Source organism: Scardinius erythrophthalmus (assembly GCF_964197995.2).
Source record: "Scardinius erythrophthalmus genome assembly, chromosome: 17".
NCBI lineage: Eukaryota > Metazoa > Chordata > Actinopteri > Cypriniformes > Leuciscidae > Scardinius > Scardinius erythrophthalmus.
Window position 1 is genome coordinate 39,746,234 of NC_138237.1, and position 72,089 is coordinate 39,818,322.

Sequence of the window (72,089 nt, forward strand, 5' to 3'; positions counted from 1 at the left end):
CTCCTATGTTCATTCGAGAAGGAAACAGCCAGAAAAAGAGAACAGAGCTCTGCTTTTATCTTTAGAATGGAAAAACACAACTCTAGATATTTTACTATTAGTTTAGATAATTCTAGCCTTTCTTTTCTTTCAGTCATTAAAGGAGGTTAAATCAATATCTAAAGATGAGCAGCTCGCTTGTGACAAAACTATGACTATCACTGAAGTAATTGAGGGCCTTAAAAATCAAAGATCTCCAGGAACCGATTCACAAAGTTTTACAGTTTTACAAGAGCTTTGCTGAAGAATTGGCACCGTTCCTGCTAGAGATGTTTATTCAGTCAGAAACTCTGCCTTCTAGTTTAACACAAGGACTCCTCTGACTCTTACACCCAAGCCTAAAGCAGATCCTACTTTGATAGATAACTGGCGGCCTATTTGTCTTCTCAATAATGACTATAAAATATTAGCTTGGGTTTTGGCCAAGAGACTCAAGTGTGTTCTGAGTTCGGTTATTGATGAGACTCAATCAGGGTTTCTGCCAAAAGACATAGAGCGAACAATATCAGACTTGTTCTAGATTTATTAGATTATCGTGAATTAGTTGATGATGAAAGTCTTATTCTTTTTGTAGAGTTTTACAAAGCTTTTGACTCTCTCGAACACAAGTTTATTTTTCTATCTCTCCAAAAGCTTGGGTTTGGTGATCCATTCTGTGAATTTATAAGAACTCTTTATAATAATGCTATTCTGTATCCCCTTATTTATTTCTTGTGGCGGCACAACTTGTTTCCTCCGTTCTTTCGAGTACTCATGGTATTACTATTGCCAACAAGCATTATTAGTCAGCTAGCACACGACACTACCCTGTTCTTAAAAGATGAATCACAGATTCTGATTGCCATCCGACACATTACACTTTTCTCCAAAGCATCTTGATAAATGTGAGCTGTCCTCTCACGGTCCTCCAGTTCAGTCACAGTGACCTATCTGAGTGTGTCCATATGTGAGGATGATAAAGGCAGATGCAGACTGACCTTTGACCCCGCTGTTGGGAAAGCTAAAAGGAAACTGAATTCATGGTTACAGAGAGATGTATCTGTGAGAGGACGAACCCGTACGGCTAAAGCTGAGGGCGTCTCGAGATCCACTTACCCTATACGTGTGCACGAATCTGCTATTTGACTTTCTGTGGAACCATAAGAGGAATTACATTAAAAAGTCTGTGGTTATTAACAAATATGACTGTGGTGGGCAAAACTTTCTAGGTTTTACTTCCTTAAATAATACTTTCAATATAAATTGCTTAAAACAGTACTTGTTTCATTTAGGAATATTCTTCCTAATCTTGTTTTCTCTAAGGTGGGAGTCTCCCTTTCCCATTGTTGTGTAATTATAACATCATTAAGTTGCCCCTTAAATTATCACATTTTCATAAACTAGTGCTTTTGGTCTGGCAACTAATCTATAAAACACAATTTTAGTCCTCACCGGCACTTTATTTGGAACAATTGTGATATTCTTTATAAAAATAACCCAGATTGGGTTAATAATATTATTATTTTGGTCTCTCATTTAATCAGTGCTGATGGACTCTTGTATTCCTATTTAGAGTTTTTAAAGGGGTGGTTGATTATGATTTGACTTTTCTAACTTTAGTTAGTGTGTAATGTTGCTGTTTGAGCATAAACAACATCTGCAAAGTTACAACACTCAAAGTTCAGAGCAAAGGGAGATATTTGCTTTTACAGAAATGGCTTTTTAAGGACTACAACAAACGGCTGGTAGAGACTACACCACATTCCTCCCGGGTTAGTGACATCAACAACCCCACAATTTACATAAACCCCGCCCCTGGGAACACGATTTATAGATTATCAAGACAGAATATGCTAATCAATGACTAGAAGATAACTACACATCAGCTTCATAAATTCATCAACTAACCATTCAGAAATGTCCTGTTGCTTCTACATGTTGTCACTTCTTCTTGAGTCTCTCCATCATTTTCTGACTCCGGTTTGAACATAAAAGGCTAAAAGTTTTTGATATTTCCAGAGCATGTGTGTGTGAGGTAAAAGCACACAAGCTGTTGTAGCTCCGCCCCCTGTGCCGGGAGCAGAGGCTCATTTGCATTTAAAGGAACACACACAAAACAGTGTGTTTTTGCTCACCCTCAAAAAGTGACAATTTTATTTTTATAAAAATATCTGTGGGGTATTTTGAGCTTGGGAATATTAGTTTTTTCTCTAACTCATCTGGCCAGAACAGGAGAATCAGACAGCTTTCAGGATGAGATTGTTTCTCTCCCATACATTGTGTCCTACTGGAATGGCCAGTCTGTCGATAATCCAAGGAAGAAAGTGTGGACTTTGTCAACTAAATATTTAATAACCAATAAGGTCAAAGACGTGTCTTATAAATGACTTATGTTATTTTGTGGTGCTGAAGACAAATCTCTCTCTCATCTCTTTGCACACATATAAGTCTGTTTTAGAAGGATTTCTGTATCTTTGTACACAGATTTTCATTCGCTATACAAACTTGTTTTATTTGGTCAGCACAACTTTGATAAAGATATAAAGGAACAATATTAAACTTATTTATTCTTCTAGCAATTTTTTTCCTACACGAATATAAATTCCAGGCTGCTAAGCCCTACTTTTTAATTTTTTGTAAGGGACTTAAATCATACCTGGACACTCTCCTCACACCCAGCACCCATATGAAAAAAACCTGCATGGTTCATATATCTTCCTTACTTAAATCGGCCAGAATTACCTTCTGTGTTTCAGATAAGGCCAATACATGTTCTATACAAAATCAGACCGATTATGGCCCATTTCATACTAAATAGCACACATACAACTTGTAGGGGATTTTTGCATTATATATGAATACTGTTAAAAGACTTATATGAGTTTTACATGACAAAAGTATGCAAATGTGTATGGTATTAGTAGAAATATATAAAACTCATATAAAATTCATATATAAATCATTTAAAGTTCTTATATTGAATCATATGCTAGTCAAATTAAAGTCATATAGAATTTATACACATTTTGTGTCATTTGTTTATGTGTTTCATACAGATTTCATGTTTTGATGACCAACATCTGATTCACTTATATGCAGTTGGCAAATTTTTAAAGGGATACTCCACTTTAAAATGAAAATTCTGTCATCATATACTCACCCTCATGTTGTTTCAATCCTTTATGAATTTCTTTCTTCTGCTGAACAGAAAGGAAGATATTTAGAAGAATATCAGTAACCAGACAGTGTCTGGTCTCATTGACTTCCATAGTATATTTTTTTTCCTACTATGGAAGTCAATGAGACCAGAAACTGCCTGGTTACTGATATTCTTCTAAATATCTTCCTTTCTGTTATAAAGCAATAAACAACAACAAAAAAAACCTAGAAACTGCTCTGGCTGAGTCCTCCGGCTGCGCTCGAATCGCTCTCGCGGGACTCTGATGTCATACGTCACAGTCACATGACAACATTTCTCCCCAGCATGCACTGCTTCCAGTCAGCCACCGATCGGTGTAGAGTTGTATGAAATTCAACAAGCCTTTTTCTCTGGAAAAAAAAAAATGTATTCTGCTGCCAGGCCAGGAGATGGCGATGAAACTCTACAGACTGAAAACGTAATACGCATGTGCATGACGTCATCGTCTTCAGAGATTCACGCTTTTTGTTGTTTACACAGAGACCGTTTTCAAAAACTTGCATTTTGAGACCCGTTTTCAAAAGTTGGCGTTTTCAGGCACACAAAACGCCGTCGTCATGTAAACGAGTAGCCAAAACGCATAAAAAGCTTTACATTTTTAAATGTAAACAGACCCTTAGTTTTAACTGTCAGCATTTGCCTGAGTTCCAGTCATTCATTAGTTGTCATGGTTCCTAATTGGTTGTCACCTGTTCCCCGTTCTGTTGATCATCCTCCTGTGTGTTTAAGCCTTCAGACCTCCTCTGTTCAGAGTCTTGTGTTAATGTTATGTTCGTGTAGAGCCAGAGCTGTCTTCATGTTCATGTTCATGTTCATGTTCATGTTCATTCTGCATCATGCATCTCTTTGTGGATATTTACTACACACAGCCGTGACACTAACGTTCTGGCAAGTTTCTCAAAGTTAAGGAGAAACATTCTTCCAGGAACATTAATAGAACATTCTTTCAAAGTTTTCTGGTCTTTAATAATGTTACATCACAATCATTATCATATCAAGTGCTGGACCTTTTTTTTATGTTATTTTTTCATAATGTTCAAAGAACATTCAAAAGTCACGCTCCCATAATCTTTGAAGAATGATAAAATGGAATGTTCCTTTAACATTAAATAACCAATTTTTTTTTTAAATGGCCGTTCAGTGAACATTCAGAAATACCATTTTCAAAAGTTAATGTGAACATTACCAAAGCGTAAGAATATATTTCTCGTTAGCTGGGTGTCTACATCACTCCCTGCCTGCAGACTACACACATCTCTAACAGCCTACGTCAACTTTTCATTAACCCAAATAATGAAAAAGATAAAAGTAAAAAAACTCACTCACACACAGAAAAAGAGAGAAAGAAATATGTTTGATAAGTTGTGTCAAAAGGAAAAATTGTTACATACATACTGTGTAGCCTTTATCACATTTAGGACCAAAGAACATGAACCGTATCATATTTTACAGAAATAGTTATTACAAATAGAGGCTCTATTCCAAAAGTTATAAAAAGTTCTGCCTTTTTTACTGTGGAAATCAAAAGCTAGTTTACAGAGCTTTTATAATCCCTCATAATCACTGATAATCCTCACGATCCATTAGAAGCGTTCAGACTCATACTCCTCTTCGCATTTACTGTGGGTTGAACTGTTGGTTGAATGCCTTCTTTTACACCTGGAAAAACAAAACATGAATAATTATTTACAGTGCACAACAAAAGTGAGTTCATCATCCCTGTGCAATATCACACAAATGTCAAATAACTGAAAACTGTATTCTCAATAATTATCTTAGTTAAATAAAATAAAAGACAATATAGAAAAAACAGGCTCCAAAGTCTGTGATTTACATAGCATGAACATGGTTATGAAATATTTGCGTTAACAGTCCTGCATGCAAATATGTTGGACTCTCCCACATTTAAAGGATGTTCAAATGTGACCACGCTGCAGTTCTCACTAAATAACACTTCATTTCATTTCTGTGGGTATAATAAAGTCTGCATGTGTTTAATGTGTTTTAAATCGGGGCAGTTACGTAAAGGACTGCTAATGCTATAGCAAACAGCAGGGGGCACTGCTCTTGTCTGGCTTACCAAAGTAATGTCTGCATCTGACTGATAGCCTCGGGTAAAGGAGATCCGAAACTCTCCGGAAGAAGAAGGTAGAGCAGCCCGGAGAGGACGTTCAGACTGCCGATCAGGATGTACGGCAGAGACCTGTAGTATCCTCCTGCAGCGAAACAACAAGAGATAACAAGAGTGCGTTTACATTACACTGATCACAATGCGTCCTCGACCACCCCTGAACCAGGACACGCTGATCGGATAACATCCCGATCGGAAGCGCGTTCACACTTGTGTTTTCAGTGTGTATGTGGACAACATCTGGATCCAGATCGCATGTTCATGCCAAGAGTAAACTGGAACTGCCTCTCTACAGGACTGATCATAACAAACATTATATAATGCCAACAAACTCTGGAATTCATTGCGTTTGTGTATTAGATCTGACCATTTCCAGTTTTAAATGTATTATTTATTAAATGTATTCATTTATTTATTGATTCGTAGGTGTGTGGTTGTTTTATGCTGTTTCCTTGTTGTATGTTTGTTTTATTATTATTTTTTTTATTATTATTGATGTACGGCACTTTGGGCAACCTTGGTTGTATTGAATGTGCTTTATAAATAAAAGAAAATTCTGCTCTGGCTGAAATTCTGAAAATTGGTTGAAATATTTTGAAAATGCCTCAGTGAAACTCTTGTTTGGACCCCAACATTCTTCAAAATATCTATGTTAAAATAGATATACAGTACTTGCATTTCCAAACATTCTTTTTGCCATTAATTGTAATAATCCAGTGAGATTTGTGTATGCACAAGGAGTCTGACAACAGCCGGTATGATCTGATCTCACCATCATCGAGTCCGTCTGTGATTACATGAAGAAACAGAAGAAACGTACTTGGTTACTTACGTAACCTCGGTTCCCTTAGAGATAAGGGAACGAGTACTGCGTTGAAAACGCTGTGGGAAAACTCCTTTTCTCGAGAATATTGAAGCCTTTATTTTAAAACGCATTGCTGCAGCACATGCGAGAGCTAGAAGCTCGCGTGAGCGTGCTGATTGGCTTGTGCAAAGCAACTGCACGAACCAATGGCGGAACAGCAGAGGAGCGCGAGCCAATCGGGGCGCTTGGCACTCTGCCAGAGTCAAGCGCGCGAAACTGCACGTGACAGAAGAGTATAAATACACAGAGAATCCGCCATTTGACAGGTTTAAATCGACTGAAGCGAAAAGACACCTGCCATAAGAGACAATAGCACGGCAAGGCAACGCAGTACTCGTTCCCTTATCTCTAAGGGAACCGAGGTTACGTAAGTAACCAAGTACGTTCCCTTACGAGAACGTTCTCTCGTACTGCGTTGAAAACGCTGTGGGAACACTATTTAAAACGCCGTGCTTGTCGTCTTTGGCCAATCTGACTCACCGAGAGCTCCAGGAAGTACAGAATAGCCTAGGATAAAGAGACCGAATCTTCGGGCCCTTAGATATCCAAACAGATAAAGCTGGGCCAAGGGCCAGTCTTAAGAATCCCACAACACGAGATGACAACCAGTGTCTGAGTCAAAAACTAGTCTGGGTCCACAGAGCCAGCGTTAGATAGAGACTACTCATGCCTATAAGGCAGGTACCATAGAGGTCTAAGATGTGGACGGAACGGACCAGCCGGCATAACGTCCTGCATAGACATTTTCATAACTAGCCTGGATCCATAGAGCCAGGGCCTAGCTAGAGAGAATTCGTACCTGCGGAGCAGGGACTTTTGGGTTGTAATGTTTCACAAATGTGGACGAAACAGACTAGCCGGTCGTCGCACAAGTGTGACAGAAAGAATGTCAAAACCAGCCTGGATCCGCAGAGCCAGAGCTTAGATAGAGAGAACTCGTGCCTGCAGAGCAGGAACTTCCAGGTTGTAAAATCTCACAAATGTGGACGGGACGGACCATCCGGCCGCCGCACAGATGTCTTCGATAGGAACACCACTTGACCAGGCCCACGACGAGGCGACGCCTCTCGTGGAGTGAGCTCTAACACCTATGGGACATGTAAGGCCCAGTGAGGTGTAGGCCAGAGCGATGGCATCAACTATCCACCTGGACAGCGTGAGCTTCGTGACAGGAAGACCATTGGTTCGGCCCCCGAAGCAAACAAAAAGCTGTTCAGACTGTCTGAAAGAGGCTGAACGCTCTAAATAAATTCTCAAAGCTCTGACAGGGCAGAGTGTGAGAACATCACTGAACTCTTCTGAGGTGGGAAGAGCTGACAGAGAAATAACCTGGGCTCTGAACGGAGTTGAGAGCACCTTAGGAATATATCCATGTCTTGGCCTAAGGATGACCTTAGAGTCATTGGGGCCAAATTCCAGACAGGACGCGCTAGTAGAGAGCGCCTGTAAGTCACTTACTCTCTTGACTGACGCCAGTGCCAACAGCAGGGCGGTTTTCAGGGAGAGAGGTTTTAGGTCGGCTGACCGAAGTGGTTCAAAGGGAGGTCCCTTAAGAGCCCGCAGAACCAAAGAAAGGTCCCATGCTGGGACAGATGGCGGCCGAGGCGGGTTAAGCCTTCTGGCACCCTTAAGGAAGCGAACTATAAGGTCGCATTTTCCTAAGGAGGCTCCTGCTTCCAAAACATGCTGTGTAGCAATGGCTGCTACGTATACCTTGAGAGTGGAGGGGGATCGACCCGCATCCAGCATCTCTTGGAGAAAAGATAGCACTCTTGGAATTTCACAAGTGTGTGGGTCGAGGTTTCGAGCTAAACACCAGCTGGAAAACACTGACCATTTATGGTGGTAGAGGCGTCTGGTAGACGGAGCTCTAGCTTCCCTGATCGTGTTCAGGACGCCCTCTGGGAGGTCCTGGGGTACCCGTTGAGTGGCCAAGCGTGTAGGGCCCACAAATCGGGACGGGGATGCCATATAGTCCTGCTGGCCTGAGCCAGAAGGTCGCGCCTCACTGGGATTGGCCAAGGGTCTGTCACAGACAGCCGTATCAGCTCTGGAAACCAAGACTGGGTTCGCCATAGAGGAGCTATCAGGAGCACTGCGCATTTCGTGTCTCTGATCCGTTCGATGACCTGAGGGAGCATCGAGACCGGAGGAAAAGCATAGAGGGGAAGGCTGGGCCAGTCGTGGGCCAACGCATCCCTGCTCTTTGAAAAGAAGATTGGGCAGTGACGATTGTCTTCTAAGGCGAAGAGATCTACTTGTGCCTTCCCGAAGACCTCCCAAAGTAGGAGAATCGTCTGAGGGTGGAGAGACCATTCCTCTGGGGGAACCCTGCCCCGAGAGAGCATGTCAGCTCCCGTGTTCAACGTGCCCGGCACGTAAGCTGCCCTGAGCGAGCGCAGATTGGTGTGAGCCCATAACAGTAGCTGGGTGGCTATGGCAAGCAGGTTGCGGGACCTGAGGCCGCCCTGGCGATTTATGTAAGATACCACTGACATGTTGTCCGTCCGGACCAATACGTGGTGTCCAGCCAGGTATGGGAGGAAGGTTTTCAGGGCCAGAAAAACTGCTCTCATTTCGAGGCAGTTGATGTGTAGGCGTTTCTCCGAGCTCGACCAGAGGCCGGAGGCAGGCCTGCCCTCGTACAGAGCTCCCCAACCTAAGTTGGAAGCGTCTGTTGAAATCATCCTCCTCTTGGAGACCACCCCCATACTCACGCCCTGCTGAAACCAGCTGGCGTTCGTCCAAGGGGCCAGGGCTTGAACACAGCGCTGATCCACCTTGATAGTCAATCGGCCTGAGTGCCAGGCGCGGGGTGGCACCTGAGGTGCTAGCCACAGCTGAAGAGGACGCATGCGCAGTAGGCCTAGTTGGAGTACTGATGATGCTGAGGCCATAAGGCCAAGGATCCTCTGAAACGTTCTGAGGGGTGCATGAGAGCCCTTCGTGAACGATGCGGCGAGCCGCTGAATCGATAGAGCACGGGCCGGGGAGGGCCATGCTCTCATAAGAACGGAGTCGAATACTGTCCCCAGGAACATGATACGTTGGCTGGGTGACAGAATACTCTTTGAAGAATTCACCCTGAGCCCTAGACATTCTAGATGGCTGAGAAGCCAGGCTTTGTGAGTATGTGACTCCGCCTCTGACTGAGTCAGAATGAGCCAGTCGTCGAGGTAGTTTAGAATGCGCATTCCCCGCTGTCTCAGGGGGGAGAGAGCTGCATCCATGCACTTCGTGAATGTACGAGGTGCCAGAGCCAGTCCAAACGGTAGAACCGTGTACTGGTATGTCTGCCCCTCGAAGGCGAATCTCAAGAATGGCCTGTGGTGGGGATTCACTTGAATGTGAAAGTAAGCGTCTTTCAGATCTACTGAGAAAAACCAGTCGCCTGGGCGAATTTGCGCCAGTATATGTCTGGTCGTGAGCATCCTGAACGGCCGTGACATGAGAGCCTTGTTCAGACGCCTGAGATCTAAAATGGGCCTCAGGCCGCCGTCTTTCTTTGGAACGAGAAAGTAACGGCTGTAAAAGCCTGACTCGCTTAGAGAGGGGGGAACCCTCTCGATAGCCCCTTTTGCTAGCAGACTTAATACTTCGGTGCGGAGGACATGACGTAATGTGCTGCTGACCGAGGTTTGAACCACAGCGCGAAAGCGCGGGGGTCTGCGTGCAAACTGAAGCGAGTAGCCGCGCTTTATGATGTTTATCACCCATTCTGAAACTCCTGGGATAGCCTGCCAAGCTAGAGCCCGAAGAGCCAGAGGCATCATTATATCTGGAACGCCCGGAGACGGGGGCTCGAACTGATATGAAGTCAGGGGAGAAATTTTGCTCGTTTTGTGCTCTGTGTGGGTCGCTGTTAAAACAGCGTTTGGGTGCAGGGGTGCGTAACACGTGACGGGCCCATTGTCTGCATACACAACTGCTCCAGCCGCCTGAACTGAAGAGGGAGCTGTGAGAAGCACTCGAGCGATCTTCGGGGCTGGTCCGGCCGCGGCGGGACATAGACCCCTTTTCCTGCCGGTTAGGACGGCTTCTTGGGCTCGAGGTCGAGCGTCAGCTTCGGTCGAGGGCCCTGGCGCCTGGGAAACGGGAATCGTTTTGCAGGCTTCAGGCGTCGAGTGGTGTCAGCCGCGGGGAGGGGCTGGGGAACCTGAGACGCGGGCTTTTCTGGTCGCGGCGTGCTCTTGGGGCGCCGTTGGACCGAGCTAGAGCGTTTGGGCAGGAAGTGCCTCATAGCACTTGAAGCTTTCTGAGCCTCCGTGAAGCGATCAGCGAAGCCATTAACAGAAGGGCCGAAGAGACCGGATGGAGAGACTGGAGAGTCAAGGAAGGCGGTTTTGTCAGCGTCCCTGATCTCCGTTAACGTGAGCCACAAGTGGCGCTCTAAGACAACCAGGCTAGACATGTTGCGGCCCAGTGCTTGCGCGGTGGTCTTTGTGGCCCTCAGCGCCAAATCTGTAGCACTCCTGAGGTCTTTGAAGGTGTCTGGGTCCGGGCCAGACTCGTCCATAGTGCGGAGGAGCTTAGCTTGAAACACCTGCAGGGTCGCCATAGCGTGGAGTGCAGAGGCGGCTTGGCCGGCGGCAGCATAAGCGCGGCTGGCGAGAGCCGAAGTGGTCCTGCACGGCTTAGAGGGGTGCACTGTTTTAGCCCTCCAACTCCCAGCAGTGGGAGGGCATAAGTGTGCAGCGACCGCTTCCTCTAAAGGAGGTAGAGAAACATACCCTTTCTCTTCAGCGCCGTCGACAGAGGAGAGCGTTGAAGAAGCTGAAGAGCGCGTACGCGCTGAAAAGGGCGCGCGCCAGCTTTTAGTGAGCTCATCATGAACTTCGGGCATGAAGGGGGCGGCACGTTGACGAGGGGCCTGTTGGCGCCCCGGCAGGTACCATTCGTCGAGGCGGCTTTTGGTAGGCTCAGCTGGGGAAAGCCAGTCTAGTCCCAGTTCTTCGACAGCGCGAGACATGACACGGAAGAGTTCGGCGTCGATGCTCGCTCGAGTGTCAACGGGATCCAGCTGAGAGAGGGGGGCGGGGTCCGCGGAGCCCGACCATTCCTCACTTTCAGATGCCGCCATAGAAACAGCGTCGTCCAGTTCTTCGGACAAACCGAAAGAGACGAGACCTGCCGCTTCAGAAGAGGGGCGTTGGTCGCTCTGTGAGAACAGGACTGGAGATGAAGGCGCGGGCGAAGTGTGCGGGGAGAGACCCGGCGTGCATTCATCCAGATGAGCGCGTTCAGGAGGCCTCTGGTCGCGCCGCTTCTTCCTACGGGGCTCACGGGGCGCCGAAGATGGAAGGTGGGCGGGAACACTCAGCGAGGCGGCGGAAGATCTGGCACGGAGCGTGGCAACAGGCATTCCGTCACAGTGAAGGCAGCCGCCTTTAGTGAGCGCTGCCTCGGCGTGCTCAGGGCCGAGGCAGGCAACACACAGAGAGTGTGTGTCAGAGGCGTGCAGGGAGACCCCGCATGAGTCACACACGGTGAGCGCATTTGCAACAACGCCGCACGCTGTGAAAACAGCGATTTGCTCTCTTAGAATGCTCTTTTTGAGTTAGAAAAAGGATACTCGTCGGATGCCACAGGGAAACGCTCAGCTTGGCAGACGCCGGGATGCGAAGCAGTTCCGCTGGAAGGCTGTTCGACGACGAGCGGCTTCACTCTGGAGACAATCAGCGACGAGGTGAGTCGAAAGCTGAAGGAGATAAAATCTGTCAAATGGCGGATTCTCTGTGTATTTATACTCTTCTGTCACGTGCAGTTTCGCGCGCTTGACTCTGGCAGAGTGCCAAGCGCCCCGATTGGCTCGCGCTCCTCTGCTGTTCCGCCATTGGTTCGTGCAGTTGCTTTGCACAAGCCAATCAGCACGCTCACGCGAGCTTCTAGCTCTCGCATGTGCTGCAGCAATGCGTTTTAAAATAAAGGCTTCAATATTCTCGAGAAAAGGAGTTTTCCCACAGCGTTTTCAACGCAGTACGAGAGAACGTTCTCGTAAGGGAACTGAGACAGACTAAATCCAGAAGAACTGCGGGAACGTCTCCGAGATGCTTGAAGAAACCTTCCTGCAAAGCTACAGCACTGTGAAAAGCACTGGCACTTGTGTTAAATGCTGTAAAGTGAGAATGCTTTCAAAAATAAAATCACAAATTGAATTTATTTATGATTTAACTTCTATTAACTAATTCAGATCAATATATGGTGTAACGATCCTTTGCGTTTAAAGCGGCTTTTGTCCAGGTACACTTGCGCATAGTTTTTCAGGGAGCTTTGCAGGAAGGTTTCTTCAAGCGTCTCGGAGACGTTACCGCAGTTCTTCTGAGAGAATGAGGGATGAGAGAAATGATCATTTTCAGGTGAAATAAACCTCTTGCAGTTTTGAAGTGTTTTCTCCCTCTACATCATTTGAATAGAAACCTGGTTTTGAGAACAGATTGCCTGTTTGTCATTTTCCAGTGCAGATATCTAAACATTCTTAAATCAAGATACACTTACTACATCATTGATTTATGAGATGAGATAGAAGAGATTACAGACCTAAGTAGATGAAGTATGGTGCGGAGAGGCTGCCGGCTCTGGACGCCATGGAGCAGGTTCCCAAAGCCGAGCCCCTCACGACGGTGGGGTACAGCTCAGCGGTCGCTGGGTACACGATCGAAAACGCTGCCGACAGACCAAACTTTCCCAGCATCACCAGAGCAATGGTGACAGAACTCATATCTACAGGTTAAAAGAGACAAAACATAACATCCAAAGTTAACAGAATACTGCAAAAAAATTATACTCTTCCTCAGTATTTTTGTCTTGTTTTCCAGTACAAATATCTCAACATTCTTAAATCAAGATACTGTTACTTGAGAAGCAAAATATTTTCTGAAAAATATGTGTGAGTTTATACTTAAAAAATTAAGTGAGTTTATGCTTAAAACCAGAACAAATGTCTGCAGATGGGGTCAGAAAACACTTTAATTCAAAGGGAAAGCGAGATTATTTTTCTGGCTCCATTGGCAGATATTTTACTTCCTAACTTATTTTTGATACATTTGCATTTCAGAAAAATAAGACTTAATATGTGACTTCTCAAGTAAATGATTGAAAATTTACATAAATTTAATTTATGATAAATTTATCATGATTTAATAATGTTTAGATATTTGCACTAGAAAACAAGACAGAAACACTGAGGAAGAACATCAAGGATCAAACACATCATTAGGCAGACAAATCCTCTAAACATGCTGGCATGCCAAAGTTCGTCAGAAAAATCCAGCAAATGCTGACAATTAATTAGTTTAACCCTCAGGTTGTGTTCTGGTCATTTTGACCTGGAGAGAAGGTCATTCTGGTCATTTTTACCTTTTTCCCAAAAATGCTAGTTAATATTATGATATTGGACTAAAACTTACTGACTTTACTCTACAAGGGTGTAACTACTCAAAATAGTTGTTCATTGTTTTTGGTCATTTTTCCCATCTTGTTACACTTGTTCCAGGTCAAAAATTACCAGCCTACAAAAATAGCTTATATATCGCTCGTTATGCTATATTATCACCAAATATTATCACTCAATATTTGATCGAGGTATGCATATGAATAGTTATTTGAGCGGGCTGCTAGATGCGAATGTGCTTTCTCTAAGAGTCATCCGATCTAGCAGACGACGCTCTGAGGTGGAGAAGTGCTGGAGGAAAATATATTCAGCTCGTATTCATACTTTTCATCATGCGAATTACATGAACGTTGAGAGATCACGGTTATGGATATGTAAGGATGGGTACCGAGAACCAGTGTTTTTATTTGTAACTGTATTTTTAATGTATATTTTATCTATAAAGTGCAGTGTTATTTTACATTTGATTTCAGTTTCTATACCTGAATACCTGAGGATCTTAAAACACTGTTTATTTCAATCAAATCTTTTGTCCAGTTGTATTCATTTGTTGCGCTTGCTAATTTTTTATTTGTCCTTTTTTAATTACTGAGTGTTTGTCTTTAATTAGTTGTCTTACATTAGTTAGGTTATAGTAGTTTTTGCTATGGTGTTTTTAAACCACAGGCAAACGTTCCTTGTGTGAGTGTCCTTTAGCCTGTTGAGTTTTGTTCATGATAAAAAAGACTTAAAATACATGTGAATGATTTATTGGAATTGAAATTAGGGATCTGTAGTGTTTAGGATATGCAGTATGAGGTTTACGACAGTGATGTTTTACGTTATGACGCACGGGGGTACGCCTGCCGTATTATGGTGTGTAAACAACAGAGCACTAGCATTAAGCCCACGAGGGATGACGGCTGTCTGTGTAATAACTGTCTGATATCACAGTAAAGTATACTAAATGCACACGTCTGTTTTCTTGTCAAATACTCGAATGTGAACATCACAGGATCGATAAGAATCAGAATCGTTAAAATTCAAGCGATACCCAACCCTAAAATGTGGTTTGTTATGTGCCTTTTTCTGTTTGCTTATAGGCAACTTCAGTACTAAAGTTCAGCAGTAAAATCTTTTCACCTCATTTCTTTTTGCACCAAACTATAGAGAGTAATATAGATAACAGAATCCATAAGTACCGATATCGATAAGCAGTATCGTAGTATAACCATCCCTATGGATATGCCTTCCATGGAAGATGCACTCACAAACTATTTTTTTTTATGGGAGAAACATTGATGTTGAAGAATCCAGCCCTGTCACTGAGGGCTACATCTCTGTTGAATGGCAGGGCGTCCGCGCACGCGGGTCAGGCCGGTGGGCTTTACACACAAGCCTACCAAGCGGACCTGCCTAAGGATCGGGATGACGGCACGGCCTCTCCCCTGAAGCGGTCGCTGAGCTGCGCCGAACCACAGATCCGCCAAGCAAACAGCTGCATGCTGGCGGCCAGTCAATGGCGGCTATGGTAGCCACGGAGAGACGTCTGTGGGTTAACCTGGCTGACATTGGGGTTGACAAGAAAACTTTTCTTTGACAAGAAAAGCGCTTCTCCTTGATGCACCAGCATCACCCTCCGTCGAGATGGTGGTCGAGAGGTTCAGAGCGGTGAGGGTGCTGTCTGCAGCGTTTAAGAGATTTACACCATGCCGTCCCGGACTTGCGCCTTTCCTTCACAGGTATTTAATGGGGAATTGTAAAAAGCGCTATATAAATAAAGGTGACTTGACTTGAGTATCCTCACCCCTAGGGGTGGGGGGTTTCCTTTAAGTAGGGAAGTAGGTTTCCTCCCTTGTGTTTACCAGGGTGTGGGCTTCCCCAAATGGTGTAAGCTTTATAGGAAGCCCCCTTTAGGCTGGTAGAACGAGTTGCATCTTCCCTATTACGGGTTCTAAGCAAGGTCCTTGTCACAGTTTTGAGCACTCGTGATCTCCCTTTTTGTGATATGCTGAAGATTCAAGTTCAGCTGCCTCCCCCTATAGGGGTCTTTTAACCAGGCCGCTCCGTTATGGTAATGAAGTCGTAGCAACCTCCCCCAAGATTGGGGTCTCCTTAGTAGGAGGCTTCTTCATTTACCAAAATTAAACTGCCTCCCTATTTGGGTTCTTCTATGGGCAGTTTCCCTAGAATACAAGCTTTAGCATGTTCACAAGGTCATAGCCGCCTCCCCTATAATGGTTTATTAAGCAGGCGGATCCCTTGTGTAAGCAGCGAAGTAGAAACAGCCTCCCCCACTTGGGCAGTATCCTCGTGTGCGCCTGAGACCGATTATGTGGTCGAGCCTTTGGCCTCCTCTTTGGGATCTGAAAGTAGGTCCTCTGCTACCACAAGAGAGCTCGAGATGATCCCCAGACTGCAGGGGCTATCGTGGAGTGTACCCTCCCAGTTGCTGAGATACTTTCTCTTGCATCCTCCATGCTCTGTTCGGGCTCAGGCAGACTTCGGAGACTATAGGCTCCTTTAGGAGATACCACTGGATACCTTGATACCAGTGAACCAACATGGAGAGAAGTCCAGGACATTGTACAGAAAGCCTGGTCAGCATCTGCCCCAGGACCAAGCGGTATACCTTATAAAGTATACAAGAGATGCCCGATGCTCCTCCGCAGGTTATGGAAACTGTTGCAAAGGATATGGACAAAAGGTATCATTCCAGCATCCTGGAAAAGAGCAGAGGGGTGTTTTGTACCCAAGGAAATGGACTCCTCCGACATCAGTCAGTTCCGAACCATTTGTATCCTAAGTGTCGAATGCAAGGTATTCTTTTCTGTCCTGGCAAAAAGGATGACTACCTACATGGTGAAGAACAAATATGTTGACACATCAGTCCAGAAGGGCGGCATTCCAGGTTTCTCCGGGTGCTTGGAACATACGGGCATCCTCAACCAGCTGATCCGGGAGGCCAAGGAGAGCAAAGGAAACCTAACGGTTGTCTGGCTCAACTTGGCTAACGCATATGGTTCAATCCCTCAATGGAGTCTGGCACCCGCCAACCTCCAATAAGAGGCTTTATGGATGACCTTACCATAACAACTTCAACCCATGTGCAAGCAAGATGGATCCTGAAGGCTCTTGATGACGTGGCAACATGGGCTTGGATGAAGTTCAAACCAAGGAAATCAAGAAGTATGGTGATCAGAAGTGGGAAAGTGACCAGCAAGTTCCAGTAGCGAGTACAGGGGGAGACGATACCATCAATTGAGAAAAACCCAATTAAGTGCCTAGGTGCAACGTTTCCATGACAGAGAAACAGGCAGATGCATGGCTGAGTCAAGTCAAGTCAAGTCAACTTTATTTATATAGCGCTTTTCACAATACAGATTGTATCAAAGCAGCTTCACAGTATTAAATAAAACAGTACATCAGTGTTAGTTTCTAGTGTTAAACGCCCACGGTTGGTAATGCTGATCAATATGATTGTTGATCCCCAACTGAGCGAGCCAAAGGCAACAGTGGCAAGGAACCGAAAAACTCCATCAGGTGACCTAATGGAAAAAAAAAAACCTTGGGAGAACCCAGGCTCAGTCGGGGGCCAGTTCTCCTCTGGCGTTTATGAACTAGAGACCGGATTTAACTGTAAGATTAAAAATATTATATAAATGCCTGGCTGAAGAGATGTGTCTTTAATCTAGTTTTAAACTGGGAGAGCGAGTCTGAGCAACGAACAGTATCAGGAAGGCTATTCCAGAGTTTTGGAGCAAAATGTGAAAATGCTCTCCCTCCTTTGGTGGATCTGGATATCCTAGGTATGACCAAAAGCCTCGAATTTAGTGATCTTAAAGAGCGCGATGGATTATAGGGCGATAGAAGATCTGTTAAATAAACTTGAGCTTAGCCGTTTAGGGCTTTATAAGTCAGTAGCAATACCTTGTAATTAATACGGAACTTTATAGGTAACCAATGTAGTGATGATAAAATCGGTGTTATATGGTCAAATTTTCTTGATCTAGTAAGAACTCTAGCGGCAGCATTTTGGACTAACTGTAGCTTGTTTATTGAGGATGCAGGACAACCAGCTAATAAAGCATTACAGTAATCTAGTCTCGAGGTCATGAATGCATGAACTAACTTTTCTGCATCAGAAACAGATAGCATATTACGTAGCTAGCAATGTTTCTAAGGTGGACAAAGGCTGTTTTTGTAACATATGAAATATGATTTTCAAAAGACAGGTTGCAGTCAAGTATAACACCCAGGTCTTTTACTGTAGAGGATAAAGTAACAGGACATCCTACTATGTTAAAGTTGTATTGTGAGAGGTTTTGTGGGCGTTTTTTTGAACCGATAAGTATTACCTCTTGTCTGGATTTAATAAAAGAAAATTGCGCGTCATCCAATCTTTTATATCTTTAACACACTCTGTCAATTTGGATAATTTAGCGTTTTCATCTGGCCGTGATGAAATATAGATTTGAGTGTCATCAGCATAACAATGGAAACTAATTCCATGTTTCCTTATAATATTTCCAAGTGGCAGCATATATATTGAGAATAATAGAGGGCCTAACACAGATCCTTGCGGCACTCCATAGTTTACTGGAGTTATGATCGATTTTTCTCCATTTAAATAGACAAAATGGTATCGGTCAGATAGGTATGATCTGAACCAGCTTAACGCTTGTCCTTGAACACCAGTATAATTTTGTAGTCGATCTAAGAGTATTGTGTGATCTATAGTATCGAACGCAGCACTAAGATCAAGTAAAACTAGTATTGAGATACAGCCTTGGTCAGAAGCTAAGAGTAAATCATTTGTGATTTTAACGAGCGCAGTTTCAGTGCTATGGTGCGGCCTGAATCCAGACTGAAACTTTTCATAGATGTCATTTTCTTGTAAGAAAGAGCCTAGTTGGGCAGACATAAAAGGAAGATTTGAAATGGGTCTATAATTTGCTAGGTTATTTGGGTCTAATTGTGGTTTCTTAATGAGTGGTTTTATAACTGCCAGTTTAAATGTTCTTGGAACATGACCTAAAGATAAAGATGAGTTAATAATATTGAGGAGAGGCTCTTCCACTATAGGTAACACTTCTTTCAGTAGTTTAGTTGGTATGGGATCTAATAAACATGTTGTTGTTTTAGAGGAAGTGATACGTTTATTTAACTCTTTTTGTTCTATAGTTGTAAAGCACTGTAATTGTTCTTGCGGGGTGATAATCGAGGCTAAGTTATAAGGCGCGATTGAGGATTGAACGTTTACAATTGTGGTTCTGATGTTTTCTATTTTCTCAGTGAAAAAATTCATGAAATCATTACTACTAAACTGTAACGGAATATTTTGTTCAGGTGACGCTTGTTTATTTGTTAGTCTAGCCACAGTGTTAAATAAAAACCTAGGATTGTTTTGGTTGTTTGTTTTGGATTGTTTGGAGGTGCTCAGCCCTGGCTACTTTTAGGGCCTTTTTATAACGTGACATACTGTCTTTCCAAGCAATTCTAAAAACCTCTAAATTAGTTTGTTTCCATTTACGCTCTAAATTACGGGTTTCTCTCTTTAGAACACGCGTAGTATTGTTGTACCATGGTGCTTTAATTTTCTCTCTGACCTTTTTTAGTCTAATAGGTGCAACAATATCCAATGTTCCAGAGAGAAAGGTGCTCATAGTGCTGGTTAGTTCCTCTAGTTCATCTGTTTGTTTGGGTTCACTGAGCAGCTGAGACAGATTCGATAAGCAATTTGAAAAATTATCTATGGTGGATGGAAGGATTGTTCTGCCTAATCGATAACACGGTGCAGCATGATATATTACAGGAGTACATAATATGCAAGTTACCATGTAATGGTCAGTTACATCATCACTTTGTGGAATGATATCTATATCGGTTGGATCGGTTCCATGTGATATAATTAAATTGAGTGTATGATTAAAACGATTAGTTGGTCCGGTAACGTTTTGCTTAACCCCAAAGGAGTTTAATAAATCTATAAACGCAGCCCCTAACGCATCATTTTGATTATCTACGTGTATGTTAAAATCTCCAACAATTAATGCTTTATCGACATTGACCAAATAGGTCTGAGAGAAAATCTGCAAATTCTTTTAGGAAATCAGCGTAAGGCCCTGGCAGTCTATATACGGTAGCCAAGGCTAAAGATAATAGGGATGTTTTTCTAGCATCTAAGAGCGTAACATTTAGTACAAGTACTTCAAATGAAATAAACTTATAACCCGTTTTCTGAGTAACACTAAGAAAATCTCTATAGATTGTTGCAATACCGCCGCCACGACCAATCAGACGGGGCTCATGCTTATAGGAGTATCCTGATGGAGTAGACTCATTTAGACCGAAATAATCATTTGGTTTAAGCCAGGTTTCAGTAAGGCAAAGTACATCGATGCTATTATCTGTGACTATTTCATTTACAATAACTGCCTTAGGTGTGAGTGATCTAATGTTTAAAAGACCTAGCTTTAGAAATTGTTTTTGTTTACTAATAGCAACATTTTCTGTTTTAATAACAATTAGATTTTTCCTAGATCCTGCAGTAGATTTATTATTTGATCGCACTAAACGAGGAATAGACACAGTTTCTATGCAATGTTCTACACTAGTATTTATATCAGTTAAATTGGTGCAGCAGAGACTATGATTTGGACTTTTGGTTACTAGTCAAAAGGTATTTAACATTTTGGAGATGTTATCCGACAGAAGATCCGCTCCGAATCTGCTTGGGTGTAAGCCATCAGCACGGAAAAGCCTAGGACGCTCCCAAAACAGATTCCAATTATTTACAAAGAGCAGTTTCTGCTCATTGCACCATGACGTTAACCATTCATTTAGCGCAAATAATCTACTAAACTTGTCATGTCCTAGACGTTATGTGGGAAGCGGTCCTGACACAATGATCGTTATATCAGGCGATGTGCTGCGTACCGTATCAATCAGATTCCTGAAGTCTTTCTTCAGAACTTCCGTCTGGCGCAGCCTGATGTCGTTCACTCCCGCGTGCAAGACCACATTTCCGACGCGCTCGTTATCGTTCAGAATCTCGGGAACGTGAGCAGCGATTTCAGAAACACGAGCACCAGGAAAGCAGTGACTGTGCACCTTACTTTTACCTAATGTAGCGCGGACGGGTCGAACGATGGAATCGCCGACGATCATAGCATCGCGTTCTGTTTCGCGAAGAGGGGAGAAGCGGTTTTGTGTGGATAACTCGAAAACCGGGAGGGTCGGAGAGGGTCTTGGTCTAGACCTGACTCGCGTCTTCCGCTGCGGAAATATCCAGGCTTCGTGGTGGCGTGTTGGAGCCGGAGTGAACGAGACCATGGCTGATCGCTCGGGACCGATGCTGAGTAACGCACGGAGACGAGGTCGGAATCAGCGGGTTAGTAACGTTAATCTCTGATTTGTGTGCATCGGCACGTGATGTTTCAGTATGACCATATTAGCCCGGTTCTGTCAACACTGCACTGGCTCCCTATTAAACATCGGTGCTTCTCAGTGAGGAAAAGTAGAAAATGTTTGTTGTAAGTAAGTTTAAAGAGTAAAATCAAGAATTATAAATCAAATCGATGGAGCTCCAAAGACAACAACGCGTTCAGACGCGAGGCATGTGCAGTCGACAACAGGAAGTGAGGGTAACTTGGAAGGTAACTTGAGTAAGATCAAGGGGTCAGGACTGGCAGGAAAGTTCGTGCTTCCAGCACGGTCTGCTACCACGACTCATGTGGCTACTGACAATCTATGAAGTACCTATGACAGCAGTGGAAGGAGTCGAGAGGCGAGTGAACAAACACCTTCTCAAGGGGCTTAGAATTCCACCAAGCTTCACGTCAGTAGGGCTATACACCAGGTCTGGTCAGGTACAACTACCCCTATCATCAGTGGCGGAAGAGTTCAAGGTGGCAAAAAGCCGGGTTGTGTTGATGTACCAAGACTCCACTGATGAAAAAGTCAAAAGAGCAGGTGTCACTACGAGATCAGGATGCAAATGGGTGGCTGACACATCAGTGGCGCAAGCTGAAAGCGCATTGAAGCTGAAGGACATCATCGGGAACCCATGCGTAGGGAGGCAAGGACTCGGATCCACCCACTTCCAGCAGTGGGGAAAAGCAGACCCAAGGCAGAGGAGGGACATGATTCAAGCCGAGGTCCGACACCTGGAGGAAGAAAAGCGCAGGTCTAGGGCCGTCGAACTTGGAGCAAAAGGTGCCTGGACAAAGTGGGACCTGCCGAAGCGGAAGATTACGTGACCTGAGATCTGGAGACTGGAGCCCTTTCACATCTCCTTCCTGCTCCGTTCAGTGTGTACGACACCCTTCCATCACCAAAAAAGCTCCACAGATGGGGAATGAGGGAGGACCCATTGTGTAGGCTATGCGGAGGGAGGGGAACAATGGCGCACATACTGGCAGGAAGCAAAACAGCTCTTAGCCAAGGAAGATACAGGTGGCGCCATGACAAGGTTCTCAGTGCACTGGCTGACATCTTGGAGCGGGAGAGGCAGAAAAAGCGCCAGACCAGTACAAGGCCAGCGACATCCATTCAGTTCATCAGAGAAGGGGAGAAACCACCATCTCCCAAGAAGACAAAAAAGAGCCTCTTGCAAGCAGCACAATCCTGGGAGATGAGGGTGGACCTGGGAAGGAAACTAGTCTTCCCCCAGGTTGTGCAAACACCGCTGAGGCCGGACGTGGTCTTATGGTCTGAGGAGACAAGGAAGATAATCTTGATTGAACTGATGGTCTCGTGGGAAGATGGGTGCGAGGAGGCCTATGAGCGGAAAGCCACCAAATATCGGACCTTGTTGAGCAGTGCAGGGCATAAGGGTGGCAGACCTGGCTATTCCCGGTGGAGGTCGGGTGTAGGGGTTTCCCGGCGCAGTCTGTGTGGAAGACACTCACAGCTCTGGGTATAGCAGGAAGGGAGAGGAAGGCAGCTGTCCGTAGGTTGGGTGAGGCAGCAGAAAGAGTGTCTTGCTGGCTCTGGAATAGGAAGGAGGAGTTGAGCTGGGGGCCAGGAGGAGGTGGGCAGTGACTGGCCACCACTGCCGACCTGCCAACTGGAGGGTGTTGTGGTTCAGGGTCGAAACACCCCGTGAAAGTTGGACGCCACCTGACGACATCTTCTCCTGGCTGAAAGCTACAGTCATGCACTACAGTCAGTGACTGAGTTAGACAGCATCAGTATAGATGTATCCAATAGCACGGCTAATTCTTTGCAGCCGTTATCTAGTTTCCTCTATAGGGCGTAGTTCACCCTTCCCTTATGGGTCTCTTTGTTAGGGTCTTTGTTAGGGTTTCTAGCCTAGTCTAAGTTGGGGATCACAGTCTTGGGTGAGTGGTGGACTCCCCTCACTCAGAGAACCCATCTCTGGGCCCTGGGGAGAAGTGGTTGCTTCCCTTCAAACTGGTTGAGTGCTGGCCTTGCGAGATGCTGACTCTAGGTCAGATGGGGTGGAGCATTTTAGGGGTTGAGTGGTGTTTAGGGGTTAAACCAGATCACCATACATGTACTTAAGACATGCCGTCCCCCTAGTGGTGGATTTCTAAGTAGGCAGTTTCCTTGTGTTTCATGAAGCGTGGCTGCCTCCCAACTCCTCTGAGTTTACAAGCAGACGGCCCTTCATGAGTCACTAAGGGTGAAGCTGTCTCCCCCTGATAGCGGGCCCCTTAAGTAGACAACTCCCTTGGGTCATGAGTGACATGAGGTCATGAGGCGAGGAAATTGTTTTCTTGTGCCAGTATTCCCATAAAGATAATGTCTGGCGTAATGTCAGGCTGACCTTACCAGTGCCAATATTCCCTTAAAGATAATGTCTAACCCATAATGTCAGGCTGACCTTACCAGTGTCAGTATTCCCTTAAAGATAATGTCTGGCATGATGTCAGGCTAACCTTACCAGTGCCAGTATTCCCTTAAAGATAATGTCTGGCATGATATCAGGCTGACCTTACTAGACCTTGAGCTCCATTCGTCTTAGGGCTTGGAGCTTGTGTGGTAGGACTAGTGTTACTGACAGTTATAAGCTGTTTTCCTCATGGGGACCAAAAAATGTCCCCACTAGGACAAGGATTTCGGATATTGTCATCTTTGTGGGGAAATTTTGTTCCCATAACATAGGGCAGGACCACACACACACACACACACACACACACACACACACACACGCACACACACACACACACACACACACACACACAGTCTGGTTCACTATCTTTGTGGGGACTCTCCATAGACTTAAAGTCCCCATGAAATCAAAATTGACCCTATTTACTTTGTTAGCGCATATTACTAGTCTTGTGGTGAACAATTAATCCGTGCAAGAAAATATTAAAAAAAAAAAATCTTTACCATGGTAATCTTTAATCAAAATCTGAAAATGCCCCTCCCCTCTGCATTGGAGGACCTTCTCTGATGACGTAGGTTTGAGGAATTGGTTTGGGCAACGCTTAACCACTCCCCTCAAACCGTTAGTCCGCTATGAGCAGAGATGGAGAGGAGGAGCGCTAGAGTAAAACCCTGCCCTCTGTTCAATATTCCTTTTTACTGGGAAATACGTCATAACACTGGAGAAAAGTCGTTTGCAACTTCCGGTTCACGGGGACTTTAATGGGTTTTATACTGTACAAACTGTATATTCTATCTCCTTACAGTAACCCTACCCCTAAACCTACCCATCACAGAAAACTTTCTGCATTTTTACATTTCCCAAAAAAACTCATTCTGTATAATTTATAAGCTTGTTTACCCATGGGGACCTCAATTTAGGTCCCCACTGTGACACGAGTCCCCATGAGTCTGTGTGCATTCAGGTTGAAGTCCCCAACGGAATATAAAAACATGTACACACACACACACACACACACACACACACACACACACGCACACACACACTCACACATACACACACATACACAAATACGCGGTTTAGCTATCTTTGTGGGGACTCCCCATTGGAGTAATGATCTTTATACTGTACAAACTGTATTTTCTATCCCATAACACTATCCCTAAACCTCCCCATTACAGAAAACTCTCTGCAATTCTACATTTTCAAAAAAAAAACATAATTTAGTCCCTCATGGGGACTGCTGGCTGGATCAATGTAATATAAACCTGTACACACACTCACACAGGCACACTCACAGACAAACACACGCACTCACGCATGCATGCACGCGCACACACACACACACACACACACACACACACACACTTTATCAGATCAATGAGGCTTACAATCAATCAGTTCCAAAAAGAAACACCAAACCTATCTTAATTTAAACAAGCTGACAAAAAGTTACAATATTACATTTTGGTGATAATACTGCATAACTAGAGATTTATAAGCTATTTTTAAAAGGCCGGTCATTTTTGTCTGGGAACACAAAAAGCATTACAGGGTTTTCAACACAGCATAAGGGTTAAACACAATCAAAAGTGAACACTAAACCTTCTATTCAATAAACCTGTTGAAACTGATCTTTTAATGAGTATCTTGCACACCAGATTACAGTTAAATGTCTCACGTTGTGGTATGAGGAGTATGAAGAGAAGAAGCACCCCCCCGAGGGACAGGGTGGAGGACAGGCAGAGGCGGCGAGGCAAGCGGCGGAGCATCAGCCAGGCCATGAGGAGCGCCGGCACCTCCACCACTGCGGACAAGAAGCAGTTCAGGAAGATGTCTCCATGTAGACTGGACGTGTTCAGAGACAGGGCACAGTATCCACTCGAAACGGCAAACCTAACAGGAGAAAGTGAGCGAGTGAGCGGCAGGTCCATACATATGATAATATTCACTTTAAAATATTATACAAATTTTTTTGTATAATTTTTTGTATAATTTTGTATAATTATGAGTTCCTTTGCCCATATAATCTTAAAGCTAATAAGGTTAAGCGTATTTGGCTTGCTGTCCGCAGTGGAGAGGCTCGAGGAAGTAGCTTAGATAAACCCCCCAGTGGGACTGCTAATGCTCGGATGATGAGTATGGTAACAAGATGCCTAAATTATGTTAGTGATCAATGATCAATTAATTCACTTCCGGTTTGAAAGGGCACGCTGGCGCGTTTGGCTGCCGCTCCTCTCTCCCGTTTATTTTAATTTTATTTAATTTATTCTTATAAGTTTATTTGGCTATGAGCCAGTGAAGACTATCTGTCTTTGTTATTCTACCGTGATGCGGAATCACGCTTCGCATGCTGGACTACTGCTTCTATCTCTGAGTGCTGTTTACTGGAATTTACTCTTCTGTCGCCTGGCCCAGGACGTACACTGCTTACACCGCTGTGAGGCTGCTGTTGGTGTGGACCCTCCCCGAATGGCTCTCAGGTACACTGCTCGCCAGTTGTTGAACCTGAACGGACATTTAGATACGGCGAATGACATACGTGCTCTCTGCAGTCATGTTGGAATATCGCGACCTAAGCGTTACTTACATCGCTCTTCAAGGCGTAGTTTTTTATGCTCAACATCTAAACCTGTCGCTTATCCGACATTTCTGCGCAAACCCCATAGACTGCTGTTTAGACCTACAGGGGTTAATTTTAATAACTTATCAGCACTCAGGCGTGTGGAGGTTGCATCGGAGTCATCTACTCCCCCGCGTCTGCTGAAATCAGCACTGTTTAACGCGCGCTCTGTCAACAACAAAGCCCTTATTTTATCTGATATTATTTTAGAGCAAAAGTTGGACCTCATCTGTTTAACTGAAACATGGCACAAAGAATCTGACGGTCTTCTTTTTAATGAACTGACTCCTGCTGGTTATGGACTATTTGATCTGCCCCGTTCTTCTGGTAGAGGTGGGGGTATCATTGTGCTGCATAGTCAACAGTTCAACATGTGTCCCGTGGCTGTTCCCAAATCTGACTCATTTGAATCTCTTGTTCTGAGTGTTTCTGCGCCCCTCTCTACTGCAGTGGCTACAGTCTACAGGCCTCCTAAGACAAATAAAGACTTTCTGTCTGAATTATCAGATATGCTGTCTTTTCTCTGCCTCAGATTTGAAAGAATTCTTCTCCTGGGGGATTTCAACATCCATATGGATATAAAAGACAACGCAATAACAAAAGACTTCTTGTCCATATTAGAGTGCTTTGAATTAGACCAACTTGTGGACTGTCCTACGCATGACAAAGGCCACACTTTAGACCTTGTGATTACCAATGGTTCATTTGTGTCTCAGTTGTCAACCTCTGATTTGGGTCTGTCTGATCACCGGGCTGTCTTCTTTAACATGGAATTACCTGTCATGAACACTTCCACTTCACGCATCATTAATTATCGCAATTGGAGATTGATTGAGCCCACTGACTTTTCAGATTTAATTGACACTTTTTTAAGTTGTGATTCTCTATCTGACGATCTGGATGATAACGTTTCTGTGTTGAATTCTGTGCTGCTGTCTGGCCTGGACACACTGGCTCCCTTGAAATCACGATCTGTTTCTTTTGCACGCTCCGCTCCTTGGTACAATGATGATCTGCGTGCTATGAAGGCTTTGTGTCGCAAGATGGAGCGTAGATGGCGCACATCAGGTTTAACTGTTCATCACCAGGCCTGGAAAGACAGCTTACTTGAGTATAAGGCTGAAATTGTGTCAGCTAGATCTGATTATTTTTCTCAGATAATTGTCAGCAATCAGAGAAATCCTAAACTACTGTTTCACTCAATCAACAAGCTGCTTAAAAATCCCAGCCTCTCTAATGTTCCTGCTTCAACTCACCTTTGTAATATGTTTTTGGAGTTTTTTAGCACCAAAATTGATAATATACTTAACCACATTGTTACTACTCATACTATTGCTGCCTCCTCCTTAAATATTTCTGCATTTTCTGGTATCTCTCTCTCTAATTGTGCAATTCATGACTCCCAGTCTCTATGTAATATGGTTTCAAAACTGAAAGCCTCAACTTCCAGAGTTGATCCCATACCATCTTGTCTTTTTAAATCATGTTTTGATTCCCTCTCTCCTGTTGTTTTGAGAATTATCAATAACTCTCTGTGCACCGGTATTGTGCCAGCAGCACTTAAAATTGCTGCTGTCACCCCTGTACCCAAAACCAACAACATGAACTTATGAACATGATTATCTGAATAATTTTCGTCCAATCTCTAATCTTCCATTCCTTGCCAAAATTTTAGAACAAACAGTGGCTTCTCAACTGCTTTCTCATCTTTCATCTAATGATCTTTTTGAGCCACTTCAGTCTGGATTCCGTAAACTCCACAGCACTGAAACTGCACTAGTTAGAGTCACTAATGACTTGTTAATGGCTTCTGATTCTGGCCGCTTATCTATACTGATTCTTCTTGATCTTAGTGCCGCTTTTGACACTATAGATCACTCCATTTTAATCACCCGCTTAGAGACTATCTTTGGAGTTTCTGATTCTGCATTAAAGTGGTTTAAGTCCTACCTCTCTGATCGCAAGCAGTTTGTTGTGATGGGTGATTGCAAGTCTGAGGTCGGTGTGGTGCACTCTGGTGTTCCCCAGGGATCAGTTTTGGGCCCTTTACTTTTTAATATTTACATTTTTCCATTTGGCCAACTTTTAAGAACACTTGGTCTTAACTTTCACTTTTATGCCGATGACACTCAGATCTATATACATTCAAAACCTGATGTCAATATGCCTGTGTCTTTCCTTTGTCAATGTTTTACTGAGATTAAGAAATGGATGTCTGAAAATTTTCTCTGTCTAAACAGTGACAAGACTTAGTGATGCTTATTGGTTCACCTCATCAGTTGCGTAAAGCAGAGTCCATAACCTTGAGTGTGGATGGCTCTGCTCTGCAATTCAAAACTAACCTAAAAAATCTGGGGGTGATATCTGATGCCAATTTAACATTTGACCATCAAGTTCGTAACACAGTCAAAACAAAAATTTTCATCTCAGAAACATTGCCAAATTGCGTCCCATGTTGACTTTCTCTGTAGCTGAAAAATTAATCAACCCCTTGGTTTTCTCACGTATTGATTACTGTAATGCTTTGCTGGCTGGAGTATCTAGAGCTACCCTAAGTAAATTACAGTTGGTACAGAATTCAGCTGCTAGAATTCTTACAAGGACCAGTGCAAGGGAGCACATCACACCTGTCCTGGAAAAATTGCACTGGCTTCCTGTTAGTTTTCGTATCGATTTTAAAATTCTCATGCTCACTTATAAGGCCTTGAATAATCTGGCCCCTCAATATTTGTGTGAGCTTCTAACCCCCTACACTCCTACACGTGCTCTACGCTCCTCTGAAGCTGGTCTTCTAACTGTCCAAACAACACGGCTAAAAACTATGGGTGATCGGGCTTTTTGTTCTTTGGCTCCTAAATTGTGGAATTCCCTGCCCTCTGAGATTAGGAATGCAGAATCCCTTAGTGTTTTTAAATCATCCCTTAAAACTTACTTTTTTAGGGTAGCGTTTGTGTGATTCATGTCATTATTATGCTTGTTTTTTTTATTTATTTTTTTATTTTTTGTTTGGTCAGTTTTTTACTGTTTGCACTGTTATGTGTACCTTTTAAAAGGTATATGTACCTTTTAATTTCATATTTTTATGTAAAGCGCTTTGAGATGCTACTTTTAAAGGCGCTATCTAAAATAAAGTTTATTATTATTATTATATTAGTGGAGCTGGGGAGGTGGAGGGACGCCAGAACGGCTGATAACGGAGCAAGGTTATATTGCTTATATGCTCATATGCTTAAATGCTTAATAAATTAATATTTATTAATTAGTACATATTTTATTAATTATTTATTTTTTAAAAGCACTGATCTGGAGTAGCACCTGAAATTTCGTGGCAATGACAAATAAAGCTTGAATTGAATTGAATTGAATGAGCTGAAACAACATTAAAGTGAATACAAACAAGGGCGCAATAAATTCTCATAACTAACATTTGCTGTGCTATTGCTCAGTAAACAGTTCAAAGGCCACAAACAATCAGTGCTTAAAATAGAAGGCTATGAAATAGTCTCTGCGCTAGATGTAAACAGTTCCGTTCATATAAGAAAGTAGGTCATGCTCTGTAGCAACCCATGATGTAATAACTGCACACAATGTAAATAAAATGTTCATAATGTAATCATTTTCTCAAAACAAATAAAATCTTAAGCTCATAATGTTTTAACAATCTTTACATTGTATTTATTACATTATAAACTCACCAAAAACCTGTAATATTTTCATAATTGTAATAGCTTTTAAAACGTAAAAAGTATTAGTAGCCTATTCCCTTACAGTACATTTTTAAAAATCTAAATCCAGTCTTACACTACCTGCGAAATGCAACAGATTTCAATATTCATGCAATTATTATTTTTATAATATTTGTATTAAACATAAAGCATTTGTATTCCTTAACAGTACATTTAAAAAATCTAAATCAGTCTTAACCTGCCAACAAAATCCACCAGACTAGTACTATTATAATTATTATTATTACTTCTTCTTCTTCTTATACATACAGTATACATACTGTTAAATGACAGTGTTAATACCAATACTGTGTTCTGAAGAAAACCCCACAGTATCAATATAGCAATGAGGTGTGTGTGTGTGTGTGTGTGTGTGTGTGTGTGTGTGTGTGTGTGTGTGTGTGTGTGTGTGTGTGTGTGTGCACGCATGTGAGAGAGAGAGAGAGAGAGAGAGAGAGAGAGTGTGTGTGTGAGAGAGAGAGAGAGAGAGAGAGAATGTGTGTGTGTGTGTGTGTGTGTGTGTGTGTGTGTGTGTGTGTGTGTGTGTGTGTGTGATAAAACATGCTATCTGCTTCAGCCAACGGCAGCACAGAGCACAAGTTAAGCAAACATTTCTTCACTTTAATATAAGTTACAGCAAAACAAAGCCTGATTGTACATCAGAGGGCATGTTGAAAAATACAGTACAACTAACAGTCTAACATCTCTAACAAACACACCCCTGCTAAAACAGTTTAGTTTTGTGATGTAAAAAAAGAAAGAAAGATCAAATCTGAACTTCTGCACCTTTAGTAGTAGTAGTAGTGGTATCAGTAATCTGGTGGATTTTGAAAACTGGATTTAGATTTTTAAAATGTACTGTAAAGGAATATCAATACTTTATTTATTAATAATAACAATAAAATTAATAATGATATTATAATAATTGCATGAATATTTAAATCTGTTACATTATGCAGACTGGAAATAGATTTTTTTTAATGTACTGTAAAGTAATACTAATATTTTGTATGATTTTCAAGCTATTATAATTTTAAATTTTGAAAATATGACATGTTTTTGGTGAGTTTATAATGTAATAAATTTCTCATAATGTAAAAATTGTTATTGCAATATGAGTTCAAGATTTTATTATGCTTTAAGAAAAGTATTTCATTATGAACATTTTATTACAATAATAATGTAATACTTATTTTACATTATTGTTACAAGTTGCTACATGCTCCGTGATTGACTAGGCCACCGCCAACATCTTAATATCGGTAAACATCCTTTATTCACTCAAATAAAATATTAATAAACTCCTCACCGGCTGCCACTCCAGAATCTGATGATGCGTTAGGTAATTAACCAGGCTATTCCAGTTTGACCTGACACCTCCCAACTAATTGGTTGTCACTGGCTAGACAGGTTAGGATATTAGATACAAGAGGTCTACCCAGTTGAGAAACAAATAGGAGGACAACCCGTCGTCTGACGTCCCTGTGAAGAATAGTGCTCGGGCTCTTCTCCTTGGGTCCCATGGCCACTGGATAGTTTGTTCTCGCTTTCAAGGGCTTTGTGATCGGAACAGGATAACTTGGGAAGGTTCAGACATTGACATCTCTTACTATTCCTTTGCTGTCTGGATTAGCACTAATTACTCTGCTAAGCTTAAATTGCTCCCTGAGTGCAGTTTGATCTGCTATCCAGACAATGTTTTCAATCGCCACTTACTTCTTAAGAACAAGTTAGGACCAGCAAGCTGCCTCCAGAATTTATCCACAACTGACTGCATTGCTTGGAGACATCTGAATGGGTAAATAATGTTTCTTTACATCACCACTTTGAGATGCTTACCCTAACAATAGTGCATTGGGTGTCATGTACTGGATACAATCTTCCTGGGTTTGGACACTGTCGTCGATTGGCCATTTGTTAGTGAGATTGGCTGCAATTTCAAGGGCTGATTGGACTTCACTCTTGACACAATGTGCACTGCAGCTTCCTCAGCTTCATTCCTATGTGGAGAATCGGCTGGATGGATTTTCCAAATCCATTTTTTGCAGCATTTTCCTTAAGACCAGACTTGTCCATGTCCTCAACGAATTTGTACAGTCCCTGTAAAACCGGTCTTACTCCACTTAAACTGGTAAATAGATCTGAATAGATCTTCCTGGGATAGCCCCTGGCTGCAGCAAATCTTTGAAATGCCATTAAAAAGCTTTCGGTTGATTGGGCGTTAGCCAGTATGAATTGCTCTACTCGACATACAGCAAAAGACAACACCCCAGACCATCAGTGATATTCTTTTCTTGACGTCATCTTTCACACAGTAGGGTTCAAAGAGATCTAGGGCCAGATTTACTAAACAGGGCAAATTGGCGTGAGAGCGCAATTCCACAAATGCGCCGATGAGAGTGACAAGTTTAGCCTGTGATCTACTGCTGACGCGCAAATTAAAGAACACAGACGCAGTCCAATAATTGACATAATGACCAACGCAATCTAGCAGCGCAAATTAGCGTCGGGACCACAGATAACGCAGGTGAAAATGCAGACTGTGAAATCCTAGCTAAAGAAGCCTAAGTATGTTGAAAAAAGGCAGAGGACAAAAAATGAAGAGTTGCAAGAAGTTTTGATGCACCAGGTATTGCGTGACTCCTTGTAGTTGAGGGTTCCAAGTCATCTTTTGTTTCCTGCATCAAATTAAAAATAACATGGCTTGGCAAACGATAAGTTCAGATAACATCTTCCCTCAGGCATTCTAAAGAAATTAATACGAGTTGAATATATTTTCTCTCTTCTGCCTGCTCTCTGTTCTCTGCAGCAACAATTGCAGCCATGTCGCAAAATGGTTTAAGACATGGCTTTTTTTGGGCGTTAAATAATGTCGCAAATACCAATAAATTGACTAGCGCAAACATTAGTAAATTGCCTTGCGCGATTCATTTAAATACTTTCCTCCCATAAATTTTGCATTTGAAAGGGAAACTCCTACAAGCGCACATGCAATAAGGTCAGCCGCAAAAACAACTCACGCCTCTTCAGCGCTAACTGTGCACTGCATGTCTTTAGTAAATCGCGACAGGAGATTTTTAATGCCCAAAGAGGGTTTGTGCTGATGAAGCTGTTAGTAAATCTGGCCCCTACTGTTGTAAACTCAAAAGGTTTGTTGTATCATATATTGCTGCAATAATAACCATTTAAAATTTGTACGTGCCTTCTTCTCTTTCCCATTTTTGTTCGCTGAGGTGGAGCTGCGATGAAATATTGTTCTTGGAAATACTTTCCAGCATTTCATTAATAAAAGTGTAGGCCTACATCTCGGTGCTCGGCAGTGATCAAAAAGGGTTTAAACAGTGGATCTCTTCTTGTAAACTCAGAGATGTGGATTCAGACGGCAATTAAATCCCCACACGAAGTGTTTGTCAAAAAACAGTAGGTACTAATTTGGCCAGGGATTTTTACGCGGGTTGGGTGAGAAAAAACACTGATATTATGGATTCGGACGGCACTAAAATCACTGACTTACCGCTGTAAATGTTTAAAATACCGGACGAGCCCATGAGAAACAATATTAGCGTCCGAATAGGACTTAACTGACAGTAGCCTATGCTTTCACTGGCCTTTAAAAGCGCTTTTTAATTAAATTAATAATATTGTATAATAATATAATTAAAAATCTAACAACAATCAGTGTTATGACAATTTTATTCTTTGCATGAAAACACTTGAAAGAGCCTAATTGAACACTGTCTGGGTGTATTAAAACTTCAGAATTATATTCATATAGCCCTGCAACAGTGATAAGGTAAAGCTAAGAGTGGTCCAGACCAACCTTACGAAAGTGTGACTTACAGAAGATATACTTAGCGTACGAACGTGCTGGGAATCGTGCCATAACGTTAAGAGAGAGGTTAAGGAATAGGTTAAGAACTACTTAGCAATAAGAACGTTTTGGGGAACCGGGCCCAGAATGGTACCAAACTTATACAGTACATCCTTAAGCATAGCTTTTTCTGCCAGGACTTTTAGTGACGTCGACGTGCGGGTTAGCAGTAGCATTAGCCATCAGGCAAGTGTTATTTAAATAAACTCCTGTTGTACTTACAAACTTTCCAATGCCTCGTTTTATTAGTACAGAGCCTATTTGTACTACTGTAGAAGTTTGGTGCCATTCTGGGCATTATTAGTGGGTTAATTTATGAGATACATCCTAGGATTCGTTAGCGCCTGCACTAAACCATCCGGCTGATATCTCTAAATAAGCTCTAACTTTAATAATGTTCAACCAAGGGGAAAAAGGCTTCTGGGGGGGGGGGGGGTGTTTGGCTCGAGGTCATGGTGCAAAGGACCCTAGGTTGATTTTACTCCGAACCATCCCTTTATACATGCACTAATCCACGTCTCGAACCAGATAATGGCTGCATCCAAAATCGCATACTTTCTTGAGTAGGTACTTATTTTGAATAAGCACTTTGCGGCTGCTAAAAAGTATGTTCTATATAGTATGTATGTAATCTGGACGTACTACATCCGCCATGTTGCCATTATCATATGACCTAACAGGTCTTCACGGCCATTCATAAATCATCTCCCATGTCCTCAAGGGATGGTTAAGTGTTCATCGTATGCACACTTAAGAATCTCACCGGAACAAGTAGGTCATCCTGATATTTTTGCCAAGTGTTTTATGAGTACTGTGAGAACAGACATACTACTCTTGTCACATACTGTTTTTTTCCCACTATATATAGTAAGAAAGTATGAGCAGCCCATGTCTATCTTGAGTACATGTAAGCGTTCTTACCATACCAGGCACAGCAGGACAGTAATGCAGCGGATGTTGGCGGACTTCACCAGGTCACAGAGACTGTGGGTCTTCAAACTTCCAGCACTATCCTTTGACTGTAGCACACGTGTAACAACAAACATGTCTTGTTACACAATACTGTCAAAACACTGCATACAGTGTAAGCAAAAGACCATCTGATATCCACAGCTAAAACAATATGAAGCACTCTTATGCGGACAGTCATAATAACATCATAGACCAGGGACCAGCAACCTTTTTATCATAAGTTTATCATGAGTTAATCACTCTGCCCATATACAGTGAGGAAAATAAGTATTTGAACACCCTGCTATTTTGCAAGTTCTCCCACTTGGAAATCATGGAGGGGTCTGAAATTGTCATCGTAGGTGCATGTCCACTGTGAGAGACAAAAAAAAAAAAAAAAAATCCAGAAATCACAATATATGATTTTTTAACTATTTATTTGTATGATACAGCTGCAAATAAGTATTTGAACACCTGTCTATCAGGTAGAATTCTGACCCTCAAAGACCTGTTAGTCTGCCTTTAAAATGTCCACCTCCACTCCATTTATTATCCTAAATTAGATGCACCTGTTTGAGGTCGTTAGCTGCATAAAGACACCTGTCCACCCCATACAATCAGTAAGAGTCCAACTACTAACATGGCCAAGACCAAAGAGCTGTCCAAAGACACTAGAGACAAAATTGTACACCTCCACAAGGTTGGAAAGGGCTACGGGGAAATTGCCAAGCAGCTTGGTGAAAAAAGGTCCACTGTTGGAGCAATCATTAGAAAATGGAAGAAGCTAAACATGACTGTCAATCTCCCTCGGACTGGGGCTCCATGCAAGATCTCACCTCGTGGGGTCTCAATGATCCTAAGAAAGGTGAGAAATCAGCCCAGAACTACACGGGAGGAGCTGGTCAATGACCTGAAAAGAGCTGGGACCACCGTTTCCAAGGTTACTGTTGGTAATACACTAAGACGTCATGGTTTGAAATCATGCATGGCACGGAAGGTTCCCCTGCTTAAACCAGCACATGTCAAGGCCCGTCTTAAGTTGGCCAATGACCATTTGGATAATCATGGGAGAAAGTCATGTGGTCAGATGAGACCAAAATAGAACTTTTTGGTCATAATTCCACTAAACGTGTTTGGAGGAAGAAGAATGATGAGTACCATCCCAAGAACACCATCCCTACTGTGAAGCATGGGGGGTGGTAGCATCAGGCTTTGGGGGTGTTTTTCTGCACATGGGACAGGGCGACTGCACTGTATTAAGGAGAGGATGACCGGGGCCATGTATTGCGAGATTTTGGGGAACAACCTCCTTCCCTCAGTTAGACCATTGAAGATGGGTCGAGGCTGGGTCTTAATGACCCGAAGCACACAGCCAGGATAACCAAGGAGTGGCTCTGTAAGAAGCATATCAAGGTTCTGGCGTGGCCTAGCCAGTCTCCAAACCTAAACCCAATAGAGAATCTTTGGAGGGAGCTCAAACTCCGTGTTTCTCAGTGACAGCCCAGAAACCTGACTGATCTAGAGAAGATCTGTGTGGAGGAGTGGGCCAAAATCCCTCCTGCAGTGTGTGCAAACCTGGTGAAAAACTACAGGAAACGTTTGACCTCTGTAATTGCAAACAAAGGCCAAATATTAACATTAATTTTCTCAGGTGTTCAAATACTTATTTGCAGCTGTATCACACAAATAAATAGTTAAAAAATAATACATTGTGCTTTCTGGATTTTTTTTTTTAGATTGTCTCTCACAGTGGACATGCACCTACGATGACAATTTCAGACCCCTCCATGATTTCCAAGTGGGAGAACTTGCAAAATAGCAGGGTGTTCAAATACTTATTTTCCTCACTGTATATAAACATATTTTAAATATTCATAATGGCTTACATAGAAAAAGTGCAGAACATTAAATATTTCAAATTTTACATTTGCCAAATCATGCATTTTGTCCAGTTTCATCTCTTTCTGTCTTTTCGCGAATGGATAGCTATCCGATCAGAGAAAACACATGAATTGACCAGGCATGGATGAATGGATTTTCCACATGCATCACAGTCATTTTAATGTGTGTAGCATGTTTAATAGGACTTAACATACTTGGCTGAATATCGGCTAAATTTATAGCATTATGTCACTAACTTGTGGTTGCGCTAATGGTTTATTCATTGATTTGCGCAGTTTAATTCTCACACTTTAACAGTATTTATAACTCCTAACTTAATAAAACAAGCTGTGTTACAATGAGGATTGATTCTCAAAATGTAGATCTGTATGCAGGTGGCAGGTACTATATCTGAATGAAAGTATGTCAGGACCACTATCATCAAAGACTATTGACAATTAGCATTAGCATACAGTTTGGATTGGCGGCATGGTTCTGTTCTGGCGTGGATAAGAGCAGGGAGAGCAGCGATAACCCCCTCAGGGTAAGCAGAACAGAACCAGCATAAATGTACAGCAGATATGTAATATATATTCGAAGAAGAATATCAGAAGGCCAGTCCTGACTGGACAAGTGGAGCTGGGGAGGGAGGAGGGTAACTAGCTCATGAGTAACGCAGTAAAGCTGTTGATAATTCTGAATTGACCTTATATATGGAAGCTGTGATACCGTTGTATTCCTATAGACCTTCTGTAGCTCCGCCCCTTTTCAGCGCTGCGCTCGTTGTCTTTTGACTTCCGGTCTGTATTTTCACAGCGATCTTGCGTATTTATGAATGAACGGCTTGTTTTAAAATCTTTAAATTTGTTAAGTCATCTGCTTTAAGCATTACAGTCCTCATGATAACTTTCGTTTACTTTACATTAAGTAAATCCACATCAAAAGCTAATTTCTCCTGGACAGCAGTGCCATAGAAATATACAGAGCGACCGCAAAACCGGAAGTTAAAAGACAATATTCTAAAGATGGCGGCGGCGCCCTCGTTTCTCTGGCGCATAAGGTCTATAGGAAGACGTGGATCAGCTGAGAGTCAGTCTGACTTGCCAGAACTAATGTTTTGCTTGTTTACATACACCTCTCTTGCTTTTTTCATGCTGTACATGTAAGGGCTAGATTTTGATAGATAAGCATGGAGATGTTGTGAGTTATCTGAGTCACTGAAATGTAAGGCCTCGGATAACTACTGTTCACTGGCCCATTCTGTCTGTCACACACTTGGCAGAAGATTCAGACATCCTGCCTTTTTATCTTTTTATTTAAGTTAATCTACTGTGAGAAGCAACTTGTGAATAATGACTTTTTCTGCAGTCAAGGTCAGCTAGGCTGGGAATTTAGGGAGTCAGATAAGATGTCTACAATTAAAAAATATTTATGCACATCAGGTGGGCATATTATGGGATTTTGAGGAAGACCAGGGTGAATGAAGATGAACTGGAGATTGTACATTAATGGTAAAAGGAAGTAGGAGGCCTTACGATAATCTGTTCATTTGTTTATCCAATACATTTTGGAAGTCTTTGTTCATTGAAAAATGTATATGTATGATTTGACTGAATAAATATTCTTTCTTTTAGCTCTCTGAGAAATGTTTCGGTTGTAAGAGAGACTACCCTGGATCGTGATTTCAGACAAATACATTTTATAACAAATTTTACCATTGAGTGGCCTGACTTTAATTTTATTGGTATGTGGTGAAATTTTACCAATAAAATTAAAGTCAGGCCACTCATTGGTAAAATTTGATGACCTCAATTTAACCAGGAATAAAAGTAATTGAATCACAAGTGAACTTTGACTCTACTGAAGCAATGCAATGTCATCTTAAATAAAGTAATTTTCAGTTCCACTGGTTTAAATTGTATTTCATTGCTCAGTGGAACTGAAAATTACTTTATGTATGATGACATTGCATTGCTTCAGTAGAGTCAAAGTTCACTTGTGATTCAATTACTTTTTATTCCTGGTTAAATTGAGGTCATTAACTAATAAAATCCAGAAAATAAGAGCATCACCTCACAAAGGAAGAACAGTGATTGGCCATTTTAACAAAATGTTATTTAAACTAGCGATAGTCGGCTTATTATTAGTGTTACCTTGAACTGACATATGTGAATTTGTGAGTCACTCAACAAATTAAACAGCTCCTTTTTTTTTGTGAAATAAGCCTTAAGTAACAAATTGCCTACTACCGTTTCGTTGCGACCTCTAATGAATCGTGTTCACAAATACACTGTTGTTGTTTTCCATTTTCTGCATGAGTTAAACATGTGAACAGCACTTTAAATGTTGTGCAAGGATCATAAGAGATTGTGTTGTTTATTGGCATGTAATTCTCCTCACTGAATTAATCATACACCTGAACTAGATTAATGTTTAAAATTACTTGTGCATGTGAACTCTGGATTATGAACTTTGGACTTTGAAAAAGCCTGTTCAGTGGAATGATTGAATGCTTGTTTCTAAGAGTTGTGGAATAACTGATATTATGGTAGATACAATTATAATGAGGGTTACAGTAAATACTGTTGTCATATTAGTAAGTCCATGCGTTTAAATGTTGCATCCATTTTCAAGTAGAAATTGTTCAGTTCAGTGTGTGTTTCCTATGCCTGCATATGCTTGCTTTAACAATGCTTGCGTTAATGCCTCGGCTTGCAGCTGCAGGGGTTAAATCTTCAGCGTCACAGCTTTATGAGATTGCATCTCAAAGTTAGTCAGCTATCCAGCTATCTAAACCAGTGGTTAGAGTTAGGTTTGATTTTTCTGCTGTCTCCACTCAGATGGGCAAGGCGTTTGACCAGAACAGAAGCATACCGACTGTAAAGTCTATATAATCATTATCTGACAGAAATGATCCTGACTGAAGGGGTGTTTGTGTGCCTGTCCAACATCTTTGTCAGTCAGTGAGTAATTAACTCTGTTACAGTATATAAACATGTTGCTTCATAAAAGATTATATTACACAAAGCTAGGCTAGTAAATAAGTGCATTTGTGGCATGCAGTAAAAAATACTGTAATTTGTAATTAACTTACAACACATGACGAGGCACATGTGCAGCAGGTGTGAGATGGATAAAAGAAGCCTAAATCATGCTGTTTTCACAGTGCATTGAACTCTTTCAGCTCCTCGTTATATGACCCCTCTAGTAGTAAATCAATAGCAGTTGAACAGAAAATAAGAGGTTGAAGAGCTTTGGTCATGTGAGGAGCTAAACGAGACAGTTTAAAGCACTGTGTGGCATGTGTAAAGCACGGGCAGGTGTAGACTTCACCTGATGACGGGGAAAAATGACTTCAGGGGCCTTAACCCCGTTCATCTTGGCAGCCTTTCTGAGAATCTCCTCGGCCTCGTCGACCCTTCCCTGAGACAGCAGCCATCGCGGAGACTCTGGAATAAACCTGCAAGCAACAACAGATCCTTCATTATACTTATTTAATGCAGCAAAATGAAATTCAATACGGTCCTATTATGGTATAATAGTGTTAATGTTGCTGTTTGAGCATGAAAAAGCTCTGCAAAGTTTCAAAGCACAAAGTCCCTCCAGCGGGAGTTATCCTCTATATCAGTGTCAGTGTTTCTGAACTCTGTTGCACCTGAGGCTGTATTCCGGTGCGTGTGTGTGTGTGTGTGTGTGTGTGTGTGTGTGTGTGTGTGTGTGTGTGTGTGTGCTTCTCTCCCTTCGTTGTTTCCGCTGTCTCTGCTCCTGTCCGTTTCACATAGGTTATTCCACCCTAAGTGGACGTGCCGGAAGCGTAAACGCAAGCGCGCGGTGAAAAGAGGAACGGAAATGCAAAATCCCCAGAGAGAGAGACAGAGCAGAGCATGTGTTGTCCACTGAATGCGGCTGAAATTGTGTTTTCATAGCTTTGATTGTGAAATCTGTGAAGCTTGAGTGAGCAAATGATAATGTTTTTTCTCTCCCTCATATTTCTTTCTTTCAGTGGTGTGTTAACCACCTATGTAACTTGAGAACAAACTGCCAGTGTCATGAACAATGTAGGCATTTTTGGCATACTTTTCTCCTGTTCATGTTAAGTTAAGGAGATAGGGAAGTTCTTGTAATTTCTTTTGTCCCTGATAGGATATTTAATTTCTAGGTTAAGGTAGTTTATTATTTTGTCCTGGCCTAGCCCCGAAGTTACTTTTGTGTTCTTATTTATTGTTTGAACTGCTGGCAGAACTTGTTTCCCTGAGAGAGACGCTCAGAGAGTTCTTGTAAAAGTAATCTGCTTGATTATTTTTCTTTATGTTTCACCCCTGGACCCTAGACCTTGGGTCGTAACAACTCCCTGAATTCCCTCCATTGTAGTCTTGAGTTTTCTTAACTTGTCTTAAATGTAAACAAGCTTTTTGCTGTTGCACTGTACACACTATACACTGTGAATTATGTAAAGTGTTTTTTTTTTGTTTTTTTGTGTGTGTGCATAAATTTATGAATTATATGGACTGGTTATTAGGTGTCCTTTTGAAGTCTCCAAGTGTCCTTTTTTGGAAAGATAAGCTTTCAGAAAATATTGTTCGAATGGGACCTCGCACTGCGTCTGAGAAGACGCTATGGAGAACGCCTCAGCGTGACCGGTGTCTGAAGCATGTGTGCAAACGCGTTGTATTGGCCAGTGAGAGCCTATGACATCACTACCAGAGTGACCGTGAGTATAAGAGGGTGCCTGAGGAACACGTCATCCTCTTCTTCATCTTCAGAAGCCGTTTGCTCGTATGTGCGTGTAAGACAGAAACGCTCCAGAGGGGATAGTAGTCAGCATTTACATGAGTGCGTTCGGCTCTCAAGCGAGTTAAAGCCACTCATAGATACAGTATGCATTCATGGCGTAAGAGCATACACCCCTTGTTCTGTGGGTCGTCATGCTGAGTCCTCCGCTCTACAAGCTGTTTTAAACATTAGTGTCAGGTTGAATGGCTCTCGGTGAGCTAATATTTGGCTAAGCGTGTTTAGTGCTCCCCTTGTTTTAGAGGGTTGTCATGCAGAGTACTTAGGGCGCTGTCTATTTTTTTTTGTCAAGCTGACTGGCTTTCTATGTGCCTCCTTTTAAACTAAACCGCAAGTTTAGTTAGGGTTGATCTCCAAAGGGCTAGACCAATATGATTTTGGCTAAGATAAAATAAGATCTGCCTTCTGATGGTTTGGTTCAGGTCTTGTTGTCAGATTGAATGGCCCTCTGTGGGCCCCTTGACAGACCTTATAAGGTTCATGCGTTGTTAGTACTCCTTTAGAGGGTCATTATGCTGTGTACCCCGCTCCTTAGAGCTCCCTTTGTTTGAGAATTAAGTTGAATGGCTTTCTCTAAGCCTCCTTGACAAACTTTATTTTAGTTGAGCATTGGTAGAATTCCCTTCATTTTGGAGGGTTATGTTTGAGTATTTGGCTCCTTAAGAGCTCATTTTCATTGTTAGAGTCAAGTTGAAGGGCTTTATGAGCCTCTTTGACAAGTTCAGTAAACTAGTCGAGTTCTATGGCTCTTGACGAGCCTCCTTGACAAACCTACATTGTTTAAATGTCATGCTGAGTACTTCACTCTTTAGAGCTCTGGAGTGGACTCCAAGTGGAGTGGCTCCAGGTGAGCCTTGACAAAGAGTGTCGTTAGGTCTTCTCTCGTTTAGAGAGCTGTCCTGTTGAGGCCTCTACTCCCCAGAGCTCTACGTGGTTAGGGTCCAGGGTTTGTCTTCGGTCTCTAGATAGGAGTGGTACTGCGTCTCCTCTCATCCTGAAGAGTCGTCCTATTGAGGTTTTCACTCCTCTGAGCCCAGTCGAGTGGCAAGCCTCCTCGATAACATGGTTTTAGTGTAAAGGGTGATTAGATCTCCTCTCATTTTAGAGTCGTTCTCCTGAGGCTTTCACTCCCTAGAGATCCGCCTATATTATGTTGCCAAGTGGTACAGCTTTCAGTGAGCATCCTTGGTAGTCCTGCTTTTTAGTAAAATGGTGTAGTTAGGGCTCCTCTCATTCTAGAGAGTCATCCCTGAGGTCTCCACTGTCTGGAGCTCTTCCTTCTAGACAGTAGCACTAGGTCTCGTTACGAGTGTCTTTGGCCGCTGTCCGTAGGGTAGAGTGTTGTTAGGCTCTCTTTAAAGTTCTTTAAAACGGAGTAATCTCTGTAGATGTAACGAGTATATTCTGTTTTGGTTTGGTTCTGTTCTGTTTCTGTTCCACGCTTGTGAATGTTGACCTAGGGCCCGCGACGCAAGTGTTTTTTGCTAGTTTCAGCCCGACGCAGTTATCAGTTTCACGTTGTTTAAGTAGCAAATGCATTTGCGCCCATCTGTGGCCCATGGGCTGCTGGTCTGAGAACGAGTGTGTGTTCTGGTGCAGTGTTGGCGCATTGCTGTTTTGAGGAACAGAAATAGACTGAGCCATTGACCAACTGAAACCTGGTCTAAAGTCAATGGCGCAATATTTTTTTTGTTATTTAAAGAGCGCGTCAGTAATGTGCGCCTATAGGCGGGTCAACAACACGCGTACACTCTGCTTATTAAACACACACTCTGCTTATTACACACACACTCTGCTTATCACACACACACTCTACATATTAAACACACAGGGTTGCACAGCAGCACACAAACATGCCAAATATTTAAAATAAAATGATTACAATGTAAAAGATTATTATTGTGTACATAAAGATATGGTGAATCCGGCTTGTCCCATAGATGGTCTGCTTGCACACTTTTACCTTGAGCACGAGCAGATCCGTTTGCGCTCTGGAGACGCATTTGGTCTTTCCACTATCAAATTCCGTCATGTAAATAGCGAATCCGCCATGGCGCGAGCGCAACTGACATTGACAACTGGCAACTGAGATGAGACTCTGATTTGTTTAATGCACGTAAATCCCAAAACACACCCATTACTCATTATGAGAATAGGGACAACCCTTTTAGACCATGCGCCGGGAGCGCCGACCATTTTTCCCATCATTAAACTAGCAAAAGTGGATTCAGACACGCCCAAAGTGAACTTTCGCTGTGGACTTTAGACCATGTGCTTAGATCGTTAAAATAGGGCCCATAGTTTATTTGTGTGTGCCAGTTAGTCTAATTAAGTTCACCTGATATTAATTCCATTGGTTGGTTTGCTCTGTCTATTTAAGCTCTGTTTCCTTCAGTTTTTTGTCAGTTCTTTGTTTTAATAAAACTGCTGTGTTTAGATCCTTTGCTGCTTGTTTACTGCAGCCCAACTGTGACAACATAACCTCACTGAATCTTTTTTCTAAGAGTGTAGAGTCACAGACTCAAATCTGCAATATCCACATGGGTGAGTCTGAGGCCAGAGAGCTTTAAACTGAGCTGTGAGTCCTCAACTCTTCATGAGAGATGAAAATATAATCACATTCTCCAAACTATCATAGCTTAAAGGGTTAGTTCACCCAAAAATGAAAATTCTGTCAGTAATTACTCTCCCTCATGTTGTTCCATCCCCGTAAGACCTTCGTTCATCTTCGGAACACAAATTAAGATATTTTTGATTAAATCTGAGAGCTGGATCACTCCTCCACAGGCTTCTAAGACACTATAACTTGCTGGCCCAGAAAAGTTATTAAAGACATCGTTAATATAGTCCAAGTGACTCCAGGGCTCAATCTTAAGTTTATAAAGCGACGAGAATACTTTTTGTGCGCAAAAACAAACAAAAATAACGACTTTATTCCACTTTTCATTTCCTTCTCTCTGGGCCTCGAGTCTTTTCACATAGTGTTTAAGTGTAGCGTGTCTGTGTTGCACGACACCACGCATCACACACATGACCAGCGTCGGCCAATAGTGAGCCTACGTGGTGACGTGCAACACAGAAGCGCTGCGCTTAAACACTACGTGAAAAGACCCTAGGCCCAGAGAGAAGGAAATGAAAAGTGGAATAAAGTCGTTATTTTTGTTTGTTTTTGCGCACAAAAAGTATTCTCGTCGCTTTATAAACTTAAGATTGAGCCACTGGAGTCACTTGGACTATATTAACAATGTCTTTAATACATTTTCTGGGCCAGCAAGTTAAAAATATCTTAATTTGTGTTCCGAAGATGAACAAAGGTCTTACGGGGATGGAACAACATGAGGGTGAGTAATTACTGACAGAATTTTCATTTTTGGGTGAACTAACCCTTTAATGGGAATGTTAACAAAACGTTCTTAGAATATATTTTTATTATCTGGGGTGTTTGTAGGTATAACCCATCTTTCAAATGACCTTTGTGCTGCCTCTTTGGCAAGCAAGTGTTCACTATACATGACTGTTCTTCTCATGGCTGGTGCATTATTAAATATCGCCCGTCCCATAGCAAACACCTACCACCATAGGGGCATGCAGAAGAATCCAGGGATGGTGAGGACCAGCAACAGCGTTCTCCAGTCTCGCAGGAAGTAGGCAGCCAGCGGAAGCATCATGTATCCGATGGAAAAGAAAAGACACACGCCAAGAGTGGAGTAGATGTCACGAACGGATGGGCTAAATATTTCCATTCCTAGGGGAAAGACATTTTCATAAAAAAAATTTTTAGTTTAATCTACAGTCTACAGAATATTTTTAAAGTAGATTCTGAGACAAAAGCATGCATATGTTTTTAAACACATCCTTAAAATGTGCTGGTAGAACAAATGTGCTGCCAGTCATCATTCTAGTTGAGCATTGGTAGTATTCCCCTCATTTTGGAGGGTTATGTTTGAGTATTTGGCTCCTTAAGAGCTCATTTTCATTGTTAGAGTCAAGTTGAAGGGCTTTATGAGCCCTATTTGACAAGTTCAGTAAACTAGTCGAGTTGTATGGCTCTTGACGAGCCTCCTTGACAAACCTACATTGTTTAAATGTCATGCTGAGTACTTCACTCTTTAGAGCTCTGTTTAACTTTAGTGCCAAGTGGAGTGGCTCCAGGTGAGCCTTGACAAAGAGTGTCGTTAGGTCTTCTCTCGTTTAGAGAGCTGTCCTGTTGAGGCCTCTACTCCCCAGAGCTCTACATGGTTAGGGTCCAGGGTTTGTCTTCGGTCTCTAGATAGGAGTGGTACTGCGTCTCCTCTCATCCTGAAGAGTCGTCCTATTGAGGTTTTCACTCCTCTGAGCCCAGTCGAGTGGCAAGCCTCCTCGATAACATGGTTTTCGTGTAAAGGGTGATTAGATCTCCTCTCATTTTAGAGTCGTTCTCCTGAGGCTTTCACTCCCTAGAGATCCGCCTATATTATGTTGCCAAGTGGTTCTCTATAATAAGCTGTTTTTATGACTGATTACAGTAATGTAAAGATCAGTTGTGATGTAAAGATCAGTTGTGATTATTCAATGCTAATATAAAGCGTACACTAAAAAAAAAACACAGCACATCAAAAGCCTTTACCTAAAGCAAATGCTGTCAAATAGTTTGAAATCTGGCCCATTCCAGCAATGAAAAACAAGATGCAAAAAATCAGCCACGATGGGGAGAAGACTTGAATGAAGGTGAATACTGTCTGAATCCCCATGGTAATAAACAGCACTATCTTCCTGCCAAACCTGAAAACCAAGAAGAAGACAAAACAAGTTTATTTCCAAATAGGCAACTTTCCAGTTTTCACCAGTTTTTATGAGAGAGCAGCGACTGATCGCTTTCTGCTCACTTTCTGTGTATAGTCCACTGCTTTCACAATCTGAATAAATTGTGGAAAATATACATAATTATAACTATTGCAAGAGATGGGACAATAAAAAAAAATCTGATGTGTCAGAATAGATCTGTGTATTAAGTTGAACTGAGACACCAGCCAATGCTGTTGTTTTACTTAATTGAGAAATATTTGAAGGCTACTTGTTGTTTATGTACAACATAAACATGTATCTATTATTTACTTAATACAGTGAATTCAGGTAAAATGGGACAATTATCCTGCATTAATCAAATGCACTGATCCCAGCCCGGCATTCTGATGATTCGGCTTATTTTAAAATGATTTGCATTGGCAGAGGGAAAAAAAACAGTGTAAATGGCCAATTTTAGTTTGAAACACAAATGACAATAATATCACACTTGAAATCCTGAAATCACAATCAATCAGGATGACCAATGGCCTAATTCTTTGCCGAACGAGATTTTTGTGCTTATATAATTATAATATTCACATGTGGTTTGTGGGGGGAAAAAAGGTGTGATGCTTTCTAACCTGTCAGAAATCTGTCCAGAGATGACAGAACCTGTCAAAACCCCAGAGAAGAAGAGTGAGGTGGTCAATGGCACTCTCCAGTCATCTGAACACACCAAATCCCACTGCCGTTGAACAAACAGTGCAGGATTGGAAGGGATTATATCCATTTGTAGAAGGAAAATAAAACAATGTTCAAAGTTAAGTTTAAGTTAAAAGTTCTGTTACGGTCTGACCCATGAAACCCTGGAGTGATTTACATTATTTTTGACACTTCTATTCCTGACTGAATACAGGAAAAATGGAGACGGGGCTAGTTGTCACAAGGGCTATTACAATAACTTTATGGATTTTCTGATAAAATTCTATTTACATAAATGCTTGTTTTCTGTGAAACCCATATTTAACTCAAAATCCAAGATACTGATATAGCCTTTGCTTGTCCATGTCTTACAAAACAGGAATAAGAATTGACCCTTACTGATCTTATTGTGAACAATTCGTAATCTTGAAACAAAATGTCATAACTTCCAGTATCACATGATCACAGATGTACAAAAGTATAATTTACTGATTAACATATGAACTCATTGAATGCAGTATTGCTTATAAATGTCAATATCACATTAAGATGGTTTTATGTAATTATGTACTTTCTGTTGTTCCAAATATTGGTTTGATTTTTTGTCACCTTTTTTTGTGCTATTTTATGAATTGTTTTGTTTCATAATTATCATTCAGTTTGTAAAGCTACTACATATCCTATAACAGACTTAAAATACCGTTCCCTATTTCTTATTTCAAACAAATCAGTACGGATAAAATGCTGGTCTCTGTTGCCCGCAGGATAGGGTCACCATGTTTTCAGTGTACTGGATCTTTTTCTCAAGGACAAAAATGTACGAATGTTGAATTGTTTTTGTAGTCAATACCGCCTGACTTTCAAAAAAACATTCACTGGAATAAAAGCCTGACATCACGGCGGTATAATGTTAGTTTAACGTTAGACATTCGGTTTCATACCCATTAAACTCTCTGCAATGCATTTGATGTTTTCAGCCCAAACCAACTCAGATACACATGAACAAACACCCTTTGCACAAGGCTTCATTTCAAGAAATAAAATATATATCAATTAGCCAATTAACTAATCAATTAAACAATTTAACTAGGCTATATGACATTATTATATCAAACAAATAATCAAATGTTTATTGCACAAGGCTCTGTTTTTGAAATTAGCATTTAATAATTTAATATTTAATAATAATTTTGGAACTTTAAATCTATTCAATACTGTAAATCCAACACTGTTTGCATCAAACCAACTGTAAATTAAACTACTACACTGTTTGATCTAAAGATATAAAACCAAACAGGGATTATATTCTGAGTAATTTACAGGCCTGATACCTATAGTTTAATCGATTTAAATGGGTTCAGTACTGTATCTAAAAAATACCAGATTAATAATCTGAAAAGCAAGCCTTGTGCAACATGAGGAATATAATATTCTAAGTAATTTACAGTTGGATTGATACCTTTAGGTCAAACGGTGTTGTAGATTAATGGATTTACAGTATTGCATAAATTTAAAATACCAAAATTGTAAAAAATAAATAATAATAATTCTAATGACAAAAACAGCCTTGTGCAATAAAAGGGATATTTTCTGAAAATGTAACTATGATACAATAATGTCATATAGGCCTAGTTAAAATTGTTTAATTGATTTACAAAGCTAATTAATATAGAGTCAAACCAAAATATATTCAGACTCAACATTTCTCACATTATCAGTTTATTCGCTATAGTTTAGAGAATGGTAATAAAATATGAGCAGAACTCAGTTGATATTTGACTGGTTTTGTCCCTCCTTCTGTTAGACTGTCTCACACATGAATTATGCTGAATATCTGTCAGCTGTTAAATTTAACTACACAATTAGATAATACCAGTTTAGCTCAACCAATCACCAAGCAATGCTTCATTGTGTTCAGTCTGTGTGTAAAAAGAGCATTAGCAATTAAAGACAACACACTTCAGCAGAACATGATCAGGTCAATGTGTCCCAATCATTTTTTGGTCGCAAATTTTATACATTTTACACTTTACAATAAGGTTCATTAGTTAACATTAGTTAACCATGAGCAATACATTTGTTACATCTTTGTTAATGTTAGTTAATAAAAATAAAGCGGTTCATTGGTTGTACATGTTAGTTCATAAGATTTTAATCAAATATTAGTGAATGTTGAAATTAACATTACCAAAAATTAATAAATGCTTTATACGTGCAGTTGATTATTACTTCATGCTAACTAATGTAGTGTTAACTAATTAACCTTATTGTAAAGTGTTACCAATTTTACTGGTGGTCACTGTATGAAGAATTTTTGGGTATAATATGTCACAGTTTATTTTGCTATCCTCACTTACATAAATGAACTACAGTGTCCTGCACACACTAGTAAAAAATAAAAAAATAAATCCAAAATGATATCTATAATAATTTTTGGTTTGACAGTAAATCTTATTTCTTGAAATTAAGCCCTGTACTATGCAAAGGAAGTTTGTTTATGTATTTATGAGTTGGTTTGGACTGAATACATAAAGTGCAGTTTATGAAACCGATTGTAGTAACGAATGTCAAGCGTCTCTCGAGCGACAGGTGGAGACGAACCGGAACACGATTTGAAGAAAGCCCAGAGTAACAGCCTTTCTCGGGGTCCCGGAGACCCCAAATCTTCCCAAACTACATGCCAATCTGAACTTCAGTACTACATAGGCTACATTAAGCTGGCTCTGGCTGAAGAAAGGAGAAAGCATCGAAAACGAACCTCCGTAACAATCGTGGAGATGTATGTTTCATTATCATACAACCAGCCATCCATACAGGTTTCCCGAGGAATATCCGAGACATTCACATCCACCCACGGGAGCAAACCCCTGTCCGAAAAGTTTTTCACGATGTCCACTCGGTGTCTGGAGCATTTACTGAAGCGAGACTCCTCGTCCAGGGGAATAGACGCGTTTCTCCATTCATCCGTGATGTTCAGAGCCGCGGGAATCAGACAGCGATGAGCGGGTGTATCGCCCATGAAAACCATGGATAACCCCGTGAAGCCATTGGGAATAATGCTGAAACACAACAGAATGAACAGATTCCTTTGGAAAGGTCCCCAGTCTCCCAGGAACGCGGTGCTGTCATCGTAGTCTGGAGAGTTCATGATAGTCGCAGCACATCTGCGACAAAACCTTCTTCTTCGATGTCAACGCGTCTCGCTAACTCCTTATGAGCAGCCTATTACCTCCACCTACTGTATAGCTTACATGTGTGATGTATCTGTATTGTTTTACTTTTTATACAAGGATGTAATGCTGCCCCACCCACCCCGAGGCTCAGCTCCCTCCTCCAGCTTACACTCCTCAACCTCCAGGATGAGCAGAAGCACCACGATCCCTGTATGGCAAGCCGCGTTTACATAATCATTCGCAGGATATGAATTCGTGTGTAGGGTTGTTGGGTATCTTTGAATTTTAACGATTTCGATTCCGATTCTGCTTATCAATTCAGATTCTTATCGATTCCTAATTTCGATTCCAATAAAGTAAAAAAAAAACAACTTACATATCATTCACATTTAGGGTCCTTTTTTAACGATCTCGCGCCGTGGCGGATTCACTATTTACATGACGGAATTTGATAGTGGAAAGACCGAACGCGTCTCCAGAGAGTACATGGAACTGCTGCTGTGTGTCCCTGTGTGTGTAATAAGCAGAGTGTATGCGCGTTGTGGACCCGCCTATAGGCGCACATTACTAACGCGCTCATTAAATAGCCAGTCTATGTTGCCTCAAAATAGCAATGCAGACCAGCAGCCCATGGGCGCACAGATGGGCACAAATGCATTTGCTATTTAAACAACATGGCGCAGGATGTGAAAATGAAAACTGCGTCGGGCTGAAACTAGCAAAAAGCACTTGAGTTGCGCTTGGCGCTGCATTGCGCCGGTTGTAAGATAGGGCCCTTAGTCGTATTGCAAAACATGTAATTGTAGCTGAATATCATGAACAAAATCAACAGGCTAAAGAAGGCAAGGCAAGTTTATTTATATAGCACATTTCATACACAATGGCAATTCAAAGTGCTTTACATAGAAGAAATAAAAATAATAAAAATAAATAAGAATAATTAAAACAGTTTAGAAAAATAAAATAAAATACAGTACAATACAAACAGTCGGACAAACACTTAGACAAGGAATGTTTGCCTGTGGTTTAAAAACACCATAGAAAAACAACTAACCTAACTAATATAGATTTCAATCATTATTAAAGACAAGTAAACACTCAGTAATTAAAAAAGATATAAAACAAATAAAAACAAATAAAAAAATTAGCAATCGCAACAAGTAGATACAGCTGAACAAATATATGATTGAAATAAACTGTTTTAAGATTTTCAGGTATTCAGGTTCAAAAATGTAATCAAATGTAAAATAAAATATACATTATAAATATAGTTAATGTAATTAATAAAATGTAAATAAAATGTATTAATGTAATTAATAATATGTTCATAAAATGTAATTGTTGATATCACAAATTGATATCCTGCGACTGATTAAACGTTAATCTGGCTTGCCATAATCCCTATACATTATATCCAATGCTCTAGCCCTTTATTCTAGTTTAAAACAGCCCTATATGTCTGAGAATCTCTCAGATCATTCACTGGTCTACCCCTTACATTATTAAATAGACTAGTATGTTGATCATCACATGTGTTACATTTAAAAAATACATGATCTACTGATTCTAAAACATCACATTCATTACATACCATTTTCATGCTTCAGTGTACAAATATCATGCACAGATATAACCCTGTCAGTCCCAGTTTAAATCAAGAGATCATTACCTTTCTGTACCTTCCATAAAACTGTTCTTTTCCAGCTAATTTTGCAGTTTATAATACCATCTCCTGTGCTAACTCTCTCTTTTTTTGTATCAGGTGTTTTGTTTACCAAAAAAAGTGAACTGTTATACCCTCTGCTTTCCCTCTGTACAATCATTTATACATTTCCATCATAGATCTTCTCTGTCAGTTCTACATTACACTTTTGAGAGCTGACGACAAATCTGAACAAATTACAGTCCTAATTCGCTTAGTCTGTTCAATCCAATATTATAGTGTGGAATATACAGTTTATCAGTTTTTCTTAGACTTCTTTTTGTCTGAATATATACTACTTGATTAGATGTAGATGTATCTGTAAGCATCTGTGGTTGCCTGCGGGGTGTTCCAGAGAGCAGGTTATGTGACATACCCAGCTATGGTGAAGGGTAGTCAAGCGGATAGTCTCGCATAGCCAGAACTTCAGGCTGACGACAGAAAGTCTGCTTTCATGTTCACTGCCCAGAGGCCGTCTGACATGTGGAGCAGTGCCGTCAGTTCACCACAAGCCAAGGTATGGGGACCTCTTACTCCCTCCACATGACAAAAGTGTTTGTGTGTGTGTGTGTGTGTGTGTGTGTGTGTGTGTGTGTGTGTGTGGTGCGCCCAGAGAACTATAGATTTGATCATAAGTAACCCAGAAATTAACAGTTATAGACCACTGTTATAAGTATGAAGGACTTTCAAGTACTTCACACTACTTTCTCCAGCACTTTAAAGCTCAAAAGTCAGAATATTATCCAATTTAAATGTTATTTTTAATGTGATGACCAAAAAAAAAAAAAATTTAGTTTTTTTTTGTTTTCAAAGATTGTCCACAATTGTAATTCCACAATTTTTTTCCTACTCATTTTTGTCACTTTTTTGTATGTGAAGTGTGAAGTATAGGCGACACATTTGTAGGAAAGTTCACAAAAACGTTTCTTCAAATTGCAGGAAAATTAAATTAAATTACAGAGACAGCGAGTAAAGAGCTCTTCCTTTATAATCAATGAACCTGTTCGGTGCAAACTCATTAAAACATTTTTATCAATTAATCTGACTAAACTAAGCTCCTATTTATATTGTGTCTCCTCTTTGTTCGTGGTAATAAGAGGATTTGTGCATCGAGGGAGTGAGAGTTTGCTGTACCTTGACGCCACTGCTTCCACCCAAAGCTTCTTCCTCTGATATTTTTGTATTTCCAGCAATCTTTTAAAACTGTACGATATACAGCTGTACACGATGTACAGATGTTGTCACTTCCTTGCAAGTTAAAGCTACACTAGCCGCGTTTCCATAACCCTTCAAATTGCGCGAACTGAAATTGCGCAAATTGAAAATACGCCCAATGGAAACACGTAAATTTCGCAAAAACTCTCATTTATCGCAAAAAAGTTTTTACGCTCGCATGAGGGTTTTTTTCAGGCAATTCAAAAAAGGAATATTTCGCAAACCTGCAATGGAAACAGTTTTTGCGCATTTACAGTCACCTGACGTAGATGACGAGGTGTGTTTGGACAGAATACGAGACAGAGCTCTTTATTAAACTCATAATAGACAAAATAATTACAGAAATACTGGATTCTAAACCTCATAGAGGTGCCACAATCAAGACCTCGGAGCAGATCTGAGGGAGAAACACCAAGAAACACCTCATATGTGCTGTAAGTAAGGATCTTTCCTTGACATTAATGCTAGGAAAACACGCCTGCGTTTCCTTCCATTAATAATAATAACGTCTAGTGCGGTACGTGGCTGTGATATAAACCTACCAACGTCCCTTGCCATGATTTTTGTAATAACTTTTTTTTAAAATCGCAAAAGTTTTGCGCAAACCTGTAATGGAAACGCGCCTAGTGTGTAGGATTTTCTCCCATCTAGCGGTGAAATTGTTTATGACTACCAACTGAATATTACTTTCTAGCCCCTCCCATTCCGAGGGCGTTTTAACTCCTACGGTGGCCGTATTATTTCAAATCTGCCGGCAGTCGCGAGTAATCTCCCCCTCGCATTCGTCAAGGCGCCACTGAGTGTAAAAACGCGAAAGGCGAAGCTTGAATTTCCAGGTATGTCCCTCTTTGGCTAATGTATTTTCAAGATGGAGGTGCAACATGGCTGCCGCCATTCGAGCGACTCGCTCGTATGTATTCTGAATGGCAGATTCTACGCTTACGAGAATACTTGATTAGTTGGTAGAAGTAATTACACATTAATGAGCACATTGAAAGAACAAAGTGTTTTTTGCTAAGAATCAACTTAAAAAATTACACAGTGTAGCTTTAAAATCATGGCATCTCCCTCAGTTGAACCCTGATGGCATCTAAAGTCTGATCTCATTGCTCCATATCAGATCTAAGTGCTCTAGATGATCCAGTTTCGTCAGTTCTGACGTAGATCCATCCCCATACACACCTATACTAGAACGTATTAAAGGCACGGTAGGTAGGATTTTTCTAAAAAAAAAAACATTCCAAATTTGTTTAAACTGTCTTTATATACCAATACATAATTAAAATGTAAGTACTCTGAAAAAGAGAGTATAAAAATCAAGTGTCTGTAGACCTCTCATGACTGTTGTAAACACAGCTCATTATTTCCATTCACTCCACCCCCTCCCTTCTGAGCTCCTTCCAAAGCCACGCCCCCAAAACACATGAACGCGCGACGCCAAACGCTCAGGCTCAGCTGAAGACGCATTTATTTACCTGAGACGAGCGGAGAGGAAGGAGCGCAGTGCATGCAGTGACATCATGTCAGAATCACATGTAATAAAATACCTAACTTTACCACTATGAATATAAACAAATAAGATTTCTTTTAGTACTCACTATCAAGGTAGCATATCGATACTGGTAAAGTTTAAAATATACTTTGCTTGATTCGGTAACAAGCTATATTTATAGTTAACGAGCTATATTTATAAGGCAAAGCTAAAAACAGGTTGCATTGATACACGTTTTTCCATTATCATCAGTTACACTGTGATGAAGGTGAATTTCGTGTAAGATTCATAACATATACGGGGGCGAAATTGTCAATCACACATTGGGGGGGACAGCTGTGGGACTTTTTGTGTTGGCGCATGCACACATTTTTTTAATCAAAATAAAATAAAAGTCAGAGTCCGAACACTTACCAGCATACAACAGTCATGTTGTATGCTGTATGTTTGTTAGTGTACTTGGTACTTCTAGGGGGGTCCGGGAGCATGCTCCCCCGGAAGAAAATTTTGTACATTTTAAAGGTAAGTTCATTAATCTGGTGCACTTTGAGTCACCCAAATCCACTGTTAAAAATAAATAATCCACCCGCAAACCGCCCGAACCAATGATATTCTCTGATTTAGATATCTGCATCTGATCATCACATTACAATTATTCAAATTCTTAGTGTTAAGCATGATAATATGGTAACATATCACACTGACATAGGCTGATTTAAAATTAACATTTATTTAAAATAAAAGTTCTTCTTTTGCCAAAATTATATTTCCTTAATAGACTAAACAGAGGCTTTACTCAGTTTGGGCCATGCAAATTATGGGAGTTTCCCGGGAGAAATAACAAACCGGGAGGGGTCCGGGAGATAGGGCTAAAAAACGGGAGAAACCCGGGAAAAACGGGAGTGTTGACAGGTATGGCCAAATGTCTGTCAGATTTCGCGCTCCTAACTCTTCTGCTGTTTGGTTTTTCCTAACTCACTGACAGTGCACGAGCTACTAAAGGTATAGGGAAAACATGACATGGATTTCAGGAGAAATAGGTTTTGTTAATGTATAGTGTAAGGCCAGTCGAATGGATTTGGGAAATGGACCGGCCGGGATTTTATATTTTCGGAGCTGGAAAGAAAGACGTATTTGCAATCACATCGATATTGCCCGCATAATCATACAGTATGATCAAATATTGGGGGGGACAAATTGTCCTTCTTTGAATATTGGGGGGGACGTGTCCCCCTGTCCCCCCATAGAATTAGGCCTATGATATACGGTGTTTTGCATGTAAGAGTTTCCATGATGAAAACATTGTTGACTCTGATGAGGACATTGAGGACAATGAGGACGTTCAAGAGTGTGGGCAACCAGGGTCCAAGGAAGTAGTTTTTGCCTTGTTTGCCTTCGCTGACTGCATATGCAGGTGCTTTGAATTGTGAATGCTCTTTCTCTGCCATAATTTTACTCTTCGTAGGTTCCGCGCCTCTCAAATCAAACGGGTGGGCAGATCTAGCGACAGGGGTGGTAGCCATGGTTGCGAGAGTGAGTGACAGTCGCCCAAACCAATCAATTGTTTCGTCCCGAATGGAAATAATGAGCTGTGTTTATTGCAGATTAAAAGGTCTACAGTCACTCGATTTTTATACTCTCTTTTTCAGAGCACTTACATTTTAATTATGTATTGGTATATAAAGACAGTTTAAACAAATTTGAAAAAAAGTTTTTTATAAAAATCCTACCTACCCTACCTTTAAGGCTTGATTTACCTGTTACTGGCGCCCCATATTGAAGACATGCAATTTACCTTTACATTTCTTTTCAGTTTTCTTAATATGTCTCTTCCATGTTAATTTCTCATCAAAGATTAATACTAGATACTTGAATTCTGTCACTCTAATTAATCACATCGTTGTTGCTGTTTTTTGTAAAAATCATATTTTGAGTCTTTTCGTACAGAACATTTGAATCCCCAATCTATCAACTCCACTTATTGTTTCTTGTATTCCTTTAACTACATTTCTTAAATTCCTCCCTCTTTTCCATACATCAGCATATAATGCCTTTCCAATATTTGGTTTAATTTTTCAAATATATCATTAATCTTTAAATTAAATAAAACTGGATTGATGACACTTCCTTATGGAGTCCCATTATACGGCGCTGACATTTCTTCCCCTATTCTTACCTGGAATACTTTCAAATAGGAAATCTGATATCCATTTATACATTTCCCCCATTCCAAGTTTATTTTAGTTTAATTAAAAGTCCTTCCTTCCAGTAAGTATCATAAGCTTTTTTTAATATCAAAACTGCAACAAGGGCAGAGCATCAGAGCATTATTACAGGCAGAGGTGGAAAGAGTAATAAAATATTCTACTCAAGTAAAAGTACTATTACTACAATTTTTTTTTACTTAAGTACAAGTAAAAGTACCGGTCGAAAAATCTACTCAAGTAAAAGTAAAAAGTAGCTCATTTAAAATGTACTCAGAGTAAAAGTAACTGAGTTACTTTTTTAACAGCGGGGGTGGGTTGGGGAGTCCCCCGAGTAGGGTTGTAAAGGTATGAGATTTTCACAGTATGATAACCGACTAATATAATGGTATTAAACAATTATTAAATATAAAAACTGTATTATTAAATTAGGGTTATTATTATCATCAGTTAAAATGACAGTTACAGTAAATGGGATGAAAACAGTATTTTTGGAAACATTTGTTTTGTTTATTAAAATTTCAATAAAACATGTCTAATCAACTAATTTCAATAAATGATTATGAATTTGATTAAAGGAGTAGTTCACTTTAAAATGAAACCAGCCCATGATTTACTCACCCTCAAGCCATGTATATGACATTCTTCTTTCAGACGAAATTCAGAATTATATTAAGTCAAGTCTCCTTCATTTATACAGCGCTTTAACAATATAGATTGTTTCAAAGCAGCTTTACAGAGATAATAGGATATTACAGTAACAGAGAGTGTTTTGGCTTTACAGCCGCTCTAGAATAAAGTTATTGTCCAGCTAAAGTTAGTTTTTGATTCATTCATTTTTGACTGATTCATTCGTTGCGAAAAGCAAATTAGTTATTAACTTAGGGGCCGCTAACACGACAGCACTTTAACAGAAAACAGAAAACTTTAATGTGTTCTGGCCGTTCATTTGCACGACAACAGTGTTTGGAGCTCGAGAATGTAAACCTTGAAATAGGTTACAAGGTGCAAGCTTTAAACAAATTTGAAAAACACTATCATCTCTGTGTAAACTTCAAAAACGTGAATCTGTGAAAACGCTGACGGCGTGCACATGCGTATTACGTGCATGCACATGCGTGTGCATGCGAGTAGTCTTTCTTTACAAATTTACCTCACCAAATTACTTGTCTGGCCTGCATAATACAAAAAAAATATTTGTCGCTTCCGCGTATCCATGCGAACTGGAATCATTTTGATAATGTTTTATCTGTACAGAGGTGAAGGAAGCCTCTGATATTAATAAACACCCTGACGCTTCCTAGCTTGATAATGGCTGTGGATTGCAACCATCAGTTTGAAGCTCATAAAAGTGCATCTATCCATCATAAAAGTGCATCCATCCATCCATCCATCATAAAAGTGATCCACACGGCAACGGGGGGTTAATAAAGGCCTTCTGAAACAAAACGTTGAGTTTGTGTAAGAAAGATATTCATATTTAAATCTTTATGAAGTAAAATAACTAGCTTCCGGCCAAACGAACATATGTATTCGACTTAAATCTAAAGCGCAACTTATGCGAGTAATGCGACGTACTGCTGAAATTTATGCTACGCCAGGACGCACTACACTACTTCTGACGTCATGAGTTGCATAAGATCCGTTTTAGGTGTAAGTAGACTGCGTATGGCGTACTTTTTTGAGCTTTAAACTGATGGTTGCAATCCACTGCCATTATAAAGTGTTTATTAATATAACTCCGATTGTATTCGTCTGAAAGAACAAAGAAGAAAGTTATATAGCCTACACCTAGGATGGTTTCAGGGCTGATAAATCATGGGGTAATTTTCATTTTCATTTTAACTACTCATTTAACAACTTATTTTTTATCATTAATAATTTATTAAAATGTTCAAGAACAATAGACTTCTATGAAATGTATTTAATTCAGAAAAATCCTTTTTGTTTTTTATGATTTAAAACAAATATATTATCCAAAACGGTGGTAATCAAATAAAAGTTTAACACATTTTTTCATCCTTTTATTTTTTGGCAAAGTGCTGCAAAACAGATTTACTCAATTAAACCATGGACAAAAATCCTTAAATAATGTTTAAATAATCTGTATTATTATTGTTGTTGTTAATATTATTATGAGAAGTACATTCTATTGTAGGCCCACAACAGTTATGTCATCATTTCTTCGTAGTTAAACCAAACTTTTATTTTGATGTGTTGTAATGAAGTCCTGTTTCAGAGTGTAGGCTATTTGACAAGGTTTTTCTCAAAGGTCATTCTCTCAGAGCAGCTCTGGAGATGTTCATGTTTTCATGTTCTCATATTGTTTGTGAGATGCTGAAAACACTATTAGCGCGTCGCGTACTTGAGTATGTAGTAGACGAAACGGCTCGTCTCATTCGCACTGATTCACACAGACACGCAGATTATACATTTATATAGCAGTCTCTTGTGCTTTAATATATAGACTACAGACCATGTCGCAATTTGATTTATTGTAGGCTACAGCTTTACTTTCATGTGTTCATGTGTTTCATGGATGGTGTTCCCGAACACGTTCTATGTGTTTCCTTCTTTTGCAGCCAATTTTTTGCGTCCACAATTTTTGCAAAATGAATAGGCTATGCTCAAGCCTCGAGGACAACCACGCGTTCGTTTTTCTATATCCAAAGTATCCCCATACTTACCAGGGGTTCGCCTCACGTGTGTGTGTAAAGAATCTGTATTGTCCGTCTCCATATTTTTTGTGTTTTTTACGTGTCTGTTCTCCCGCCCGTCAATCAATCAATGCTGAGCACGAGCGCGCGCGCTGTTTTAACCATAGTAGGCCTATGCTAGTTCATTTTTTTAATAATGTTTTTTTTTTTTTACTCAGTAACGCATATGTTTTAAAATGTAACGAATTACAATACTTTAAACAAAACATACTTAAGTAAAAGTAAAATTACAGATTTTAAAAACTACTTAAAAAAGTAGAAATACACAAAAAAACTACTCAATTACAGTAACGCGAGTAAATGTAATTCGTTACTTTCCACCTCTGATTACAGGGATATAGTTATCATTCATTTGCCTAATCATTCTCAAAACCACATGCATTTCAGTCTCTCCCCCAGTTGTATTGCAGAACTCTTTTGCTTTTTTAAATGATCCTTATTGCAATTGACCTTTTCTTCCGATACTCTATGATTGTATCTTGAGTTATTAATCTTTTGAAAATTCAAAATGCCTTATTTCTTTCTCAAATTGCCACCATGCATTCTTCTATTTTTTTCTCCAATATTTTGCTTTTGTACAGCATTTTGAATGCCACATATTACTGGCCAATGATCACTGCCAATATTATCTTCACACTTTCCAGTTAATGCTTCTGACATTATTGTGAGATCCAAACATGGTGGGCTGCAAATGTTCTTCTATAAAAAAAAAAAAAAAATCCCATTATTATCAGTGTTTTTACTACCCCATAAACAATTATGTGCATTTGCCCTGTGTGTCACCCATCACTTCTTTTAAAATAGTATTACTTATTCCTTTACATGGATTATTAAAAAATATATAATTCTGATTACGTCATTCATTCCCATTATGTATGTATTCTGCATGACTATTTTCATATGTTATGCTTTCTTTAATAAATGTTGCACACCCTCCACCTCTGCGTCTTCCCTCTCTACTACATGTCCATTGATCTTGAATTCCTAGGAGCTGTTTATCATGTCTCTTGGATACAAATAAAGTCTGGTGTTCTTCCCAGTTCTGTCTTTAAATGCTTGCCCACTTGCTATGAAGCTCCTAGCACTCCAGTGTAGTGGAAGCAAAGACATTATAGGGTTATGAATTGTTACTCATGTCATGTCCAAAGCAACAGTTCCTTCTTATGCTTTTAAAATCTCATGGACTTCTACAGCTGAAATTCCTGTTAAATTTAGGAATTTATTAGCTCTGCACATCCTACAATTATCTTTAACTTGTCCGACTCCCTTTCTACTAGCGCTGTAGGGGACAACACGGCTAAAGACACACCTTAAGAAAAAATGTGCTTTTCACTCCTCCTAAAGTGTATGATTGCGGAAATAATTATATATGTTTGTACTGAACATTAGTGGAGCAACAGATATGGGGCCCTATCTTGCACCCAGCGCAATTGACTTTGTACAGCGACGCATGTATCATTCCTATTTTGCACCCGCGCAAAGCGCGCTTTTCCCTCCACAGACGCACGTCGCTAAACTAGGGAATGAACTTGCGCTCCCTGGGCGGTTCAGCGCAAAAAAGGAGGCGTGTTCCGGCGCAAACGTTCCTTCATGCTATTTTGCAGGTTTAGAAAACAATTGCGCCACTAACCAGGAAAAAATAGTTTAAAGTCAGTGGCGCGTTGCGCATGTTATTCATATGCTATTTTAATGGCGCATGCTTGGCCATAATCAATGTAGCGTGTGCACAACGCGCATAAACTTTGATTCTCTCATCTACACAGAAGCAGCAGTTTTCATTTTTGCAAATCATACATTATTACGATAGATAGATAGATAGATAGATAGATAGATAGATAGATAGATAGATAGATAGATAGATAGATAGATAGATAGATAGATAGATAGATACATAGATAGATAGATAGATATATAGACAATTTATTATAAAAGCATACATCTAGCTTACACATTTACCCAAATTATCATACGCCCTTTTAACCGAAGTTAATTTAGGTGGGTTTCTCCATCCCCAACGTCCCTGACGAGAATGTTGCTCTGCTTGGCTGTGAACCGCTCCTGGCAAATCTGCCATTATGATAGGAATCCGCTTTAGAAAAAGCGCGTCTGCTCTTAAAGGGAATGTGAGATGACGCTCTGATTGGTTTATTTCACGTTACGCCCAAACCACACCTATGAATAATGAAGCTACTTCAGACCAACCCATTTTAGATTTGCGTCGGGCGCAAGAGTCATTTATCCCGCCGGGAAAATAGCAACAGCGCCAGAGATCCGCCCACAAAGTTACTTGCGCTTTGCGCTTTGACACTTGCGTTTCAGATCGTTAAAATAGGGCCCATTGTGTGAAAATAAATCATAAAAGTGTTTTTTATTTATTTATTCATTTAAAAAATCTTATAAAAGTGTCAAAAGACACAAATACAAATACTTCAGCTAAATAATGTGTTTTTCATAATGTCTAAATTGATACTTGTTCAAAACAATCACTTTAACAAAGTTTGTACTATTTTCTGTTTATTTTGATAATTAAAAGAATTCATTTTTGTTCAATAAATATACCGTCATTAAAATATGATAATATAAAAATATATTTTAAAAATACAGAAAATTATTCAAAAAAGTAAAGTGTCACATTTTGAGTTCTGTTCATGTTTAAAGCATACCTGTCAACACTCCCGTTTTCCCCGGGAGTCTCCCGTATTTTTTTGTTTTTCCATCCGTATACCGTTTCGCCCCGTGGCTCAAAAGGAACACAACAAAAATAGGGACACACGAGAAAGCCAAAATAGAATGCAAAATTTATTAACAAAATAGAACTATACAGAAAAAAAAACTACGTACAAAGGTAACAAATTCATAATCCGTGCACGCTTTCGCAATCGTCATTTTGTAAATCGGTCTCTTGCAATAGTTGTTTGTAATATTCAGTTCCTGTGAAAAATTGTGAAATGGTGTTCCAATAGGTTAAGTTACACAACAATATGCTGATTGATTATGTAATATTTGGATGTAATATTCAGTTCTAGTGAAAATCTGTTCCAGTAAATGGAGTATACACAGGTGATGTGTAATATTCAGTACCAGTAAACTCCACCCGCTGGAACAGTTTCTTACAGTAACTGAATATTACACAACATCACCTGTTCAGTTTTGCAAACTGTACTCACGGATTTGTGGCCTATACCTTATTTTAGAAATCTGTTTTTCTGTATATTGATTTGTTGTGTATTGTTAAGATGAATACAACTGTCTTAACTGAATTTTTCTATGATTTGGCGATGGGGTGTGTAATGTATAGATGACATGAAACCGCATGTGGTTGAACTGAAACCCCCCATGTCTCCCGTATTTTGGTACCCAAATGTTGACAGGTATGGTTTAAAGGTGCAGTCTGTAAGAATGACTAGTGGTGGAAATAGGTACTGCAGTCCAATTCAAAATATCGGAGATCGTTGTTTCTCCCGCCTCGCCTCCTCAGACTCGATGCTCACACGGGTTGCCAGTTTGAGCACAAGCAACAGGAACGAGCACAATGGACAATGAAAATTGGCAAATTGGCAACGTGCAGTATCACAGACCAAAACAGTAACAAACATTCCAGCCTGGAAACGCACATTTCAAAGTAAAATAACTGGCTGTAGAAGTGTTTTTCAGAGAAACAAGAATTGTGAACTTAGCATGTTTCCTCAATATATGCAAACATATTATGGTATTTTTATGCTTTAGTAGAGTAAAAAAAAAAAAAGTTACATACAGCCCCTTTAAGTTTCTCAGTTAGTCTTCTAATCGGTTATTTACTTCAGTTCTCCTTCGTTCTCTCCCAGTTTGTTTCTATGGTTACTGATTGTGTTAGTTGAGTTCAGGTCAGGTCAGTGTCTTGTTAATCAGTCTAATTAGTTCCTCTCTGTTGCCTGTGTATTTAAGCCTGAGTTTAATCCTGTCTAGTTGTCTGTCATCGTCGCTGTTTGCCTGGTTCTCGAGTATCTCTGTAAGTTTATGATTAATAAAGACTGCTGCATATAGATCCTGTTTCCTCTTTGCTGCATCTAGACCCGTGGCAGAACGACAGACCTCTTAAAGATGGTTCTACCAGCAGTGCGTTTATTATGTCTTGATCAGGATGAGCTTTCCCTCGAGGCTCACACCACTGCGTTCCTCGACCTGTGTTCCTTACCTCCTTCCAGATCGATTGTTGAGTGTCTTTTTCCACACAAACCTCAACGCGGAGACGAAGGCATGCCTGCCCGGTGTGGGACCTCAGGAAAATGTTGCTGCATTTGTGGAGTGGGTGCTGGCTACCTGTGGGTCCCAGTTCACCATCGGCCTTTGCAGCGAATGTGTAATCTCCGAGTCAATTCCAGGGTCTCCTCCCGTCATAGCCGTCGCCACGCCTGGGCCCTCTGTCAAGATGGCCACCACCACTCCAGAGTCGCCGATGACCCCTTTCCCCATCCAGGGTCCCGAGAAGACTCCTGTCCACAAGCTCGCCCCAGATTCCCTCCTAGCCTACAAACGCCTAGCTCTCCCCAAGAAAATTTTGGGGCGGACTCTCCCTGGTCTCCTGAACCGCCTGCTCCTCCCTGGTCTCCTGAACCGCCTGCTCCTCCCTGGTCTCCTGAACCGCCTGATCCTCCCTGGTCTCCTGAACCGCCTGATCCTCCCTGGTCTCCTGAACCGCCTGCTCCTCCCTGGTCTCCTGAACCGCCTGCTCCTCCCTGGTCTCCTGAACCGCCTGCTCCTCCCTGGTCTCCTGAACCGCCTGCTCCTCCCTGGTTTCCTGAACCACCGGCTCCGCCCTGGTCTCCTGAACCGCCTGCTCCTCCCTGGTCTCCTGAACCGCCTGCTCCTCCCTGGTCTCCTGAACCGCCTGCTCCTCCCTGGTTTCCTGAACCACCGGCTCCGCCCTGGTCTCCTGAACCGCCTGCTCCTCCCTGGTCTCCTGAACCGCCTGCTCCTCCCTGGTCTCCTGAACCGCCGGCTCCTCCCTGGTCTCCTGAACCGCCGGCTCCGCCCTGGTCTCCTGAACCACCGGCTCCGCCCTGGTTTCCTGAACCACCGGCTCCGCCCTGGTCTCCTGAACCGCCTGCTCCTCCCTGGTCTCCTGAACCGCCGGCTCCGCCCTGGTCTCCTGAACCGCCTGCTCCTCCCTGGTCTCCTGAACCGCCGGCTACGCCCTGGTCTCCTGAACCGCCGGCTACGCCCTGGCCTCCTGAACCGCCGGCTCCTCCCTGGTCTCCTGAACCGCCGGCTCCTCCCTGGTCTCCTGAACCGCCGGCTACGCCCTGGTCTCCTGAACCGCCGGCTACGCCCTGGTCTCCTGAACCGCCGGCTACGCCCTGGTCTCCTGAACCGCCGGCTCCGCCCTGGTCTCCTGAATCGCCGGCTCCTCCCTGGTCTCCTGAACCGCCAGCTCCTCCCTGGTCTCCTGAACCGCCGGCTCCTCCCTGGTCTCCTGAACCGCCGGCTACGCCCTGGTCTCCTGAACCGCCGGCTACGCCCTGGTCTCCTGAACCGCCGGCTCCTCCCTGGTCTCCTGAACCGCCGGCTCCTCCCTGGTCTCCTGAACCGCCGGCTCCGCCCTGGTCTCCTGAACCGCGGGCTCCTCCCTGGTCTCCTGAACCGCCGGCTACGCCCTGGTCTCCTGAACCGCCGGCTACGCCCTGGTCTCCTGAACCGCCGGCTACGCCCTGGTCTCCTGAACCGCCGGCTACGCCCTGGTCTCCTGAACCGCCGGCTCCGCCCTGGTCTCCTGAATCGCCGGCTCCTCCCTGGTCTCCTGAACCGCCGGCTACGCCCTGGTCTCCTGAACCGCCGGCTCCGCCCTGGTCTCCTGAACCGCCGGCTCCTCCCTGGTCTCCTGAACCGCTGGCTCCTTCCTGGTCTCCTGAACCGCCGGCTATGCCCTGGTCTCCTGAACCGCCGGCTCTGCCCTGGTCTCCTGAACCACCTCCTCGTCAGCCTCCAGGGCTCCAACCCTCCCACCCCTGGGATGTTACGGCGCGAGGACGCACCTTCCGGGAGGGGGAGAGTACTGTCACTTTTTGAGTTCTGTTCATGTTTAAGTTTCTGAGTTAGTCTTCTAATCTGTTATTTACTTAAGTTATCCTTCATTCTCTCCCAATTTGTTTCTATGGTTACTGATTGTGTTAGTTGAGTTCAGATTTTTTGAAGAGTTTGACCAGCTCTGGCCCCCTTTAATTATTAGACGGCATTGTTAACATGACTGCTTTTATCATCTCCTGTCCAAGTTTCCAAAGAACCCAGTGTACGTTTACTCCCTCTGTGTTCGTGTATATATAGACAGGATTGAGAATGTGAGTGGGCATGATCCCACTCTCTCATCAGTCAGGGTTGGTAGCAGGCAAAGACGGTGGGCTATATCGCCACTCGCGCCCCACCTCTTCATCTGTTACCTCTGTTGGTGATGGGCAAAGGAGAGGAGAATGGGCAATACCACCACTCATGTCCCTCTCCTTATTCATCGCCTTTCCCGGTGCGGAGAGGGCGCATATAACAGGCTGTTACAGATGAAGGAAGTCCAATCTCGCCACATCTCCATAGGCCACCTGTTACAACCCTGGCTCTAGGGATGCAACATAAAGGACATGACAACAAAAGTTTGCCAATCAAAATAAAGTTTATTTAATATTAAAGAAAAAGGGGACTGTAGAAGCAGAAACACTACTGCTGCAGTGCTGGCTGCAAGACGAGAGAGAGAGAGAGTGAGAGCATGTGTCCAAGACTTTAAGTGGCTCCCTTCAGGTGGCACCAATTAACCCAATGATTGCAGATGAGCTACCAGGGAAACTGCAACGAAACACAAATTAGAACACTCCCACATAACACTCCCACCCTTAAAACATTGCTATAGAATAACCTATGGCAAAGTCAACAAGTACATGAAATATAAACAAGCACTTACGACCTTGACAAAGCATCCACCAAAACATTGTCCTTCCCACGAATGTGGTGGACTGAAAGGTCATATCCCTGCAAGAACAGGCTCCATCGCATTAAGCGCTGGTTAGAGTTTCTCATACTATGGAGGAACACTAGGGGATTATGATCAGTGTAAACAATCAGTGAAATACTGGATGAAACATACACATCAAAATGGTTCAGAGCAAGAATAAGGGCCAAAGCTTCCTTTTCAATGGTAGAATAGTGCTTCTGATGGATATCAAATTTCTTTGAAAAATAGCACACCGGATGCTCAACTCCCACTGAATCATCTTGAAGAAGAACTGCACCCACACCGAAGTCACTAGCGTCCTCAGCTAGCTTGAAAGGTCTTTTAAAATCAGGGGCAGCAAGAATAGGAGAACTGCTCAACAATGCCTTCAAATTGTCAAAAGCCGCCTGACATGACTCCGTCCAAACAAAAGGAACCTTGGGACTAAGCAGGTTAGTTAAAGGTGTAGCAACAGTGGCAAAATTTTTGCAAAAGCTCCTATAGTATCCTGCCATACCCAGGAAACGTTTTAGTTCCCGCCGAGATGATGGTACAGCAAAGTTCACGATGGCCTCCACTTTTGCTCCCACTGGAGACACATGACCGTGGCCAACAACTTTACCCAAGTAAGTTACTGTGGCCTGCCCAAACTCACACTTGGAGAGGTTCAAGGTCAAATTTGCAGCCTTTAACCGTTTGAAAACATCCCCGAGCTGGGCCAAGTGTTGAGACCAGGTAGAACTATAAATAACTAAATCATCAAGGTAAGCCTCACATCCTGCAACTCCTTCCAACACCTTATTCACCAGACGCTGGAAAGTGGCAGGTGCATTTCGCATTCCAAATGCCATAACATTATAATGACAGAAGTTGTCCGGCGTCACAAAAGCAGAGATCTCACGGGCTCGCTGGCTAAGTGGAACCTGCCAGTAGCCTTTTAAAAGATCTAACTTCGAAACAAAGGATGCAGAACCTACTTGGTCAATACAATCGTCTAGCCGTGGAAGAGGATAGGAGTCAGGCTTAGTGATAGCATTTACCTTACGAAAATCGGTACAAAACCGAAACGAACCATCATGCTTCTCAACTAGTAAACATGGTGAACTCCAAGCACTAAAAGTCGGTTCAGCTATGTTATGTTCTAACATATACTCTACCTCTTTACGCAAAAGCTGCCGTTTAACAGGATTCACCCTATACGGGTGCTGCTTAATAGGGCTAGCTTGGCCTACATCAATGTCATGCTCTAGCACATTGGTACAAGATGGAACATCAGAAAACAAGGCCAAATATTGACCAATTAACTGAATAATATCAGAGCGCTCAGAGAGATTTAGATACGACAACTGAATGTCTAAATCAGCCAAGATTTTAGAATTTGGCAATCTACTCTGAGCAATCTCAGAGACAGCAACACCTTCTACGGTCTCAGTAGATGGAGCATTCAGTGCAGCCAAGGCCTTGACCTCTGTAGACCCTGTTTGATTACGGTCAAAGTAAGGCTTGAGTAAATTCACATGGCACAAGCGGGTTTTCCTTTTATGATCTGGAGTCTTAACCAAGTAGTTACACTCACCAACTTTCCGATCAATGGTATATGGACCGCTATATTGAGCCTGCAATGCAGAACCCAATATTGGTAAGAGCACCAGCACTTGGTCTCCTGAACAAAACACGCGATGTTTAGCCTTTCGATCATACCAAGTCTTCATCTTTTCCTGAGCTGCTTTCAAATTCTCTTTGGCCAGTTCACAAGCTCTACTAAGCCTTAAACGAAAATTAGACACATAGTCCAAGAGGTTAGTAGGAGTAGAATGCTCAACATCTAACCATTTCTCCTTTACCAATTTCAAGGGCCCCCTCACAGTGTGGCCAAACACAAGTTCAGCTGGACTGAAACCAAGGGATTCCTGAACCACCTCTCTAACTGCGAAGAGGAGTAGAGGAATGCCATCATCCCAGTCTCTCTCAAACTCTTTGCAGTAGGTCTTCAGCATAGTCTTGAGAGTTTGATGGAATCTTTCAAGTGCACCTTGAGACTCTGGATGATACGCTGATGAAATGTTATGCCGAATAGACATCTGCTTTAACACCTGGGAGAAAAGGCGAGACATAAAATTAGACCCTTGATCAGACTGAACAACTCTTGGTAGTCCAAACACTGTGAAGAACTTAATAAGGACTTTGGAAATGGCAGGGGCTGTGACCTTGCGCAAAGGAACAGCTTCAGGTTGTCCTGCATCCTCAATAAACAAGCTACAGTTAGTCCAAAATGCCGCCGCTAGAGTTCTTACTAGATCAAGAAAGTTTGACCATATAACACCAATTTTATCATCACTACATTGGTTACCTATAAAGTTCCGTATTAATTACAAGGTATTGCTACTGACTTATAAAGCCCTAAACGGCTTAGCTCCAGTTTATTTAACGGATCTTCTATCGCCCTATAATCCATCGCGCTCTTTAAGATCACTAAATTCGAGGCTTCTGGTCATACCTAGGATATCCAGATCCACCAAAGGAGGGAGAGCATTTTCACATTTAGCACCAAAACTCTGGAATAGCCTTCCTGATACTGTTTGTTGCTCAGATTCGCTCTCCCAGTTTAAAACTAGATTAAAGACGCATCTCTTCAGCCAGGCATTCATATAATATTTTAATCTTACAGTTAAATCCGATCTCTACTTCATAAATGCCAGAGGAGAACTGGCCCCCGACTGAGCCTGGGTTCTTCCAAGGTTTTTTTTTTTTTCTCCATTAGGTCACCTGATGGAGTTTTTCGGTTCCTTGCCACTGTTGCCTTTGGCTTGCTCAGTTGGGGATACTTAAATTGATTAATCGATTCACCAGTGCTATTGATCTGCATTACCAAACGTGGATGTTTTACACCAGAAACAAACACTGATGTACTATTTTATTTAATACTGTGAAGCTGCTTTGATACAATCTGTATTGTGAAAAGCGCTATATAAATAAAGTTGACTTGACTTGACTTCAGGAAATCTTGTAGCAGCACACATAATTGTGAGAAGATATTGATTACCTGACTTGGTACGGGGAAGAGGTCCAACACAATCAATCAAAACATGTTCAAATGGCTCTCCAATGGCAGGAATGGGATGTAATGGAGCTGCAGGAATAGACTGGTTGGGTTTGCCCACAACCTGACAAACATGACATGATCTACAATACTGAGCCACATCAGACCTCACCCCAGGCCAGAAAAAATGTCTTAACACACGATCCAAAGTTTTCCTGACCCCCAAATGGCCAGACAGACAATGATCATGGGCAAGATGCAATATGTCAGATCGATAAACCTCTGGAACCACCACTTGAAACACACTACTCCAGTCATCCTCACATGGTATTTTTGGATCTGTCCACTTTCTCATCAAAACACAATCACTAACAAAATAGCCAGAAGCAACATTTGATAGCACTTCATCAGACACTAAATCTTCAAACATGGGTGACAAAGTGGGGTCTTGTTTTTGCTCAAGTATTAACTGTTCACGGGATGGAAACATCTTTCCACTCCCTGCCAAGTTCATGTCACCTTGGGCCATGAAAGTATCATAAAGTGGAATCACAGATTGACTGTTGGAAGATTTGGCTTCAACTTGCCTCTTAGCAGACATAGCACGAGTAGTTGCACAGACAGGAAAAGTTTCTGGAAATGCCAATTCAAGTTCGTCTGGACCATCTGACTTGAGGACAGTAGAGGTTACTTCAGGGACAGCTAGCACCTTCCCACCAGCTAGATCATTCCCTAGGATAAAGGACACCCCATCTATGGGAATCTGGGAACTAAGTGCCACAACAACATCACCAGAGATTAAATCTGATTGGAGATTAATGCTATGTAAAGGCATAGACAAAAATCCCCCACCAAAACCTTTAACAATTACCTCTGAACCTTGAGCTGACTTTTCATTGAAGGACAAGACATCACGTAAAATCACAGATTGAAAAGCTCCAGTATCTCTCCAGATCTTAATAGCTTGCCTGTGTTCAGGGTCAGAAGACAGATACACAAAACCATCCATCAGAAATGATGATGAGCCAGCTAACTCACCTTTCTTGCATGAAACATTAGCAACTGAAGATGCCAAAGGAAGGCTTGGCACAGGGCTTACAAAGGCTACAGTCTTTGCGGACTTCTGTTTCTTACTTAGAACAGGACAGTCTGCGATGAGATGGCCTGGTCTCTTACAATAAAAACAAGCCCTTTCTGAAATCAAACCATCATTAGTCATTTTATTGGCAGGTGATGAGGCAAAGGGCACAGACTTTAAAAACCGAGACCTATTGTGCTTAATCTGGAACTGAACCTCAGCTTGTTTGTCACCAAACTTTACCTTATGGGTTAAGACAAACTCATCTGCCAAGATTGCAGCTTGTTCTAAAGTCACTGCCTTCTGCTCATTCAAATAAACCGAAACAACCTCAGGCAGACAGTTTTTAAATTCCTCAAGCAAAATGAGTTGTCTAAGATGTTCCTTACTTTCCACCTTCTGAGATGTACACCACCGATCAAACAGATTCTCCTTCTGTTTTGCAAACTCAACATAAGTGTCGTGAGCAAGTTTTGTACAACCTCGAAAGCGCTGGCGGTAAGCTTCAGGAACCAGCTCATACGCCTTCAATATAGCTGCTTTAACCTCATCATAATTAGCACTCTTCTCAAGGCTTAGAGCGGAATAAGCTTCCTGAGCTTTACCTACCAAGATACTTTGTAACAGCAAAGTCCACATAGTCCTAGGCCACTTTGGTGTGGTTGCCACCCGTTCAAAATGAGAAAAATATCTCTCAACATCTTTCTCAGAAAAAGGAGGTACCAACTTAATATGTCTACCAACATTAAATGGAGAAACATCACCTCTTGGAGTTAAAGCAGCTGCTTTTAATTCCAACTCTTTAAGAGACCGTTCATGTTCAAGAAGCATTTCTTTCTCTCTTAATTTTCCATTAACCTCTAGCTGTTTCTCCTGGAAAGCTAGCTCTCGGAGCCTAAGCTCAATTGCAGCTTCAGACAAAGGAGCAGTCATGGATTGTGGGGAAACCTGCTTAACCTTCAAGACACCATTGTCAATCAAAACACTTCTAATGATTTCCTTCACACTATCCTTCAGTCGCTTCTCACTACTTGTGATGGGAATATCATAATGAGAGGACAACTGCAAAAGTTGATCCTTTGTGAAAAACTCAAGTAACTCCTCTGAAGGTTCCTTTAGGAAGTCTTCTAAAGAAGCCATTACTAAACTCAACCCTAACTACACTTAAGTAGTAACACTACTTCCTACACAGAAGTTCAGCTAGCACAACAGGTCCAATAGCACAGAGCTACAAAAATGACAATAGCAGTAAAAATGCTCTCAAACAAAGCTTTTAAAGCCTTAAACAGAAGTAGAACTAACCCAACCACAGAAGATTACTCACCCCAAGCAATCACGAATATCTAAAGGCAATACTGGGCATTAGTCTACACAAAACGTCCACAAAGGAACTTCACACAAACACTGCTAACACACTAAAGTTAGGATCATGGACCAAATAAACACTACAGTACCTCAAAAAATGTTTAACTCACCTAACTTAAGTATTCCTCTTTCACTTCCATCAAAAAGTGAGCATGGTTGCTGAGCTTAAACACAATACAAAATACATGATACACCCGGATACCTGCCTAACACTTCTAACTCCTATCTATCTTCTGAGGTGTACCGGGCACGAAGCGACTTTAAAAGCAAAAACTCAGCAACTGTGAGCCATTTAATCAAAGGTCACAGTTCTGAAATGCTTACCCCCGACAGAGAACAAGTCTCCACCCAGAATAACCTCGAAAACAAAAAAGGAAAAATAACAAAAGAGTGAACCGATGG

The 72,089-nt window shown here is 41.5% G+C and overlaps 1 protein-coding gene across 2 annotated transcripts; it reads right to left on the bottom strand.

Annotated features, from left to right (window-relative positions):
* Window positions 1-4,552: 4,552 nt before the first annotated feature.
* On the bottom strand, window positions 4,553-50,006 carry slc22a21 (solute carrier family 22 member 21). Of its 2 annotated transcripts, XM_081390071.1 has the most exons (10): window positions 49,508-50,006; window positions 46,689-46,792; window positions 45,890-46,044; window positions 44,857-45,028; window positions 39,826-39,952; window positions 34,582-34,679; window positions 25,123-25,337; window positions 12,751-12,933; window positions 5,298-5,433; window positions 4,553-4,876 (listed from the first exon to the last, which is right to left on the bottom strand). In XM_081390071.1, exons 1-10 carry the CDS (start codon window positions 49,895-49,897, stop codon window positions 4,801-4,803), a joined length of 1,656 nt encoding a protein of 551 aa, XP_081246197.1. In that variant the 5' UTR covers window positions 49,898-50,006; the 3' UTR covers window positions 4,553-4,800. The 2 variants fall into 2 exon arrangements, with proteins under 2 accessions (XP_081246197.1, XP_081246198.1); XM_081390072.1 differs by lacking the exons at window positions 4,553-4,876; window positions 5,298-5,433 and adding an exon at window positions 11,779-11,911.
* Between the last annotated feature and the right edge of the window lie 22,083 nt (window positions 50,007-72,089).

What these genes read in the sequence shown, in the direction of transcription:
- slc22a21 (XM_081390071.1), bottom strand. Translation starts at nt 49,897, where the DNA reads ATGAACTCTCCAGACTACGATGACAGCACCGCGTTCCTGGGAGACTGG. An exon ending in TCTGGACAGATTTCTGACAG is followed by an intron (nt 46,045 to 46,688) that starts GTTAGAAAGCAT and finishes CTTGGTTTTCAG; the next exon opens with GTTTGGCAGGAAGATAGTGC. An exon ending in TCATTTTTCCCCGTCATCAG is followed by an intron (nt 34,680 to 39,825) that starts GTGAAGTCTACA and finishes CGTGTGCTACAG; the next exon opens with TCAAAGGATAGTGCTGGAAG.